At 40.1% G+C, this 72,089-nt stretch overlaps 2 protein-coding genes across 6 annotated transcripts; both read right to left on the bottom strand.

Annotated features, from left to right (window-relative positions):
• Positions 1 to 25,312: 25,312 nt before the first annotated feature.
• LOC308689877 (uncharacterized protein) lies at positions 25,313 to 27,280 on the bottom strand. Its single transcript, XM_081363956.1, has 2 exons — positions 26,657 to 27,280; positions 25,313 to 26,580 (listed from the first exon to the last, which is right to left on the bottom strand). Exons 1-2 carry the CDS (start codon positions 26,710 to 26,712, stop codon positions 25,914 to 25,916), a joined length of 723 nt encoding a protein of 240 aa, XP_081220082.1. The 5' UTR covers positions 26,713 to 27,280; the 3' UTR covers positions 25,313 to 25,913.
• Positions 27,281 to 29,285: 2,005 nt separating this feature from the next.
• On the bottom strand, positions 29,286 to 61,095 carry LOC308690187 (uncharacterized protein). 5 transcript variants are annotated; one of them, XM_081364518.1, is made up of 4 exons: positions 58,905 to 58,990; positions 47,940 to 48,146; positions 47,060 to 47,205; positions 29,286 to 31,681 (listed from the first exon to the last, which is right to left on the bottom strand). In XM_081364518.1, exons 3-4 carry the CDS (start codon positions 47,142 to 47,144, stop codon positions 30,300 to 30,302), a joined length of 1,467 nt encoding a protein of 488 aa, XP_081220644.1. In that variant the 5' UTR covers positions 47,145 to 47,205; positions 47,940 to 48,146; positions 58,905 to 58,990; the 3' UTR covers positions 29,286 to 30,299. The 5 variants fall into 5 exon arrangements, with proteins under 5 accessions (XP_081220644.1, XP_081220646.1, XP_081220645.1 ...); XM_081364520.1 differs by lacking the exons at positions 47,940 to 48,146; positions 58,905 to 58,990 and adding an exon at positions 60,774 to 61,095; XM_081364519.1 differs by lacking the exon at positions 47,940 to 48,146 and having other exon boundaries at positions 58,931 to 59,003.
• Positions 61,096 to 72,089: the final 10,994 nt, after the last annotated feature.

The following is a 72,089-nucleotide window of genomic DNA, read 5'->3' as shown; positions in this document are numbered from 1 at the left end:
GGGGAATCGAACCCCGGTCTTCCGCGTGACAGGCGGAGATACTGTCCACTATACTAACGAGGCGTTGCATAGACGGGTAGTCCTCCCCGATCAGCGCGACTGCAGCCCGCTGCAAACAGCCTTCCCATTTTCAGGAACGGCCTCATGCGTCATTATAGGCCATGGCTTCACAAGGAGCCAGTGCAGCCAAAAAAATCATCTAATACTTTTTAAATATGAAGTGTCTGTATAAAAGGTGTTACGTTGTTAAATTAGATAGCTTGTTTTTTAACAAAAAGCTTGGTGCGTCAGGTCAATAAGTTCATGCGTTTTTTTTCAGTTCCGGGTCCAACCAAAAAGAGTTCCAGTTCTGAGCGTTTCACCTGCCAGTTGCACAAGCCGTCATCCAGCCTACGTCCAAGTGCCTGCGTTGGTGGTATAGTGGTGAGCATAGCTGCCTTCCAAGCAGTTGACCCGGGTTCGATTCCCGGCCAACGCATTGCCTTTTGTATGAACTCTTTCTGTAACTCGTGGCTGTAGCAAAACTTTTGTATGGGTCTTTGGGCAGCAGTAAAGGACTAGGTCTCCCCGTCGGGGAATCGAACCCCGGTCTTCCGCGTGACAGGCGGAGATACTGTCCACTATACTAACGAGGAGTTGCATAGACAGGTAGTCCTCCCCGATCAGCGCGACTGCAGCCCGCTGCAAACAGCCTTCCCATTTTCAGGAACGGCCTCATGCGTCATTTTAGGCCATGGCTTCACAAGGAGCCAGTGCAGCCAAAAAAATCATCTAATACTTTTTAAATATGAAGTGTCTGTATAAAAGGTGTTACGTTGTTAAATTAGATAGCTTGTTTTTTAACAAAAAGCTTGGTGCGTCAGGTCAATAAGTTCATGCGTTTTTTTTTCAGTTCCGGGTCCAACCAAAGAGAGTTCCAGTTCTGAGCGTTTCACCTGCCAGTTGCACAAGCCGTCATCCAGCCTACGTCCAAGTGCCTGCGTTGGTGGTATAGTGGTGAGCATAGCTGCCTTCCAAGCAGTTGACCCGGGTTCGATTCCCGGCCAACGCATTACCTTTTGTATGAACTCCTTCTGTAACTCGTGGCTGTAGCAAAACTTTTGTATGGGTCTTTGGGCAGCAGTAAAGGACTAGGTCTCCCCGTCGGGGAATCGAACCCCGGTCTTCCGCGTGACAGGCGGAGATACTGTCCACTATACTAACGAGGAGTTGCATAGACGGGTAGTCCTCCCCGATCAGCGCGACTGCAGCCCGCTGCAAACAGCCTTCCCATTTTCAGGAACGGCCTCATGCGTCATTTTAGGCCATGGCTTCACAAGGAGCCAGTGCAGCCAAAAAAAACATCTAATACTTTTTAAATATGAAGTGTCTGTATAAAAGGTGTTACGTTGTTAAATTAGATAGCTTGTTTTTTAACAAAAAGCTTGGTGCGTCAGGTCAATAAGTTCATGCGTTTTTTTTTCAGTTCCGGGTCCAACCAAAGAGAGTTCCAGTTCTGAGCGTTTCACCTGCCAGTTGCACAAGCCGTCATCCAGCCTACGTCCAAGTGCCTGCGTTGGTGGTATAGTGTTGAGCATAGCTGCCTTCCAAGCAGTTGACCCGGGTTCGATTCCCGGCCAACGCATTACCTTTTGTATGAACTCCTTCTGTAACTCGTGGCTGTAGCAAAACTTTTGTATGGGTCTTTGGGCAGCAGTAAAGGACTAGGTCTCCCCGTCGGGGAATCGAACCCCGGTCTTCCGCGTGACAGGCGGAGATACTGTCCACTATACTAACGAGGAGTTGCATAGACGGGTAGTCCTCCCCGATCAGCGCGACTGCAGCCCGCTGCAAACAGCCTTCCCATTTTCAGGAACGGCCTCATGCGTCATTTTAGGCCATGGCTTCACAAGGAGCCAGTGCAGCCAAAAAAATCATCTAATACTTTTTAAATATGAAGTGTCTGTATAAAAGGTGTTACGTTGTTAAATTAGATAGCTTGTTTTTTAACAAAAAGCTTGGTGCGTCAGGTCAATAAGTTCATGCGTTTTTTTTTTCAGTTCCGGGTCCAACCAAAGAGAGTTCCAGTTCTGAGCGTTTCACCTGCCAGTTGCACAAGCCGTCATCCAGCCTACGTCCAAGTGCCTGCGTTGGTGGTATAGTGGTGAGCATAGCTGCCTTCCAAGCAGTTGACCCGGGTTCGATTCCCGGCCAACGCATTGCCTTTTGTATGAACTCCTTCTGTAACTCGTGGCTGTAGCAAAACTTTTGTATGGGTCTTTGGGCAGCAGTAAAGGACTAGGTCTCCCCGTCGGGGAATCGAACCCCGGTCTTCCGCGTGACAGGCGGAGATACTGTCCACTATACTAACGAGGAGTTGCGTAGACAAGTAGTCCTCCCCGATCAGCGCGACTGCAGCCCGCTGCAAACAGCCTTCCCATTTTCAGGAACGGCCTCATGCGTCATTATAGGCCATGGCTTCACAAGGAGCCAGTGCAGCCAAAAAAATCATCTAATAGTTTTTAAATATGAAGTGTCTGTATAAAAGGTGTTACGTTGTTAAATTAGATAGCTTGTTTTTTAACAAAAAGCTTGGTGCGTCAGGTCAATAAGTTCATGCGTTTTTTTTTTCAGTTCCGGGTCCAACCAAAGACAGTTCCAGTTCTGAGCGTTTCACCTGCCAGTTGCACAAGCCGTCATCCAGCCTACGTCCAAGTGCCTGCGTTGGTGGTATAGTGGTGAGCATAGCTGCCTTCCAAGCAGTTGACCCGGGATCGATTCCCGGCCAACGCATTGCCTTTTGTATGAACTCCTTCTGTAACTCGTGGCTGTAGCAAAACTTTTGTATGGGTCTTTGGGCAGCAGTAAAGGACTAGGTCTCCCCGTCGGGGAATCGAACCCCGGTCTTCCGCGTGACAGGCGGAGATACTGTCCACTATACTAACTAGGAGTTGCATAGACGGGTAGTCCTCCCCGATCAGCGCGACTGCAGCCCGCTGCAAACAGCCTTCCCATTTTCAGGAACGGCCTCATGCGTCATTATAGGCCATGGCTTCACAAGGAGCCAGTGCAGCCAAAAAAATCATCTAATAGTTTTTAAATATGAAGTGTCTGTATAAAAGGTGTTACGTTGTTAAATTAGATAGCTTGTTTTTTAACAAAAAGCTTGGTGCGTCAGGTCAATAAGTTCATGCGTTTTTTTTTTCAGTTCCGGGTCCAACCAAAGACAGTTCCAGTTCTGAGCGTTTCACCTGCCAGTTGCACAAGCCGTCATCCAGCCTACGTCCAAGTGCCTGCGTTGGTGGTATAGTGGTGAGCATAGCTGCCTTCCAAGCAGTTGACCCGGGTTCGATTCCCGGCCAACGCATTGCCTTTTGTATGAACTCCTTCTGTAACTCGTGGCTGTACAAAACTTTTGTATGGGTCTTTGGGCAGCAGTAAAGGACTAGGTCTCCCCGTCGGGGAATCGAACCCCGGTCTTCCGCGTGACAGGCGGAGATACTGTCCACTATACTAACGAGGAGTTGCATAGACAGGTAGTCCTCCCCAATCAGCGCGACTGCAGCCCGCTGCAAACAGCCTTCTCATTTTCAGGAACGGCCTCATGCGCCATGGCTTCACAAGGAGCCAGTGCAGCCAAAAAAATCATCTAATACTTTTTAAATATGAAGTGTCTGTATAAAAGGTGTTACGTTGTGTTGTAAAGTTTTCTTTCTTCAAAGCAGAAACCAGGAGACTTGAGATGGATCTTATAAGCAGAAGAGATTTATTCTTCCAAGTAGTCTGTAGTTCATCATCATCATCAAGACTAACTCAAGACAGTTGCCTTGCAAATTTATAGACATTTAGGGGGAGGGATTTACATTGAGGTTGAACAAAGCATGCAAATTAGGTATACAGGTTAAGGAACCCGCCCCAGACCCCAGCGTGCTACCAGTATAAATTTAATCAGCATACCTATTCAAATGCTGATACTGGCCAGGAACTCTGGTTCCACGGGCCATCCCAGAGACATTAAAGACAAAAGGTGCGTCTTGGAGCTACTGGCTAGAGCCATTAAAGACTCATTTAAAACACAATAGAGAAAACAGGACTGGCAGGAACTGTTGATACCATTATCCTAACCTAACCTTAAAATGCTTCAAAATACTCAACTTTTACTTTTGCAAACTAAATTAAACATTTAATAAAATATGTAATCCAACAGTTGTTAAATTAGATAGCTTGTTTTTTAACAAAAAGCTTGGTGGGTCAGGTCAATAAGTTCATGCGTTTTTTTTTTTTCAGTTCCGGGTCCAACCAACGAGAGTTTCAGTTCTGAGCATTTCACATGCCAGTTGCACAAGCCGTCATCCAGCCTACGTCCAACCGCCTGCGTTGGTGGTATAGTGGTGAGCATAGCTGCCTTCCAAGCAGTTGATCTGGGTTTGATTCCCGGCCAACGCATTGCCTTTTGTATGGCCAACTCCTTCTGTAACTCGTGGCTGTAGCAAAACTTTTGTATGGGTCTTTGGGCAGCAGTAAAGGACTAGGTCTCCCCGTCAGGGAATCGAACCCCGGTCTTCCGCGTGACAGGCAGAGATACTGTCTACTATACTAACGAGGAGTAGCATAGACAGGTAGTCCTCCCCGATCAGCAGCCCGCTGCAAACAGCCTTCCCATTTTCAGGAACGGCCTAATGCAGGGCTATTCAATTAGTTTCATTCGAGGGCCGCATTATCAAATCGAAAAGTTGAGGTGGGCCGGTGGGTTGGTTTTGGGGGTTTAGCTTATTTATTGAAACATAACAGTTTCAATAAATAAATTAAAGTAACCCTAAAGAAGTGTGGTATTTACTTGGAAATGTGGTACCCAACAGTATGCAAATATATAAAACCATAATAAATAAATAACTTGATAATTTACAGCTGTGTACAACTATTTTCCTTGGAACAAATAAATAAATTATACAAACTTATAGCTGTTGGTGAGAAATAATAATCATTTTATTTATAATTGTTATGCTTAAATGAAAATATTCTAACAGTGAGACTTGATAACCACAGGCTACTCACTCCCACTGTATAAAAAAATGCCTAAACACAAGTTAAAAACTATACGCACCTTTACAAAGAAACTGACATAATTTCATAACAAGCATTAATTATATATTCCTCTACCCACCTAATAAAACTAATGCAATATAAATCACTATATTTACTATTATACTATATAATATTATAGTGTATATTTACTATATTTATTTATTACTACATAGTATTCAATATAAATATTGCACATTTCTGCCCAACCATGGTAAATTACTACAGTAAATTCATGGTAAATGTTTGTAAGGGTGATTAGGGGATTTAAAGTCTTCTAATTTCGTTCATGCCTCAGTGTTTCTCCTGCTTTCCTCATCAGTCTTGTTGGGAATGTTGAGGCTGTTTCATCCGATTTAATACTAATTAAATCATCAAGTGATTTGTGGTTTGTAACAGAGAGGTTTCTGTCGAACTGAAACGCTTCCCACTGGTTATCGCAACGATGTTTAATTTAGTGTCCGGACCGGGAGTAAACGCAACTCAGTGCTGGGCCATGTTGAAACAACCAGTGAAACAACTGAAAACATCGCTATTTGTTGTTACTGTACTGATCGAGAAACCGCTTCAGATGATTCAGTGACGGAGCGGTCCGAATGAATCCGAATAGTTTTAGACCGTTATGAAAGCGCGTTTAGAATCGAACCAAAAGAATGATTCATTCACGAATGATTGGTAGTCTATCGCTGGTTCAGTCGACATAAATTCGGGACACTCCCGGACACATATAATAACTGCTGAAATATTCGCACATAAAACGTTTCTCAGGTCAAACGGAGCGAGTATCAAACTGAATTAGCCGCACCGCCAGTAAAAGAGGAGGAGGGAGGTTGGTGCCGTCGGGCCACATGGAGATGATTGGCGGGCCGCATATGGCCCGCGGGCCGCCAATTGAATAGCCCTGGCCTAATGCATCATTTTAGGCCATGGCTTAACAGCATGGACACCAGCTCTCCATCGGCAAGAGGAATTAGCTCAAATGGTAGAGCGCTCGCTTAGCATGCGAGAGATGCATTCTGCATGTGGTGTAACTCCCTAGGTGAGCTTTTGAGGCTCACTACTGCCGAAAAGTTTTTTTTCCGACGAGGGCCTGCGCACATTCCTGGCAAAAGCAGGTCCCACCGAGATTTGAACTCGGATCGCTGGATTCAGAGTCCAGAGTGCTAACCATTACACCATGGAACCTTGGCGGGATTCACCTTTTCCCACCGAGCAGCAGAGAGTTAAGTCATTCAGCCTAGAAGCACGATAGCAAGGAGCAAGTGAAGCCTTTGCTTTTTAAGCCCATGTTTCCCCGATTCCGACTCGGTTTGAGAGTGCCAATTTCACTGCCACATCAGCAGTTGCGCATCACCTCTGTGTTTTCACTCCCTAACCACAATAAAAGGTTCCACCGAGATTTGAACTCGGATCGCTGGATTCAAAGCCCAGAGTGCTAACCATTACACCATGGAACCAACACCCCCTGAGACACCTGGCCGTCTGAAAGGCAGAAAGCGATGAGGCTATGTGGAAGCAGGTAGAAAGGAGGTGGAGTTTGGTCACTGGACCCCCTCGACCAAAAGGCACGGACATGGTTCCTCTGCCGAAACCCAGAATTGAACCAGGGACCTTTAGATCTTCAGTCTAACGCTTTCCCAACTCCGCCAAAGCTGTGGAAGAATAGTCTGTATAAGAAGGGGAAGAAGGGGGGAGAAAAGAGGAAAAAAAATGTGAGAAATTCAGGAAGTCATAGGTTCGAATCCACGCCGTCACATAAAATTTTTGATTTTATCGATTGTTTAGTTTCTAAGTTTGATTTAGAAAGTAGTGTGTGTATTTGATTTTTATCGATTGTTTCATTTAAAAGTTTAATTTTTCTTTTTGAAGTAAACCATTTGAAGTCATAATAAAATTTCATCCATAATACTAAGATAGTCATTTTTGTCCAAATGCAATTAAGGTAATCATTTATTATGGCAGTAGGGGCAAAATAACCCCCTTATTACTGCATTCACACTATATTATAATATATTCAGAGTGAAAAGGAACAGCTAGGCTACTTGACACTGAATGCAACTGTACACTGAATTTTATTACATGCAATAAAACAAATAAATACAACACACCAGTCTTCATAGAGAAACAGATTTATTAACTATATACATATTAGAAAAATGTGGAAAAGTACTAAATTTACCATATGGAACAACAAAAGAACACAAACATAAAAATAAGTTTAAAAAATAAGAATGTATGAACTATATAAAATATAAGTATATAAAAATATTTCTATGTGCACTGTACTTATATATAATAGTTTATTGTTGTTTAATATTTATTATATATTTCAATATGTATTATAGTGTAATTATACATCCTTATACATACTCACATATACATATTTTTGTATTTTACTTGAAATGGTTTTCATAATAATAATACAAGATTAAAAAAAAAGTGCACAGTATAATACTTTAAAATTAAATATGTCTGGAAGATAAAAAAACAAAAAAATAAAAAACAAACAAGAGCTGAGCCAACCAAGAGAGCAAAATGAATAAATCACAGACACACAAGTGTTATTTTCTCATATTCTGTAACCACTGCTCCTTGGTAATTGTCTCTTTATTTGGGCAAAATATTTTGCCTTTGTACTGGCTATGGCCAGTTTCTTGTGTACGAAATTGGCCACACTTTCTGCACTTATTTGCATTTACAGTACGATTGTACGACCGTTTGGTTGGGGTGGCTGTGACATTTGCAGGTGGGTCAGAGGAAATTGCTCCAGGGTTAATGGTGGAAAATGGGCCTGGGCAGGGCAACAGTACCATCTGAGACACAACAGGGGCAGTGGGTGTGTCAGGAACCAATGGGTGCGAAGCTGTCGGCCTGGGATAAATTGTCCTTAGCTGGCTGAATGTGGCTGAACGCTGAGGGTATAAGGCTGATGGCTCAAATGAAAATGCTGTGGCAGATGTACAGGTAGCTGAGGGCTGGATCTTTCTAAACTTGGTCTTTGCCTGTCCAGCTGTGTCTGGTGGCATCTGGTAGCTATGCAGCTGGTGGCTGTATTGTGGAGGCACAACAGGCTGCACTTGTGCTGGAGGCAGAGCATCCAATGCCACTGGACGTGCTTCAGAAAGCTCCAGCCCTTGCAACAGCACTGAGACCTCCTGACCCTTTAAACGTTCATTGTGCCACGTTGTAAGGGTCCTCTGATTTACCTCAACTAGCTGAAGGGTTGTTTCGCTCATCACCGTTCCATTGCTCAGAATTAGCTGCCGAATTCTTCTGTAATCGCGAAGAATTAGATCCCATCTTGACAGAGATTGTGTCCTCTGTTTTTTGGGGCTTCGGTGGATGTCACACAACCTTATGAAAATCAATTCAACAAGGCGACAACAATTAGGCCACTGTGCTGGAGAGCCACTAGAACCCAAAACACATCTCTTTGTGCTGTCGACACCAGGAGTGAAGACAGCTTTCTTTTTAGGGGACCTAAAACGTCCTGTAAGTAGCCTGTCTTGATGACGAGCAGCATACATCACCCTGTCTTTGTCAAATTGGTCCAGGTTCTGCCACAAACCCACAATGGTTGCAACTTGTTGGTTGGTAAGTGTGAGGCTTGCCTGTGTGCGCAGCTCCACCAGACACTCCGCCAACTCATCCACCCGATCCATTCCAGGAATGCAGTGCTTGTCAACAGCCTGGAAAAACATAACTGTTGGTTAGATAATTACATGCTAATTACATGTTGAGTTTGTGGATTTGCTGCTTAAGGGCGAATAAATTAGAAACAATTGGTCTAGAAAAGAACATTTTACCATTGCTGAGGGCAGTGGTGCAGCTGATGGAGTCTGGAAACAGGGCAGTGGTGCAGCTGATGGAGTCTGGAGACGGGGCACTGGTGGAGCCTGGAAACAGGGCAGTGGTGCAGCTGATGGAGTCTGGAGACGAGGCACTGGTGGAGCCTGGAAACAGGGCAGTGGTGCAGCTGATGGAGTCTGGAGACGGGGCACTGGTGGAGCCTGGAAACAGGGCAGTGGTGCAGCTGATGGAGCCTGGAAACAGGCCAGTGGTGCAGCGGATGGAGTCTGGAAACCGGGCACTGGTGGAGCCTGGAAACAGGGCAATGGTGCAGCTGATGGAGTCTGGAGACGAGGCACTGGTGGAGCCTGGAAACAGGGCAGTGGTGCAGCTGATGGAGTCTGGAGACGGGGCACTGGTGGAGCCTGGAAACAGGGCAGTGGTGCAGCTGATGGAGTCTGGAAACAGGGCAGTGGTGCAGCTGATGGAGTCTGGAGACGGGGCACTGGTGGAGCCTGGAAACAGGGCAGTGGTGCAGCTGATGGAGTCTGGAAACAGGGCAGTGGTGCAGCTGATGGAGTCTGGAGACGGGGCACTGGTGGAGCCTGGAAACAGGGCAGTGGTGCAGCTGATGGAGTCTGGAGACCGGGCACTGGTGGAGCCTGGAAACAGGGCAGTGGTGCAGCTGATGGAGTCTGGAGACGGGGCACTGGTGGAGCGGAAGGAGTCTGGAGACGGGGCACTGGTGGAGCCTGGAAACAGGGCAGTGGTGCAGCTGATGGAGTCTGGAGACGGGGCACTGGTGGAGCGGAAGGAGTCTGGAGACGGGGCACTGGTGGAGCCTGGAAACAGGGCAGTGGTGCAGCGGGTGGGACTGGTGGATCTATAAGGAATGAGTCATCTAATGCCACAAGATTTGTCACTGTGGCTTCCTCTCCCAACAAATCAATGAAACCCTCATCCTCTTCCCCTTGCTCCTCCACATCTATCTCCTCCAGCAACTGAGAGGTCCTATCGGAGGTAGGGCACATGTCTTCCAGGGGCTGACTATTCTGCCTCAACAAATATTGCACTCCAATGAGCTCCCCTGAGGAAATATTTGGAACAGGAAACATTTTTAAAGAAAATTAATCAGAAAGGTTTATTAAAATGCAGTAAATCTTTTTGTTGTCAGCTTGTGCATGAACAAAAAATTTGTAATTCAGAGGGCATCATAAAAAGACAGGGTTACTCTATATTCTAGTAATAATTTTATTTTCTATCCTGACACCTAGGACACAGAATCCAGTGTACAAAAATTCTGGTAGTATTATTTTTCTCTGATCTGTCAAAAATTACATAATTTTTGTCCAGAAACACTTGAACTTGTGAACATTGTGAACTGCATTTATCAAAATATATTTACCTGTGTATACTGCAGGTGGAGTGAAGCAAGGGACCAATTTCCTGCCATACAACTTGTTGTAGTTCTCATTGACAGAGTAAACCAGCTCCCCTGTGTAAGTACGCAGGGTTGAACTTCCACCTGCAACAGCAGCAGCAGCCCGGTCCTGATTCCAGCGTAACAAACCTTCCAGGAGGTAAATCTGGAAGTTCAGGCTGTTTGCGCTGTTCCCTAGAAAAATAAATAGAAAGCCAAACATTGTTTTAAGAAACTGCAAAAGAGAAAATATTATCTGTTAACTGATATAAACAAATATCTAAATAAACAGGAATTTGTGGCAAGATGTGGTATAATCTGTCATGACAAACCTGGAATAAATCTGTTTAGGTGGCAGTGAAATGATTCCAGGGATGTGGAGCCTCTGGCACACCTATACGTTTTTAGAACCATCCCACCCTTGTTTATGGTTCCAGTTTCCGTGTAGAGTGGCACATCTGGAGGGTCCTGGATACAGGTGACGTGCCGTCTCTGGACATGCCAGATGTGCTGCATCCTCACACTGTCAAGGAGAGGAACACCAAGGGCGTCATTCCCCTTGCCACCCATGAGCTCTCTGATGAGCATATCAAGGAGGCGGATAGTGGTTTCCTCTCCTCGTGTTCTCCTCCTGCAGTGTTGGGCCAGCTCATCTTTGCTTATATGACGGTCAAGCTCTGCCGCTGTCATTGCAGGCCAGCCCTGTTGGGTGAGTTGCTCCCTCTTGGCCCTTCTCAGCAGAGTGAGATCCCCTGCATCCCACTCAAAAATACAGGACGACAACCTAGACATAAAAGTAGGGTACAACTGGTGGGCATCAGTGGTGCACCCTACTGCCAAACGTCGCATAAAATGCCAAATGTCTAGGCGAACGATGACATCGGGCCAGCTGCTGAACCGTCTCTTCAGTTTAGTCTCTCCCACTTCCTTGCAACAGTCACAGTCCACATACAGGATAGTGGGAGGATCAACACCAGCTCTCTGGTACCTCTCCATCAGCCCTGCAGCCATGAGGTCTAACCCAGCCCCTTCATTCGCAGTCAGGACACTCATCAGCACCTGACCTACCTCATTGCCTACTGAGGTAAGCCACTGTGCTGTGCCTTTCGCAGGCCCACTCAACTTCTTGGTGATCTAAAAGAAACAATAAACATAGCAAATAATATACATCCAAATCAGTAACATTGAAAAATAAAGCTATTTTGGTCTAACAATTCATTATAGAAAGGAGTACAGTCATTAAAGCAGCTCCTCTAACCTTCTTAGTTGAATCCATTTTTAAAATTGATCCATACGTGGATGTGATGCTGGCCTTGATGTGATCGAGCCTGTTGAGGATGTCCTGACTGTATACAGTGAGGAGCCATTTGTAGCTGGGTACTGGAGCAAGTGGTGGTGGTTCCTGGAAGTGCAGTGGCTGCAGACCAGGCTTATCTAAAAAGGCCACACACTCTGATGTGTACCGAGCCACACGTTTTAACCACTCCTCACTGTGGTTCTCCCTCAGCTGGCCGATGATCCTCACTGGGCCATTCCCCATGCCCCGCTCACGCAACAAGCGAATAACTCGAATGTCACAGGCATACCTTGGAAAAAAAAAGTATTTATTCAAGTATCTTATTATCAGGTATCTAATTATTGTAAGAAGTATTTATCAAAAAAGGTAGCATATGAGCAACATGACTGCAAAATATTTACTTGCGTGTGAGGATGATCCTGAATTCAGATCGATGGGCCAGGTCCAACTGCTGCAACACAGCATGACTCCAGGACAGGTAGCTGGTTCTACATCTGGTACAGATCAGGGTCTCTGTCACCAGGTTGTAGTATCTGTCAATATCTAACACCTGTCGTACTCCCCTGTGCAGACCACCACCACACAGCTGATGCCTGGCACAGGCAGGATTAGTACACTGGAGCCGCACCTTCCATAGCCTATATGGCATCCAGAGCAAGAGCCGCTGTGAAAAAAATCGATCAGGTGCTGGAGCTTGGTGGTACAACAGGGCTGGTGGTGGGGGGTGATACAACAACTGCAGGTTTTCACGCAGCTCCAGTTTACCCTTTGCACCAACCCTAAAAAGTGCTTCCGACACCCACTTCTGGTCCTGCTGTGGCATTGTCTGTGGCCACAGTAGTGGGAGATCTGCAGGGTCTTCTGGCTGAGATGAGACCTGCTGATATTATCAAAAACATTGGTTTAAATAAAAGTTAAGAGAGCATTAAATGACAAAGGCATGTTTATATTTCGAATGACATCTTACTGGGCTCCTCACAACAGCAAACTCAGAATGAATCGATGGTGTTGCTGTTTCTTTGGTGTGTTGTGATCTCTGAGCTGGAGGAAGGAAGAAGGAAGAGGAGGACTTGATGACAGGCCGATGAGGTTTGGGGGATAGAGGAGGACGAGGATCAGAGGGTGGGCATGAAGCTGCGGCTGAACTGGAGTGCTCTAATGTCTGTGGAGTCAAACGTTATGATTAATCTGTTAAGGGGATTGCATTTTTTATTAAATAAAATGATGTAGTGTCATGGTAAAAGAAGTCATGATGTCTTTCATATTAACCTGAGATGTTTTCCTCTGGATGCTTAAATTGGGTTTCGCTCCTGCCACATGTGAGCCTCCAAACCTTGACTTTTCAAACTAAAAGGAAAATGTTAGGAAAAATATAGGAAAATGTTGAGATGTTTCAATGTCTGCAGTGATACCTACAATCTTAAGGTCTGCTCACCATTGACAATGTCAGCTTGGGTTTCTTTGCAGGCTGTGACACATCACTGATGGAGGGTGAGCTATGGGCAGGGGTGCCCTGTGATGCATCCACTGTGACTGGTGGATGAACCTGTGATACATGCATTAAGATATACCCCACACATAATATTATACAGTCCTCCTAATGCCTAACTTTAGATATGAAGACACATTGATATTGCAAACACATGAACATATGCAACTTGAACTAGGCTAATTGAAGTTACCTTGTGAAATCCACAAATACACTTCTGAGCTTCCTTCAGAAGGGTGGTCTGCCCCCTCATTTGCAGAGGGCATTTTTCTATCTGTGAACATAAAGTGTAGCTATGACACTGTAGTCCATGTTTTCTCAAAACTGTCATCTTAATTATATCAATATTACATTGTATTTACATTGTAAATAATTACATATCCATACACATAAATAAAAATAGCACAATTTATTATTATACAAGTTTATTAGTTCACCCATGAATCTAGCTACATATTTTACCTTCTGATACAAATCATGCCATCTTTTTTGTCGGGGAGAAGGTCTATTCCCCTCCCTCGATGGCCAAACTCCTGTTCGGGCAAAACTCTCCAGACGCGCAAGCCAGTCAGCATCGCTCATGCCTTTGTGTGACTTAGTTGAAGCCATGTCGTTGCCTGAAACAATACAGGACATGTTACACTAACTGCCATTGTAGCCCGGCAATACGGCATTAACCCTCCTGTTGTGTTCACTTCATGTTAGCTAGTTTTGTGTTCCTGGTCCAAAATGACCACCATATTATAGCAGTTTATAAATCCAAAATAATACATACTGTATATCATCACCTAATGTTGTGATAGATCTTTTCAACTTAAGTTTGTGTAAACATTAGCCTACAAGTTTTGAACTTCTATTTGCTATTTATGGCCTGTATGCCTCATTGACCTGGGCTCATATAACTTGTAAAAAGCATAATGTATGGATTATTTTGACTATAACAAATACTCAGATTAAACATTGTGTTATTTCAACTGTGTCCATCTGATAAATGGGCATGTGGCTGAATTTATTTTTATACATTTATTATATTCTCATCCATTCACTTCTAATGACTGGTCATTTTTGACCACAGGTTAAACAAAACACCCAAAAGTTAAACATTATCCAAATTTATTTTGTGTGTTCAGATAATCAATTTAGTACAATGAGCTTTATTGTACATTTATTTATCCATGTCCCATGAAGTAACATACACTATCAAATATGCTATCTTACTATATTATCTTGTATAATTGCAAGTAATGCTGTCAGAAAAAAAAAATTTAACGTTACTGACAAAAATAAGTTAAGGTATAAGTTAGGTGACGTTAAAAAAACAATAAGGTTTGCTTGCTGACTGAAGTTACACAAAGTCAGACAACACCGGATAAAACTATTTACATAACAAATAGAGCTGCGGCAATTAGCCTAGCAACTGATAACTTAGCAGCTAACTTTACCTTATTATTTACACAATGACAGTTAATTTACCTTATCAGTTGAGGTAATCGTAAGGTAATTTTACGGGGCCAATCTTGCTATTCCTAAAATACAGAAAACGTAAGCCATTTCATTAACGATAAATACAATAACTGTAAATAACAATAAATACAATAACTATAAATAACATACCTGAGCAGCTTGCGGAATATAAATAGCCTAACACCGGAGATTGTGCTACGTGCGGTGATTGGTCTATGAAAAATGGACCTTGCCATTTCATTGGACGGGCAAAAATGGAGCTCGTAACGTAATTGGTTTTTAAAAGAAGGAACTTGTCATTGTATTGGATAGATTTTACAGACTTTTGGATGTCAGGTAGAGCTATTTCGGCCAGGTATGAAGGTGGCCGAAATAGCGAGACGAGACGAGACGAGCAGAGCTGAAGGACCTCTCACACCCTAAGCGAGAATCATACCCCTAGACCAACGAGCCTACACGGAGGCCCTTCCTTCTGCTGCCTGGCCGCAGACATTTGCGCCTGCATGGCTTAAAGTGCAATATTTCAATTAAATCGAGAACCAAATGGTAGCCAGTGCAAAGTTGCCAGCACAGGGGAAATACGGTCTCTTTTCTTTGTGGCCATTGGAAATCGCGCTGCAGCACCTGCACACATGCTCAACTTTGTCTTTGAGAGCGATGGACACCAGCTCTCCATCGGCAAGGGGAATTAGCTCAAATGGTAGAGCGCTCGCTTAGCATAGCACCACGCTCTAACCAACTGAGCTAACCGGCCTTGCTCTGACTGCTTTTGTCCCCAATTTCTCAGAAACATCCTGGTTTCCCTAATCAGGCTGAGGAGATTAAAAGCAAAGCCTAAGAACGGGCTCGTCCGGGATTTGAACCCAGGCCCTCTCGCACCCTAAGCGAGAATCATACCCCTAGACCAACGAGCCTATACGGAGGCCCTTCCTTCTGCTGCCTGGCCGCAGACATTTGCGCCTGCATGGCTTAAAGCGCAATATTTCAATTAAATCGACAACCAAATGGTAGCCAGTGCAAAGTTGCCAGCACAGGGGAAATACGGTCTCTTTTCTTTGTGGCCATTGGAAATCGCGCTGCAGCACCTGAAAAAGACGCAGAAAACGGGAATGTGCCCACAAATTTCCCCTGCAACATTATTAGGGCTTTATTCCTGTGGGTTATGAAGGAGTTTATGTTACATGTGAAACAAGTCACCCTCCACGGGCTGGATTCAAACCTCTGTTCTGCGTGCGATCAACTGCGCCTGCGTCTTCATTATCTATGACATCATTATATTGGTTGATATTTTTTTGTGTATTAGCCTATAATAGTTTAAATAGTTATAGTTTTTTTTTTTTTTTTTTGCATATTACGTTTATGGTTTAATCAAATGAATAAAAACATTTTTTTAAATGTGTTTTTGTGAGGGATATGATTTGATTGACCTGATTTATCAATTTGTTTTAAGACACTTCAAATGTTTTATTAAATGTTTTTTGTGTATATTATTTTTTTTAAATATTGCATATTACATGTTGTTTATGGTTTAATAAAATGAATAAAATTGTTTATTCAAATAGCCTGTGTTTTTTGTGAGGGATATGATTTGATTGATATGATTTAACAGATTTATTTTAAGGCACTTCAAATGTTTTATTAAAATGAATACACACAAATATTTAAATGACACTTCAAATGTAAAATGTTTTATTAAAATGAATACACACAAATATTGAAATGAGTACACAAACACACACGTATATACATATATATGTACATACACACTGGGCGGACACATGTACAGTAATATATACAAAATATATAGGCTACAGGAAAGAAACAAATTGTTTATTGAGGAGGTGGAGTTTGGCATGTATTTTGCTGGCGCTGTTCTGCCAACCAGTCATCTAAAGACTTTCCATTTGAGGCTGCCAAGCAAAATGTGGCATTACCATATCGGCTATGGCCAAACTCTTTGGTTTTGGGCTGCCCACATTTGCTGCACATATTAAAGGTAACCCCTCGCACATACTTCCTCTTACGGACTCCGCTTTCCGTCTCCTGGGCCCGCCGGCGCCGGTTCCTCTGGGTGTAACGGGACACAGGTGCAGCAGACACAGGAGCAGGCGGAGCTGGGCCTGCACCGGATGTTGACGCACCAGAAGGGGGAATCACCATTGACACGGTCATGTATGGGTTAAGGACCAGTGACAATGACCCAGGTGCTGAAATGGGCTGCACAAGTCCTGATGCTGTGGGGGCAGGTGCAATGGGGCACACCATGGTGGTGGCAGCAGCGGGCCGTCGACCTGGTCGCAGAAGAGGAGCCTGTCCTTCTCGATTTGGCGGAAAGATAAAGGTATGTTTTGGGCCTGAGGTCGATGCCGCTTCATCCAATTTTTCCCTCGGTGGAGGAAGCTGTGTATCAGCCACAGCAATTGGGTCAGGTGGAGTCAGTCCCTGAGCGAGGACACTCATTTCCTGATTCTTCTGCTGCCGTTGAAACCTGAAAATAAATTACATGTATTATATATATGTTTATAGAAGTATTCAGTTAATTTGAAGCAAATAATGTGCCTTGCTTACCACTGAATGAGTGTCTTCTGGTTTATCTCAAACAGCTGGATCATTGTTTCATTCATTAGCCTGCTATTGTTAAGCACCAGCTCTCGGATGTGGTGGTAATCCGAAAGGATTTTAGACCACCTGGGGGTGCAAACTCCAGCCTTCTTGGTCGGCGACTTGTGTAAAGCACACAGCTTTGTGCAAATGGCCTCAACCAAGCGGCTGGTGCTGGGCCACTGTGCTGGACCCCCGGGATGTCCAATCAGACACCGTTTCACACTCTCCACACCCGGTGTGACTCCGGACCGCTTCGGTGCCTTAAAGCGTCCATGTGTCAGCTGAGGCTGATGTCGAGGCTGATAGTTGACCCGCTGTTTGTCTGTGTCATGGAGAGCTGTCCACAGCTGGATGGCCTCTGTCACCTGCAGGTCAGTGAGGTAAGGATCCTCACGAAGACCAACCAGGTAACCAGCCAGATCCTGGACCTTGTCCCACCCAGCGATGCCATCGGGCCCAATGACTGCTCCCTAGTAAATTCAAATGTATGTTAATATATGTAGAATAAAATGAGATTGAAATTAAATAAAGCCCTTAAAGTGTCTTACCTGAGTTTCGTCGGAGAGACTGCTTCCAGTGTCAGATGGCTGTGACAACACTGAAGGCGCAGGGGCAAGATGCTGTCCTTCTCTAGAGGATGTGGATAGCTCAGCCAGTGATACGTCAACCATTGATACGTCAGCCAGTGATGCTGGGGACTGAGGCTGAGGCACAGATGAGGGGCTGTTTGCGAGATCACCGCAAGGGTCATTCTCGTACAGCACTGGAACTGTGATGTCCTCCGTGATGTCTTCCTCAAATCCCTCATCTTGCAGGTCTTGGTCATCAATTTCCTCCACCAGCCTGTCTTCATCCTCTGGGTTCTGGAGCACTGGAGTCAGTGTTTTGCCAGTCTGGCTGTAAAGGTACTCTATTCCGAGCAATTCACCTACAAGAATAAAATGGAAAAAAATAAAGTTTTCTAAATATTTTGTCTAGTAAATTTAAGGCTAAATAGATAACTTAGTATAGCGCTCAATAGCGCTCATCCCAGGGCTTCCCAAAGACTGTCTGGCTAAGCTGGTTCACAGCCTCTCTCATGGCACTGCCATATGACTGGATGGAGGATGCTCCTTTTATGGCATCTTCCATCCGGTCATCATTCCAACGCATCAAGCCCTCAAGGAGATAGGCCTGAAAATGCGCATCACTGGCACTGGTTCCTAAAAGTTACATAAATAAAAAAGGTTTTATACGTCACATATGTACAAGATATTTACTACACATGAGATGCTATGAAGTAACTGGTAACATGTAATAGAGTTATGTAATTACATTAAAAAATTATTGTCGTTATAACCAGAGTTACTAGTGACTTGTCAGGCAAGACAGCTTTGTCAATGCTTTTATGACATCAGAAAAGAATATTACTGTAAATTGTGGCATTTATTAATGTGACATTACTTTAATGTAATGGAAGCAGTTACAGTGCTTACATGTTTTACAGAAAAATTAGTAATCCATATGTATGTAATACCTGGAATAAAACGGTTCAGGTGGAGGTGGAATGACTCCAAGGAGGTAGAGCCTCGAGCACACCTGTAGAAGCACAGCTCCACACCGCCTTTCTTCAGTGTCCCCTTCTTTATGTATAGCGGAAAGTGCTCTGGGTCTTGGATACACTGTACGTGCTTCTGCTGTTCTTTCCATATCTGCTGGATCCGTTCGTGGGTTCAGAAGTGGAACTCCGAGAGTGTCCTTCCCGTCCGCACTGTCAAACTGATCAATCAGTTTCCCAATCAATATGGTGGTCTCCTCCTCCCCCCTGGTCCTCCTCCGGCAGTGCAGTGCCAACTCCCTCCGGTTAATGCGAGCACTGACCGCCTTTTCTGAGATGTAGCCAGTCTTCTTTGCTGCCAGCTCACCCTCCTTTGCACGGCGAAGAGCAGCCACATCCTCTGGATCCCACTGGAATATGGACATGGACAGACGTGCCATGAAGATCCCGTAGAGCGGATGAGCCTCTGTCGTGACACCTGCAGCAAATCGCCGCATGAAATGCCAGATGTCAAGGCGCACTTCAAGCTCATCCCACTCCGAAAACATGGCCTTAACCTGAGACTGGCCATGCTGACTGCAGCAATCTCTGTCCACGTACATCACTTTTGGGGATGCTTCTCCTGCCTCTCGGTAGAGTTTCATTAGGCCAGCTGCCATGGGGTCCAGTGCATGTCCCTCGGCAGCTGTTAGGACAGAGACAAGGACTTGGCCGTGTTCATTACCCACATTTGTGCACTAGGCAGCTGTTCCTGAAGCAGCACCGGCAAGTTTTTTTGTGACCTATTGGCGAAAATAGAAGGGTAAAAAAAAAAAGTATCACAAAATAAAACTCATAACTGTTCATTATGTACACGCACATATCCATATCTGGACAATTTCTGGATATAAACAGGGCTGTGATACCTTTTTTGTGGAGTCCATCTTGAGAACACAGCCAAAGACGGATGTAATTTTGGCCTTGACCTCATCCAGTCGCCCCAGAACATCCCTGGCGTACACAGCTAACAGCCACTTAGGTTTAGGTAGGGCAGGTAAAAGGGGAGGCTCAGCAAACACAGGAGGCTGCACAAGGGAGGACCTTGTGAATGGTTCACAGGCAGTTAGGTACTGCAGGACACGCTGTGTCCATGCCTCACTGTGCTGTTCCATCAGCTTCTTGTAGAGCTGAGTCACACTGTTGCCCAGTGTCCTCTCCCTCATCATCCTCACCACCCGGTTGTCACATGAGTATCTAAGGAAACAACAGTATAATCATGCAAATGCTTTGGTTGGAAAAAATAACACAAATAAAAGCGCCTAATGGTTGTGATTATGAATTACCTGTATGTCAGCAAAGCTGGAAACTGACTGCGGTGGCCCATATCCAGCTGTCCCAAGCTGTCCTCGTTCCAGGCTGGATACTTTTTTTTGCAGCGTTTGCACTCCAGATACTCAGTGGCAAGGTCATACCACCCATCGATGTCCAAGACCTTGCGCACGGTACGATAAAGTCCTGCCGCAGTAAGTCTGTGCTTACCACAGTCTGGGCGGACGCAGACAAGAGGAAACAACCACATCTTTAGCGGCATCCATAAGAAAATGGGCCGACAAAAGAAGAGGTCAGGTGAGGCGGGTGGCTGGGTGTTTATCAAAGGGGGCTGAGGAGGATACCACCAAAGCTTCGGCTGGGACACTATTTCTGGCTTTCCGGTTCGCAGGTTGGCCTTAAACAGTGTGTTCCGGATCCACTCATGCTGGAAAGGTGGAAGATGATCTTTCCAGTGACCTGGAAGCTCAGCTGGTGGCTGATGATGAGGAAGATGTGGTGTCTGTGCTGTTTCCGCTGATGGAGACGGACCAGCACAGGCCTCTGAGTGAACAGTAACAAAAACAGTATAAGGATGACTGTTTAATTTGATAGTAATACGCCATAAATGCAGCCCACAAACAGCCGGCGAAGGAGTAATTTTGGACAATTATTAATAATAATTATGATTACATTGAGGAATAACAGTGAAGAAAATGGTATTAGTGTTAAGAAGCAAAGAACACAGTGTACACTTTATTGATATAAGGAATATGGGATCAATACAGCTCTTTGAGAATGAGGATTAGATGGAATGGAGACAGGAAAATGAGTCGTGAGGAATTCAGTAAAAAAAGTAATGATGCCCACAGCCCACGGAGCTAAAGAGTGAGTGAGAAGAGCAAGCTTTGTGAAAAAGTTATCCAGTGATTGCTTAGCAACGGGAAAATTAGGAAACACAAATAAATACACTGACACCTTTGGACATCCTTAAGGTTTGGAAGAATTGCACTCAAAGAATGCATCCCGCTTGATGATGTCACATAATTCTGTGTTGTAAAAAAATATATATTTAAAAATGTTTATTTATTTATTTTCAAAAATAATGATTCTCAGTGGGTTTCCACAAAACATTCTTATAATATTTGCATTTGTGTCATATGCCACACCTGTATTTAGCTGTGCTTCACATTGTGATGCAGCAAATACCAGCTCCTCATCATCATCATCTTCAGCAGTGGGAATGGAAGTGCCTGGAGCACAAATGTTAAAACTATTACTGTGATCAATACACAGAGACAAATTATGTAAGATGTTGCTTACTTACCAGTTGCGAATAGCTGCTTTCGGGCCAAATGCTTGGCTGGGGGTTCTGCTGCCGGAGGAGGTAAAGTGGACTGCAGTAATGGATCTGGAAACAAGTGGACAAGTTTGCCATAACGATAAATTAATACATGTAGAACTGCTGTAGGGAAAATTCTATATTCACACTCCTACTCACAGGGTTTAACTGGTGACATTAGTTTTTTTGCCAGCTGTGAAGGTGACAAATGTTTGCCACGCGCCAACAGCGCTTTCACAGTGGCGGTCTGCTGTACACCAGTTCGGATGGCTGTAGGTGGAGGTGCAGAGGTACTGGAGGCTGCAGGTGGACGTGCAGGCTGATGTACCCTGGTCCCCATTTCAGAAGCCCGTCTTTTCAGGACATACGCCTTGAAAATGGCCATGTTGGTGTTGGGCCTGGCATCTGCCTTAACCAGGTACCTGATGAGGGCTTCGGCCTCCTTGCTCTGGTCCTCAAAAACATCCTTCATGGACCGGCCCTGAAAGTCACCAAACTCCACCATCAAGCAGCCCTGGTCTCCAGTTGTCCGGGCTTCTGCTTGCATTTCCTGCTTCCTCTTATATTTCTCCACTTCTTCTGCCATCTCTCTAATATAAGAAGTGTACTGTAGGAACAGTTGTTTGTTTTCTGACAGGGGGGTTGTCTGCGCTTTCTCACTGGAAATGCTGAGCACCAAATATACTGCGTACCCCAGAGAGTTTTCCAGGAGCCATCTAAAATTCTGACCCTGGTACTTCCCAAACTGAAGTTTGCAGTGAGCCAGTACTAAAAACTGGTCACTGGGATCTCCACCGTTTGTGCAGACAAAATGACTTGCCTCTGCCAGCACCTCCTCCTTTGATTTGGCCCTTCCAGACACCACATTTTCAAGACCCTTCGCCTCCACCGATGGCGCCATGAGGAGGCGGTTTGATGTTGCCGACTGGCGGCGAAAAATGGGGTATGCGTACATTTTCTGAAATGCAAATCAGAGAGAGACTATTACCTCTTGCAATCTTAAAGATACATATATGTTAACTGTGTAATGATAATTTAACAAGCTACACACCAAGACTTAAGTCATGTTTATCAGGCATTTTAGGAGACACAAGTCAGTAGGGAAATAAATTATATTTCAATATTCCTATGAAATCATAGATATTATTATGAAAATCTTGACAATTACTACTAACACCCATTATTACACTTCTTTTTTCATTACATGTTGCCCCAAGAATAAATTAATATGCAAATTAGATACATAGATACATTGTATAAAATGGGAAAACCCGCTTATGGCCATTTTACACACTATAACATAGTTAATACCATGAATACCAAAAAATACCATTGTTTTTGCCTATTCATGTCTTTTTAAATGAAATAATATTTAATAAATTAGTCCTAGTGTGTATAACATATATTTATGAATAAAACATTATTTAAAAAAAAAAAAACATTTTTGTAAAAAATGTTCTTATGCTCTGAACAATGTAATAAAAAAAACTAAATTAACAAAACTTTTTTTGGTCTCAAGAGGGATATAGCTTAATTAGCGGCCGGCTAATTAACTTAACAGTAGCATGTTTCTTTTCTGTATTTTATCATGGGAAAAGTTACAGGTTCACAGGTGCTGAAGTAAACCTGTGCTATACACGCTAGCTAGCTATACTGGCATGTTTAATTTTCCAAAAATACATACTGTATATGAATAAATAATGAACGATTATACAGTAATGAAGAATAGCCTTACCTGTTGCAAAGATGACAATAGTAGCGGTCGCCGATTGGTCAAAAGTACGTCACAGAAGAGAAACACGATTGGTGAAAAGTAAGCCACAGGAGAGAAACGCGATTGGTCAAAAGTAAACCACAGGAGAGAAACGCGATTGGTCAAAAGTAAGCCACAGGAGAGAAACGTGATTGGTCAAAAGTAAGCCACAGCAGAGAAACGCGATTGGCTCATGTGGGCTTACTTTGGGCTTACTTTGGCTCAATCGGTAGGAAGCAGCAGGCGCAAGCGAGAGGTAGCGGGATCGATGCCCGCATTCTCCATGTGGTGTAACTCCCTAGGTGAGCTTTTGAGGCTCACTGCTGCCGAAAAGTTTTTTTTCCGACGAGGGCCTGCGCACATTCCTGACAAAAGCAGGTCCCACCGAGATTTGAACTCGGATCGCTGGATTCAGAGTCCAGAGTGCTAACCATTACACCATGGAACCTTGGCGGGACTCACCTTTTCCCACCGAGCAGCAGAGAGTTAAGTCATTCAGCCTAGAAGCACGATAGCAAGGAGCAAGTGAAGAATTTGCTTTTTAAACCCATGTTTCCCCGATTCCGACTCGGTTTGAGAGTGCCAATTTCACTGCCACATCAGCAGTTGCGCATCACCTCTGTTTTCACTCCCTAACCGCAATAAAAGGTTCCACCGAGATTTGAACTCGGATCGCTGGATTCAAAGCCCAGAGTGCTAACCATTACACCATGGAACCAACACACCCTGAGGCACCTCGCCGTCTGAAAGGCAGAAAGCGATGAGGCTATGTGGAAGCAAGTAGAAAGGAGGTGGAGTTTGGTCACTGGACCCCCTCGACCAAAAGGCACGGACATGGCTCCTCTGCCGAAACCCGGGATTTAAGCAGGGACCTTTAGATCTTCAGTCTAACGCTCTCCCAACTGAGCTATTTCGGCCAGGTACGAAGGTGGCCGAAATAGCGCGACGAGACGAGCAGAGCTGAAGGTCCGATAGAAAAACAGTGGCCATACGGGTATTGAACCCACGACCTTGGCGTTATTAGCACCACACTCTAACCAACTGAGCTAACCGGCCTTGCTCTGACTGCTTTTGTCCCCAATTTCTCAGAAACATCCTGGTTTCCCTAATCAGGCTGAGGAGATTAAAAGCAAAGCCTAAGAACGGGCTTGTCCGGGATTTGAACCCGGGACCTCTCGCACCCTAAGCGAGAATCATACCCCTAGACTAACGAGCCTACACGGAGGCCCTTCCTTCTGCTGCCTGGCTGCAGACATTTGCGCCTGCTTGGCTTAAAGTGCAATATTTCAATTAAATCGACAACCAAATGGTAGCCAGTGCAAAGTTGCCAGCACTGGGGAAATACGGTCTCTTTTCTTTGTGGCCATTGGAAATCGCGCTGCAGCACCTGCACACATGCTCGGCTTTGTCTTTGAGAGCGATGGACACCAGCTCTCCATCGGCAAGGGGAATTAGCTCTAATGGTAGAGCGCTCGCTTAGCATGCGAGAGGTAGTGGGATTGATGCCCGCATTCTCCATGTGGTGTAACTCCCTAGGTGAATTTTTGAGGCTCACTGCTGCCGAAAAGTTTTTTTTCCGACGAGGGCCTGCGCACATTCCTGACAAAAGCAGGTCCCACCGAGATTTGAACTCGGATCGCTGGATTCAGAGTCCAGAGTGCTAACCATTACACCATGGAACCTTGGCGGGACTCACCTTTTCCCACCGAGCAGCAGAGAGTTAAGTCATTAAGCCTAGAAGCACGATAGCAAGGAGCAAGTGAAGCCTTTGCTTTTTAAGCCCATGTTTCCCCGATTCCGACTCGGTTTGAGAGTGCCAATTTCACTGCCACATCAGCAGTTGCGCATCACCTCTGTGTTTTCACTCCCTAACCGCAATAAAAGGTTCCACCGAGATTTGAACTCGGATCGCTGCGAGCGAAAAAGACGCAGAAAACGGGAACACGCGCACAAATTTGTATTGTTGTATACACAACAATATTCGGGGTATATTCCTGTGCGTTATGGAGGAGTTTTAGTTACATGTGAAACAAGTCACCCTGGGCTCGAACCGGTGTTCTGCGCGACTATAGTGTGTGATCAACTGTGCCTGCGCCTTCATTTGGTTATCTATGTGACATATCATTATATTGATTGATATTAATTGTGTTTATTATTTTGAAAAAGCATATAACATGTTTATGGTTTAATAAAACAAGTAAAAATGTCTCTTTAAATATGTGTTTTTTTGTGTGTGGGATTGATTGATATGATTTATCAGATTTATTTTAGGACACTTCAAATGTTTTATTAAAAGGAATACACACAAATATTGAAATTACACTTCAAATGTAAAATGTTTTATCAAAATGAATACACACAAATATTGAAATAAGTACACACACACACACACACACACACATATAAATATATGTACATACACAATATATATATGGACACTATGAAAGAGTGGGTGGGCCCATGTACAATCTGTACAGATTGCACATTCCAGTCCAGTTAACAGTATAACTGTGAACAGTATTTATTTACTAAAACTAAGTACAAGACATTAATAAACAACAATAAACAACTAACAATGTAGAAATAGAATAGAACATTCTGTAATATAAATGAAACAAGACATAATAGAAAGATGGAAAAAAAGAACATTAATTGTATTTACACATAGATATGTATTTACAGGTATTTACAAACGATCTTTACTGGCATAGATGATGAAGAGTAAACAAGTAAGAGTATTTAGATTTTTAGGTAAGAGTAAAGGTAAGAGTATTTACATTTTGACATCAATTAGTTGCAGCTGAGGTAAGTATCAAGATTTATTTACATGTTTACATATTTACAGTCTAGTATTTACAAGATTATTATTATTATGGAGGTGGCTGTCCAGGTTTTTTCTGCTGGCGCTGTTCTACCAGCCACTCCTCTAAAGATTTGCCACCAGAGACACTGGGGCAAAACGTGGCACTGCCGAAGCGGCTGTGGCCGAACTCCTTAGTTTTAGGCTTGCCACACTTAGAGCATTTGTTATACACCACTTCACGGACATATTTCCTTTTGTGGGCTCCACTGGCCTCCTCTTCTGCCCTGCGTCGCCTGTTCCTCTGAGTGAAGCGGGACACAGACACCGGGGCAGTGGGAGCACGAGCCTCTGGCACGTCAGGAAACACTGGAGTTGGAGCCAGGAGAGGAGCAGCTGAAGGGCCACCTGCACCTGCTGCCATCAGCGTGGGCACAGGGTTCAATAAAATTAACTGGGGCAATGGCACAGGAACTGGGGGAGGAGTAGGAGCTGCTGGGGTAATGGGCCGCACAATTGTAGCACTGGCAGGTCGTTTGCCCGGCCGTAGCTTAGGAGCCTGTCCCGCTCTGTTAGGAGGAAGGACAAACTCGTGCCGGGCCCCTGATGTGGAGGGAGCCTCATCCAGCCTTTCCCGCGGAGCAGGAAGCTGTGAGCTGGCCACAGCGATGCGGTCTTCTGCAGCAAGGCCCTGGGTAAGGACAGTCACTTCCTGGGTGTTCTCCCTTCGATTAAACCTGCAATCAAAAAATGTATTCATTATAAATAACTGCTATCCCTTTCTTTCAAATGTCAATGTAAAACCATGCTTACCACTGAGTGAGAGTCCTCTGATTCAGCACAAACAGCTGAAGTGACGTGGCCTCCATCAGAGTGTTGGAAGTTCAACACCAGGTCTCGGATGTGGTGGTAATCATTGAGCACTTTAGTCCAACGAGGAAGACGGACTCCATCTTTCTTAGTTGGGGACTTGTGCAGTGCACACAGTTTGATGCACATGGCCTCGACTAAGCGACTGGTGCTAGGCCACTGAGCCGGCCCCCCAGGATGACCGATCAGGCACCTCTTCACACTTTCCACACCCGGTGTCACTCCTGTGTTTTTCAGAGCCTTGAAGCGTCCGTGGGTCAGTTTGGGCTGGTGTCTGGGCTGATAGTGGATCCTCCTCTTGTCCCCATCAGGAAGAGCAGTCCACAGACGGATGACCTCTGTGACCTGCTGCTCGTCCAGGTAGAGTGCCTGACAGAGGGACACCAGGTACTCAGCCAGATCCTGCACCTTATCCCAGCCTGCAATGCCATCGGGTCCAAGAACAGGAGCCTGCAGGGAAGCATTACAATAACAATACACAGCATGTTAAATGTCAGAGTGTAAAAGCAAATAGAAACTAATAATGAGCAGCTTACTTACAGGAGCCTGGTCTGCAACACTGGACCCAGTAGATGTTGCAGGAGCAGAGGCAGCACTTGGCAGGACAGAAGGCTGTGGAGGAGACTGCAGAGGAGGGTGAACAGGGTGCTGCAGAGGAGGGTGTAGAAGAGGCAGAGCACGGCGCTGCTGAGGAGACTGCAGAGGAAGCTGGGCAGAGTGCAGAGGAAGCTGAGCAGGGCGCAGAGACGGAGATTGCAGAGGAGGCTGGGCAGGGCGCTGCAGTCTTTGGCTGGATGTGGGTGGCTGTAGTGAGGATGGTCCTGGTGCAGAGGGACAGGGGTTGAAGGCCTGGGGGCCGCTGCTGTGGACTAGGACAGTCTCAATGGGGTCATAGAGGACTGGCACTGTGAGGACTCAGGTTGGACTATTGTACCAATAGATATTCATGTTTATACCAGTGTTGTGCCTGTTATGTGCTATTCACTTTCACACTGTTGCTAAAAATATTCTACATTGCACACTATTCTAAGTCCTGCAAAGAGGACAGACTTTGCTTACATTTGCTGTCCTGCGGCAATACATGAAAGTAGTTGCGTTTTATACCAAACATATGGTGACTGTGTGCGACCTGGACCGCATCAGTGAATGGTGAGATATTTTACAAAATAAAATGATCCTGTCAGAAGAATTGTGCGATAACTTCATTATTTATATTTCCCTCTGAATCATATCAGTGATCTTTTGTGGGGTTTTACGCATACGCATTAAGGTGAATTTAGCATTTTCAGGTATTTTTCAAGTTTCTCATCCACACTGAAACGTCCGAAAACGCTTGTGTGGACGGAGAGCCTTTATAAACGAAAACGTCGTTTTCAAATGTATCCGGATTAATATAGACGTAGCCTTGGACAAATTATTAAACCATCATAAAACGAGGTAAATTAATGCAAGCAACATACACTTGACGAATTCTAATCTGGGCAACATTTGAGCCATACCAATTATTTTTTTTTTTTGCACTTTTTAGGAATATTATGAGCCGATCTTTGGCTGTGATCTCAATATGAATATTCATGTATAGTATTCATGCAGCAGGTTGTAGTTATCCCTCAGTGTTTCTTGAAAAAAAACTCTCATATGTGGCTTGGAAATGCTGTTAGAATTTATGCTAACATAAGGGATTTGCATGATTTTAGACATTTAGATGTAGATGACTGCACGTAAATGTGGTTAATGACAAAACCCATAAAATTTGTTCTCAGAAGCCCCTCAACCAAACCTTTCTCTGTGTCTGCTCACTCTGCTTGTAGGCATGGACTACATCAGACTGCATCTGGAGCCTTTGGACCACAATAAGGGATTGGCCAACAGTTCATCTGATGATGAAGATTTTTTCGCTTCTTTGAAACCAACAACACATGAGGCCAGCAGAGTTGGATGGATATCTGGCCTGTGTTTCAGACACCAGGGAGTCTCTGCTCACGTTCCCTGCTATTTGCAGCCTCTCTATCAAGACTAATACACCTCTTCCTGCATCAGCTGCCTGTGAGAGGCTTTTCAGCACTGCAGGATTGCTTTTCAGCCCCAACAGAGCTAGGCTTGACACTCACAATTTTGAAAATCAGCTTCTGCTCAAGTTAAATCCGAGGTTTTACAACTTTGAGCAGCATGTTGCATACTGGCATTAAATAGTAGTCTTATTTTCATAGTTTGATAAATTAAATACAATTAAATACAAACAGTTCTAAAGCAGGATAAAACCTTGTATGTGGTTCATTCACTTCATGTTTTTAGAGATTAAAAGCTTAAACAAGAATCTCTAGTTTTCATTCTTGCTGTTACTTTTACTTCTTTAATACTCAAGTACAATTTTAATGTCGGAATTTTTTACTTTTACTCGAGTACGATTCTGGCCACTTTTACTTTTGAGTAAAATTTTCCCTCAGTACTTGTACTTTCACTTCAGTAACATTTTTGAGTACTTCTTAAACCTCTGGAAATATTTATATTCAGTTATTTGTGGTGAGTATGCAATAAATCTGGTAGACCAAACAGTGTCTTTCTTGAGTTTTATTCTTGCAAGAAGGCCATTCACACAGTTTTCTACCGTGAAAAGACAACCTCGCCTAGTGCGGGGTGTTTTTATATACGCACACACATTACCATATTTAGAAATGGTAAAGTACTCAAAGTGTTCAAAATCTCAATTCTGTTCCTAGCAGTCAAGTCTAGCTCCTGCAAAAGATAGTTTCAAGGATGTGCAGCTGTGTCCACAGACACAAAAACAAGTTGTTGTAACTTCTTATCAGAGCCTGCCAGTAAATTTCCACATAAGACTCCATACAGAGACACAAATCGTAGGCTATATAGTACAAAACAAAAATAAATGCTAAGAAATACGTTTTCCACTACATCTGCCTATACAGTAGAAAGGCAAAAATGTTTAAATAATTGCTACCTGACTAGAGAAAACATACCAAATAGGTATGAAAACTTCAATACCTATAATGCAATGAGCATGTTGTCACCCAAGGCAACTCCCACCAGTCTGCTATGGATGCGCTTAACAGAGTCAAATAGCAAATGCTTAGTCATGATTGTGTTAACTTTTTTGTTCCCGGGTGCAAGAATTCAAAGAGTAAATGTATAGTGTAAGTGAGTGACTTTAGGTTCCCAGTGAAGCATCCAGCGCGTTGTAGACATAGAACAGTTATTTAAGGGTAGGTTTATCACTGAAAATTGTATTGTGCTGTCAATCACCTTCTGTTGATTCGACTGTCCATGGGTGGGGGATAAAAGAATGTGGAAGTATAATCTATAGTTTTCACAAAAGCCCAGACTTTTGTTGACAAATAAATGTGAATTTCTCAGTTCAGGTAATACGGCGAATGGGTAAAACATTTTTATTTACAAGTACTACCAATATTGTAACAATACAAAGCGGGCTGAAAACTGGCAAAGTTACACTTAACGGCTTTTCATCAGTGACTGTTCATTTGATACACAAGTTTTAGTTCTGCAGTGAAACTTTCCACACAGTCAACTCACCTTTATTTATATAGCACTTTATACAATACACATGGTTTCAAAGGAGCTTTACGTTGATAACAGGAGAATTATGCAGGTATAACACTTCTCTACAGTGTGAATTCTCATGTGTTTTAAGGTTTCCTTTTTGATTGAAACTCTTTCCACACTTTTGGCAAGTGAAAGAGCTCTCTCCTGTGTGAATACCCAAGTGCCTGTTAAGGGTTCCTTTTTGAGTGAAACTCTTTCCACACTGATGGCAGGTGTAAGAGCTCTCTCCAGTGTGAATTCCCATGTGGATCTTAAGGTTACATTTTTGAGAGAAGCTCTTTCCACACAGTTGGCAGGTGAAAGGCTTCTCTCCAGTGTGATTTCTCATGTGGGAATCAAGGGATTTTTTATATGTGAAACTCTTTCCACACTGAGGGCATGTGTAAAGCTTCTCTCCAGTGTGAAGTCTCATGTGGAGTTTGAGGTTTCCTTTTTGAGTGAAGCTCTTTCCACACTGTTGGCAGGTAAAAGAGCTTTCTCCGGTGTGTATTCCCATGTGGATTTTAAGGTTTCCTTTTTGAGTGAAACTCTTTCCACACTGTTGGCAGGTGTAAGAGCTCGCTCCAGTGTGAAGTCTCATGTGGATATTAAGGTTTCCTTTTTGAGTGAAGCTCTTTCCACATTGTTGGCAAGTGAAAGAGCTCTCTCCAGTGTGAACTCTCATGTGCCTATTAAGGGTTCCTTTTTGAGTGAAGCTCTTTCCACACTGTTGGCAGGTGTAAGAGCTCTCGCCAGTGTGTATTTCCATGTGGATTTTAAGGTTTCCTTTTTGAGTGAAGCTCTTTCCACACAGTTGGCAGGTGAAAGGGTTCTCTCCAGTGTGACTTCTCATGTGGGCATCAAGGGATTTTTTATATGTGAAACTCTTTCCGCACTGAGTACATGTGTAAGGCTGCTCTCCAGTGTGAAGTCTCATGTGGATTTTAAGGTTTCCTTTTTCAGGGAAACTCTTTGCACACTGATGACATACAAAACAGTTCTCTCTCGAGTGAATCTTCATGTGGTTTTTAAAGTGTACTTTACGCGTGAATCTCTTTCCACACTGATCACATCTGAATGGCTTTTCTCCACTATGACTGTTCATGTGATACTTAAGGTTTAGTGCTGCCGTGAAACTCTTTCCACACAGTCTGCAGGTATAAGGCTTCTCTCCACTGTGAATTCTCATATGTTTCTTAAGGTTTCCTTTTTGTGCAAAACTCTTTCCACACTGAAAGCATGTGAAATAACTTCCAGTTACTGTCTTCAGAGCTGTTTTTTGCGAGGAAGTCTTGTCAGTCTGTGAGCAACTAAATGATTGTTCTCGAGGTAAAGCATGATGTTTCTGGTACGGATCCTTCTCTTCTATTTCATTCAGGTCTTCACACTCCTCTTTCAGTGGCATCAGGTCTAAGCGAAAAAGAGAAATAAAAGTTAACCTCCGTTTAATGGCACAAAGCAACAAACATTTAGACACGTAAGGCATCAAAACCAACAAAAAAGCATCAAAACCAAAAACATGCATATTAGATCCCATAACTGCTAAGAAACTGAAAGAATCCTTTCTCTGCTCCTCGTCAATATTGTCAAATATTTGCTTTGTTTAGGACTTGTCCAAAAACGTTAAAACTGGCAGTTATCAAACCCTTTAAAAAACGGTTACATTTTGATGGCCTCTTTTTACACATTCTGTTGACTATAGGTAAAGATACACCTACAGGTTTACTAACCCTGACTATTAATATGGTTACAATAACTTGACATGTACTTACAAAATTACTTATAGTCAGTCAAATGTTTGAGGGACCATCAAAATAAAGGGTTAGCAGATATTAAGCAGACAATCTACTTATACATAGGTGCAACGTTACTTATATACTCTATCCAAACACTACAACTTAGCTTCTGTAAATGAAGAGATAGCTCATTAAAACACAAGTATTGGTGTCCCACATGACTATGTATTAGGTCCTCTGCTTTTCTCCTTGCATGTTTCCTCTGAGCGACATCATTAGAGTTATATACCGTTATATACAACCTGACAAATGAAATTCTGGCAAAACAGAATCAGTTATTGGATCAAAAACCTCAGCACAAAATATTCTAGATTTTGATTTACTGTTATGTGGTTTTCTACAGTTAAGAACCCAAATGTTGTGTTCACAGAAATTTGTCCTCTGATTTCTAACGTTTGTAGAACAGCCTTCTTCCACCTTAAAAAAGTTGCAGGGTCAAGAAATAAGCTCAAGTTGGAGCACTGGAGGGCTTAAAGGCAGGGTAGGTGATTTGCTTAAATAAAAACAATGTGTTATGCTGGTTGAAAGTCTCTTCATATCCTGATAGCAATCACTTAGTTAAGTGCTCTAAATGTATTTATATTGTCTATGGAAGACGTAGGACTTTGATACTAGGGCTACGATAGGATGTCTTACCTGTCTGTCAACTAGGGATGTACAATATTAGGAACTGCGCATGCGTTGCACGCGTGGTCTCGCCTATTGATCGTCTTATTTACACCCGTATCACTGAAAGCTATAATTCGCCATTATAGCACATCTGCTATAATGGCGAATATATCGGATGTGTGTCTAACGTGTCCTTTGAGTGCAGGTAAGGACACGTTCGAGCTGCATTCTGTGCAGTTGGAGTTGGAGTCGGTGGACAAGCAGATCCGCGACCTACTAGAGAGACAAGCCAAGCTGCGAGATCGGCGATCAGCGCTTGAAACATCACGCGCCGATGCTCACAAGTCAGTGGTTAGTAACCTTTTGACTCCGACCTCGTCTACTCCGTGTGTTTCTCTGCACAGGACCCGAGCACCCAGGACGCAATCATCCCTGGTTTCATTCACTCCGGCACCGACACAACACCATGGACCCTGGGTGATTCCACAGCGAAAGACGCGCGACAGGACCAGAGCAATGACCTCTCCGCCCCTCCCGGCCTAGAGATCTCCACCCGGAACCGCTTCTCCCCTCTACGCGAGACGGAACGCGACACTGTGATCATCAGCAGTTCCATCGTCCGGCATGTCCACGCTACCTCAGGTAAAGGTAAGGTGCGCACTCACTGCTTTCCTGGTGCTCGTGTTCTCGATGTCGCTGCGCAGGTTCCCGGGATCCTAAACAGTGACGAGCGTGTCGGAGCTGTCGTGCTGCACACAGGAACGAACGACATCAGGTTGCGGCAGACGGAGGTTCTGAAGAAGGACTACAGGAGCCTGATCGAGATGGTACGCAGCACATCGCCTGAAACAACAATCATCGTGTCTGGACCGCTTCCCACGTACCGAATAGGACATGAAAGGTTCAGTAGATTATTTGCTCTAAATGAATGGCTAATTTCATGGTGTAATGAACAGAAACTGCTCTTTGCAAATAATTGGAATCTGTTCTGAGAGCGACCTAGGCTCTTCCGTGCTGATGGCCTTCACCCCAGCAGAATCGGAGTGGCTCTTCTGTCGGACAACATCTCCAAGACGTTACACACCATATGACTAGTAAGTCAAAGTCCAAATCACAGTCTTTGCTGTCCCAACTTAATTGATATAAGTACCAATTTAGAACATTATATAGAAACTGTGTCTATTCCTCGTTTAGTGAGGTCAAACATTAAATCTACTGTAGGATCTAGGAAAAATCTAATTGTGATTAAACCAGAAAATCGCTCACACCTAAGGCGGTTATTGTAAATGAAATGGTCACAGATAATAGTTTAGATGTACTTTGCCTTACTGAAACCTGGCTTAAACCAAATGATTATTTCGGTCTTAATGAGTCTACTCCACCAGGATACTGTTATAAGCATAAGCCCCGTCTGATTGGTCGTGGCGGTGGTCTTGCAACAATCTATAGAGATATTCTTAATGTTACTCAGAAAACAGGTCACAGGTTTAATTCGTTTGAAGTACTTGTGCTAAATATTACGCTCTTAGATGTAAGAAATAAATCCCTATTATCTCTAGCCTTGGCTACTGTATATAGACCGCCTGGGCCTTATGCTGATTTCCTAAAAGAGTTTGCAGACTTTCTCTCAGATAGTTTTGTTGGAGATTTTAACATACACGTAGATAACACAAATGATGCGTTAGGGGCTGCGTTTACAGATTTATCAAATCTCATCGTCTTAATCATACACTAGATTTACTTATATCACATGGAACCAATCCAACCGATATAGATATTATACCGCAAAGTGATGATGTCACTGACCATTACATGGTAAGGTTACATACTAGGTACTGCTGAAATTTGTCATGTTGCGCCACGCTATCGACCAGGCAGAACAATCCTTCCAACCACTATAGATAGATTCTCAAATAGCTTACCTGATCTATCTCAGCTGCTCAGTGAACCCAAACAAACAGATGAACTAGAGGAAATGACTAGCACTATGAGCACCATTTTCTCTAGTGCATTAGACATTGTTGCACCAATTAGATTAAAAAAGGTTAGAGAAAAAAGTAAAGCACCGTGGTACAACAGTGCTATGCATGTTATCAAGAGAGAAACCCGTAATTTAGAGCGTAAATGGAAACAAACTAATTTAGAGGTCTTTAGAATCGCGTGAAAAGACAGTATGTCACATTATAAAAAGGCCCTAAAAGCAGGCAGGGCTGAGCATCTCCGCAAACAAATAGAAAATAACCAAAATAATCCAAGGTTTTTATTTAACACTGTGGCTAGACTAACAAATAAACAGACATCACCTGAGCAAAATATTCCGTTACAGTTTAGTAGTAATGATTTTATGAATTTCTTCACAGAGAAAATAGAAAGCATCAGAAACACAATTGTAAATGTACAATCTTTAATGGTGTCTTATGATTCAGCCTCAATTAACGCCCCTCAAGAACAATTACAGCGCTTTACAACTATAGGACAGGAAGAGCTAAATAAACTTATCATTGCATCTAAACCAACAACATGTTTATTAGATCCAATACCCACTAAACTATTGAAAGAAGTGTTACCTGTAGTGGAAGAGCCTCTTCTCAATATTATTAACTCGGCTTTAACTTTAGGTCATGTTTCAAGAATATTCAAGTTGGCAGTTATAAAACCTCTCATTAAGAAACCACAATTAGATCATAATAACCTAGCAAATTACAGACCCATTTCAAATCTTCCATTTATGTCTAAAATACTAGAAAAAGTTGTGTCCGTTCAATTGTGCTCTTTCTTGCAAGAAAATTATATCTATGAAAAATTTCAGTCAGGATTCAGGCTGCATCATAGCACAGAAACTGCGCTTGTTAAAATTACAAATTATTTACTTCCAGCCTCTGACCAAGGCTGTATCTCAATACTAGTTTTACTCGATCTTAGCGCTGCGTTTCGACACTATAGATCACAAAATACTCTAAGATCGACTACAAAATTACACTGGTGTTCAGGGACAGGCATTAAACTGGTTTAGATCGTACCTATCAGACCGCTACCATTTTGTCTGTTTAAATGGGGAAAAATCAAAGATAACGTCAGTAAACTATGGAGTGCCGCAAGGATCTGTGTTAGGCCCCCTGCTATTTTCAATATATATGCTGCCATTTGGTAATATTATAAGGAAACATGGAATTAGTTTCCACTGTTATGCTGATGACACTCAATTATATATTTCATCACGACCAGATGAAAACACTAAATTATCTAAATTGACAGTGTCAAAGATAAAAAATACTGGATGACGTGTAATTTTCTGCTATTAAATTCAGATAAAACGGAGGTATTACTTATTGGTCCAAAAAACTGCCCACAAAAACTCTTGCAATACAACTTTAATTTAGAAGCATGTCCTGTTACTTTATCCACAAAAGTAAAAGACCTGGGTGTTATACTAGACCGCAACTCGAAAATCATATTTCATGTTACAAGAACAGCCTTTTTCCACCTTAGAAACATTGCTAAGCTACGTAACATGCTATCTGTTCCTGATGCAGAAAAGTTAGTTCATGCATTCATGACCTCGAGACTAGATTACTGTAATGCTTTATTAGCTGGTTGTCCTGCATCCTCAATAAACAAGCTACAGTTAGTCCAAAATGCAGCTGCTAGAGTTCTTACTAGGTCAAGAAAATATAATCATATAACACCAATTATATCATCTCTACATTGGTTACCTATTAAGTTCCGTATCAATTACAAAGTATTGCTACTGACCTATAAAGCCCTAAATGGTTTAGCTCCAGTGTATTCAACGGATCTTCTATCGCCCTACAATCCATCGCGCTCTTTAAGATCACTAAATTCGAGGCTTCTGGTCATTCCTAGGATATCTAAGTCCACTAAAGGAGGGAGGGCGTTTTCACATTTAGCTCCTAAACTCTGGAATAGTCTTCCTGATATTGTTCGAGGCTCAGACTCATTGTCCCAGTTTAAAACTAGATTAAAGCCCATGGTGCAGGTTTTTTTATTTTTATTTTTTTATTAATATAACCTTATATGAAAATACCATATGAAAAGTAAATGCAGGATTAAAAATTGTTTTGCAAGACATAAGGGCGCAAATTCAATAGAAAACGTGACCGTTTTCTTGACCGTGCTGAAAAAGCGCTTTTTTTCACCATCGCGTCATATGACGTCACATGAGGTAGTCGTTTGGCTCTGCGTTCGCGCTCAGTGCAGAGATAGGTTGGTGTTCAGTTGGAGCGGTCATGATTCACTGTGTTTTCGGTGCTTATTGTATTTCAATTAATCATCGTCGTGGTAAATGATTGTGAATTATGGCCTGTCAGGACATCGAGTCCACAGCTTTCCGAATAAGAAAAAAGACGGTGCGATCTTCCGTGCCAGTGTGCGTTTTGTGCCGGGTAAGAGACGGGACTTCACTTCTGCTTCTGCTTTGAAAAACGCGGTAGTGTGTAGCGTTCACTATAGACCGAATGATTATAATCCCGGCGATATGTGCACACTGTCCCGGCTCATTCATCGGGTCGCCCGGTGACGGCCCGTCGTCAGCATGTGGTTCCGGCAGGAAACATGACGGTCACGGATCCGTCAGATCACTTATTGTACATCTGTTTTACAAAATGTGCCTTGTCTTAGTTTAATTCATTAACATATCCTACATAAACTTGTAATATAATGCATTTATGTGTTTGCTATTAGTCTGCAGCCGACACTTTTTATTATTATAAATATTATTTAATTTTTATAAATATTATGTTCTATAATTCATTTTCAATCTGTACAAACCGACTTTAATGTTTGTGTTGGCTGTTTCTAGATATAAAGTTTTTATACAGTAAGACAGTTGTGATTGTGATCATTTTTTTATTCATCGTCACCAAATAGGTTAATTCAAAGCCTTTATTAAGTCCCTCTTCCTCTGGAAACTGTCTCCTAATGGCTGACACACACAACACATGCAGGTAAGGGTCTAAATACTAGCTTTGCTATTGCCTGATACATGATAATAATCTGTACAATTTAGGGCTGGGTATCGTTCAAAATCTTTCGATCCGGTTCCAATTTCGATACCTCAGTTTCGATACCGGTTCCTAACGATACTTTTTTCGATACCAATTTTATTAAATCCTTTTTAACAAGATTACATAACACATTACCTCAGAAAAACTTTGGTTTTATTTTTTCAGTTTGACTCATGCTCCTTAGCCAGTGCACAAAGGAACAAAAAAAGCACAAAGGAACAAAAAATGTTTTATAAAGAACTCATGCTCACCAAAGCTGATTTTTTTTTAAATACAGTAAAACTTGTAATATTGTGAAATACAGTAGTATTACAATTTAAAATCTTATTTGAATATATTTCAAAATGTAATTTATTCCTGTGATGTCAAAGCTGAATTTTCAAAATCATTACTTCAGTGTCACATGATCCTTCAGAAATATGAAAACAGTTTGCTGCTTAATATTTTGGAAACTATGATCAATTTTTTCATGATTCTTTGATGAATAGAAATGTCAAAAGAACAGCATTTATTTAAAAACGAAATATTTAGTAACATTAGGCTACACGTTTTAATGTCACCTTTGATCACTTTAATGCATCCTTACTGGAAAAAAAAATTCTGACTAACCAACACATTTTTGAACGGCAGTGTAGGCTACATTCAGTAGGTTATTATTTATTGCAATATTAACACTGTCAGAGTGATCAACAAGGTATCTCTTCATTTACCAGTCAAAGACGGAGCAACTTTCTGCTCTTATGTTTACTCCGTGCACTGTCAAGGTCTTCATCATATCTGTAGCGGTACCGGTCATGACTCATGCAGCAATTATTTTACCCCAAATACTGCATCGCGCGCTGTTGGCAGAGCCTGGAGAAATGTACCCACACTTTTGATCGACTTTTCCCCATCTTTAAGGTATTATGTGTGTGTGCTCGCGTCTCATATTAATATGTGCGCGGAGAGTTTGTGTGTGTGCTCGCGTCTCATTGAGTATGTGCGCGAGTTTGTGTGTGTGTGCTCGCGCGCCTCTCATATGAGTATGTGCGCAAAGAGTTCCGCGCGTCTCGTGTGTGTAGAGTTTGCGTGTATGTGCGTGAGCAGCTTTATGTGTGTCGTTGTGCATTTCATATGTATTTGTTTGAGCACTGACGTTGACGAGTTAACTCCTTAGGTATCGAAATCTGGAACCGAACAACATGTCATTTTTTCGATACTCGATAGTATCGAGGCAATTCGGTCGGTACCTAAAAGTATCGAACTCGGTACCCAGCCCTAGTACAATTGTGATCTGATCATAGTGTTATAGGCTACATATCGTCGGCTAAAGCTAACACTGTTCTCTCGCCCTGTTCTCCTCACACCACAACTCACCGTTGTTCTGTCTAAACCTGGCCTGTCCTGCTCACTTGGCTTCATATCAGGCTCATAATTATAGGATATCATCATATATATCAATTAAATATGAATTATATATATCATACGAGTAAATATTTAGGCTACAATTCCCCCAGCTTTCCGAGCTGTCATTGCGATCCATTGTTTACTTTGACCGCTCTACCTCATGTGACGTCACTTCTGGTTCGGCGGTTTTCAAATGCGGAAGTAAAATTTTCCTCACAAAAACGACTCCAGATGCCTAAATAGCGTTTTATAAGTATATGTTTATATTTAAATCTAGTTCCTACATTATTTTTCTATACATTGGCTCACTGGGTACTGTAACCTGCAACATGCCCTTTAAAGACGCATCTCTTTAGCCAAGCATTCACATAATACTTACCTTTTATACTACAGTTAAATCTGATCAAATGCATTAATATTATGAACAGCAGCTATGCTAATTATTTCCCATCTGCTTTTCTGTTGTTATCTCGGGACCCGAGGTAAATAGAGTTCGTCAGCTCCAGTTTGTATCCAGCCTCTCATGGAGACTTCAGATGCCCCAACACCCGTGGAGACGACTCGACGCCTGTGAAGAGATGACTATGCCCTAAATTAATACATGATTAACTAACTTTATTTTTCTATGTACATTTCTGAAATGCACTTTCTGTAAAGCTGCTTTGAAACAATATGTATTGTGAAAAGTGCTATACAAATAAATGTAATTGAATTGAAAAATATCGGCACAACATCAGAATCAGCCGATAATGGCGTATAAAGAAATTATTAGCCCGATAAGGAAAAATTATGCCGATATGCCTTGCAGATACAAAGAGTCTTGATTATGCGTAGGCGTCAACTCGCATGTTTTTGTAAAGAGTGTCAGAGTTCTGGAGTTCCAAGTTCCATGTTTTGCACATATGCTGCATCTGGCAGTGCATGAAGGTGGATCCGCCAGAGAAGAAGACCCGAAAAGGATTACTGCTGGACATGTATGAAGAAATTTTGGAGGAAAATGTCTTGTTGAACGAGCAAATCATCACCAAGACCTCATCACAGGATCGTTATTATTCTTTGTTTTCAGCAAATAAGATAAAAAATAAAATACAAATAAGAACGGAACGGAAAAAGAAAGTTTTGAATGTCAGCAGATACCTAGCTGAAGCCACATTTTAGCCTAATAATAACATTACAAATAATTTTCTCAAAGTTTACCACTTCATTTTTACTGCGCTGAGTTTTTCCAACTATAACACACTATGATTACAGTGAAACCTTAAAATGGTGTTATAAAGGAAACCTGGAGTAAGCATTTTCTTACCTATCATTTGTTTCAAATATCTGTGTGTGTATGCGTGTAAGCACAATTAATGGAGTTAACAGAAAATATTCCTTGATTTAGTGGAGATTACTGGTGGAAAACAAAACCTGTGAGCCAAGGAAAGTGAGCCAACGAGCTGCTCTGCTGCCATCTAATGGTTATAATGGTAATTTTGTCACTCTACTCAGTAATAATAATAAAGTTACTCACTGCTCTTGACTGAATAACTTCTGTAACTTTAATTGCAAGGATTAATCTGTATTTAATTTTTACAATCCCTGATTATTAAAGTCGTCACATTACTGCAGCTGCTGTTACAAGCTCCGGTTGCTATAGAAGCAGTCAGTGATAGGTAGGGTTGTTCCGATTCCGATACTAGTATCGGAAATGCTGCCGATACCAATAAAAATTCTGGCATCGGTATCGGCGAGTACATCTACCCATGTACCGATCCGATACCATTTTATTAAACAATACCTAATTATGCATGCTAGCTTTGCTTAACGCAGCAAATCAGAGACCAATTCTTCTTCGCTGCTCTAAACAGTGGTTGCTTGTGGCAACAGCACAACTTCCTATGTTGCCACAAGCAACCACTGTTTAGAGCAGCGAAGAAGAAATGAAAACGCATATTTTCAAATGTAGTCGCGCGGCAAGCGCATTATGTAACGTTAAGAGACGCTGGCGCCCAACATCAAATGGCAAACGTAATGAAAACGGAACAAAACTGTGCTACTCGTTATTTTGTGCTTCACGGACCATTAGACAGTTTGGAACATTGCAGCGCGAGGCAATCTAGATCAAGCTACACTGTTGCTACACAGCGCTAAGAGATCCAGTAAAGAAAGCCACAGAAGTAAAGAAATTTGAATTCGCCACAGAAGTAATAACATCGCTGCGAGATCTAGTGAAAAGCATTCACATTCTCCGTTAATAACGGATCAAACAGCACTGACGTGGAAACCAGGAACATTGTGCTTTCAAGTAACGTTACTTTGGTTTTATTTTGACATTATGAATAAAATTGCTGCCCTCAAATGTTAATCTGAAATAAAATAAACCTTTGCTTATAACTACTACAATATTACATTTCATTTTTTTACAAGGAGCTGTTTATGTTTTATAAGTTCAAGTATAGCTCCATCATTGCTCAAAGTAAAAAATGATCATACTTTATGATGTTAGTTTTAATAAAAAATGTAAATCAAGGAAATTTCTCTGGCATTTCTTTTTGCTGTATTGAAAACGTACTGAACCATGACACCAGTGTATCTTATCGAACCAAACCGTGAATTTTGTGGACCGTTATTATTCAAATATAATTTTTTAGATTCCTAGATATATTTGTTGCACTTTTTTATACAGTTATATTGTAAAACTAAAATACCTTTTATAAAATAATTATATCAATTCATACAGGGCTAGTATGAATTGCAGCTGTATAGATACACACCCAGGTATTCAAATTTAAGAATATGTTTAAGATCTGCTGATCTTACTTCCTTACATAACATCACATGAAAAACTAAGGTGAATTACACTGTATTGGGCATTCAAGGTGAACATGATGGCATCAATTTACTGATCAGAAGTCAGCTTTAAGTCAGCTGAGATCTCAACAAAGGTGACTGAGTCCCAGACTGCATCTTGAAACTTCAAGCTCAAAGATCTCAACCAAGCGGACTGAGTTCCAGGCTGAATCTTCTGAATCCAGATTGAAAACTTCAAGCTCCAAAAAGATCTCAAAGACTGAATTTTTCCAGACGGAATCTTTCTCTACAAATGAAAGACTCTGTGAGTTTCACTCCATTAAAAGAACCAATGCAGACCAGTACAAATGTTTTCCTCTGCGCCGTTCAGAGAAGTAGTTAAACAGCTGTAGAGTTTGGTTAACTAAAGATAAGCCTCTAAAAAGTTTTCTTTTAGAGATGAAATTGATCCTCTGTTGTTGACAGGGAAGATTAACAGTTACATGTTAATATTGTGTGTATGCTCTTGCTAGAGAAGACCTATCTGTAAGCTAGAGAATTAGCTTTAGAATTAGATTTAGCCTCTTGTGCTAATAAGATTGTACCCTCTGTTTGCAAGACAGTAGAGAAGTTTTTTTAGTGTTTGTTTGTGGTAACAAAAATTCACAAAATGTTTAGGAAAAGTACTAGACAGATTACACCTTTTTGGACAGATAGTGAATTCAAGTCTTTGTTATCAGAGCACATGGACTCCATCGTGACTAAGCCAGTCAGATTGAATTTAACCAAGAAATTTGGCATTGATCCAGAGAAAGTGTGGTCAATTGAAGATTGCAAGAAAGTGTTGAGTGCATGTATCAGGAAGAAAAATCTGAAAGGCATCATCTGTTGTCACCGAGAATTTAGCTTATCCATTGCACAAGAACAAGCTCGTTGTATTGCTACGTTAAACGATCAGAACAAACAATTGCAGACTCACATGTCCTGTCTCAAGACAAAGGTGGGCCATAACAAAGCCTCAACCAAATGTGATTTAGAAGACCAACAGTCAGATGAAAGCTATCCTGATTTACAGTCTTTTGATAGTATAGAAGACAATGTCAATGCAGATGTAAATGCAGTTGAAGTGTGCGTAGCTAGACAAAAGCCTCAGGGAAAAGGTGTTGATACAGTTCCATTTGCAACCCCCATATTGCAGCCACAAGCAGTCAAAACATCTTTACGTCCGAAAGATATTGAGAGAATTGCTGAAAGTTTGCCATCAGTGCAAATAAATTTTTCTGAGTTTAGGATAGCATTGTTCAGTAAAATTCATCTTTACGACATGTCGTTGCCGGAAGTTACACAGCTGATGTCACAAATTCTAACTGAATCTGAATTCAACAATTTTGAGTCTGCTGTTACTTCCGAACTGCAACCTGTCAGTAAAGGCGATTTGAGAGAAGGTGTTTTGAAAATCCTAAAGAATATCTTAGGACCGAAAATCGATTGGTCAAGAGTTACTAGCTGTGTACAAGAGAAAGAAGAAACTGTGAGTGAATATACAGAGAGGTTCTGTCAGGTAGCTGCAGTGTACAGTGGAATAGTGGATGATTACGAAAGTGTGTTAGCTGACAAAGGAGCTCTAATCCGAATTTGGGCAGATGGTCTTGTAGCTGAGTACAGAACAGCCTTGTCATTCCTAGATATTACGTGGGCTAAAAGAACTCTCAGAAGTAACCTAGAAAGTTTAGCTATTTGGGAAAGAGACTCTGATGTCAAAGAGAGAGTAAGAATTGCAGCAGTTTCTGTTAAGGTCAACTCAGAGAAGCCAGTTGTTCTTACTGTGGCAAGCATGGACATTTTGGAAAAGAATGTAGAAAAAACAAAAATAACTTAAGACAAGTTAACAATGTTATGCAGATTTTACTACATTTGTTTGCTACTTTGAAGCAACCCCTCCCCTCGTCACTGGACTCGTGGGTAAGCTTTTTGAGGTGTTAACAATTTGGGATGTGATTGCTTAATCTCCCCAGTAACTTACAACAAAGATGAAAGACTTATTGACTGTCACAGCCTTTGTTTGGGGGACATTCAGTATACTCACAGCCTTAAAATGTTACACCACAGAATATTGCAGTTAGACAACCATCCTCTGTTAATGATGTTTATTAGGACTGATGTTTCACTGGAGAATGGAAATGTGCCAATTTTTCTCACACACTGTACAGTGTGTACACAACACAGGGACAGAATAGGACACGGACAAGTGAGGTGCCCTGGGAAGAACTGGCGCAACAGGTGTTCGGGGGTGAACCCAGGGTGAAGACACTACCTCATAGGCCTTTCCCCATTTAGTCCATCCTTACCTCACTGGTCCATAGGTGTCAAATAAATTAAGAAATGGGGAAAGAATGAAACGACAACAGTAGACTCTGAAAACGATAGAACCATAGTTTTTAAACTGCTACAACCGTAGTGTTTTGAAGAAATACTGCTCTCTTTTGTTTTCTTTCTTCCTCTGTGCAGATAAACACTTGATGGCTGTTCCAAAAATCCATATGCAATGACGTCTCACCTGCATATGAAGCCACAACCTCAAGAAGACAACTACACCCACTGCTGAACGAGCCAATCACAAAAGAAAAAGAAAAAATACACAATGCAGAGATATAAAGAACCTTCAGTCATCCATCGATATGATCAAGACTACAAGCCTGCACCATTATCTGAGTGCTGCACCTGGTTAATATAACTGAAGATAACTTTTCATGGTTCGGAAACCTGTTAGTATCAAGTGTGTCAACCAACAAATGACTCACGTCCAGCACACCCGTAAGATTTCACGGACCCTAAGTCAGGGGTTAAAGTGAAAAAAAATCCTGAGCCTGAAATTTTTTTTTTGGGGTGGGGGTGGGGGGCTTCAATGGCACCATTTATTTTCAAGCATGTTAATGGCATATTTTTATGAATGAAGACCAGTATCACTGATATAGCTACTTATGTCTCGATGAAAATGTATTTTTCCAAACTTTGAAACATTTATTAGGCTTAAAAAAATATAACAACTTTTAATTTAAGTGAACTTACACAATCCTCACTTAAACCCATAATAAATGTCATATTTACCTGTCCTGTACCTTACCTATCTAACCGATGTGAATTATATAGAAATTGAATACGTTTATGAAACAGTCTGCACTGCATAAATTATAAATAAAAAATAGATTAATCCTTAAGCGTTGAGCAGTTAGTAATTTTCTCTGTTCCCATTGTTCTTTGGTTAACTTTACTAACAGAGAGAATTGCTGTCACTTTAATACCCGCCGCTGCTGACAGGATCTCATTATCTACTCTTTACTTCCATTTAAGATTGTATTTAACTCATTTGACTGTTCTTGTGAAGATACTCGACAAAACTGACATTTTGGCATAATGTGTGTTATGGTTCGTTCAAGCGCGAAAGAGAACTCAATGTTGCACTGTCGACTGCGATACTGGCGCGTCTTTCTGTGTGTGTGTGTGTGTGTGTGTTTCAGGAGGACATTCACTGACAGCACAGCGCGTTCTCTTTTATCTTCTCGCGCATTGATAGTTTAAAACATTTGCGTGAAGGAGAGCATGATCATACAACCCAAAGGTTGACAGAAAGAACGGACGCTGCGATAAATATTTTAACACATTAAAGCTGGACAAAAATTAATCGCATGCGTTTACGTTGTCATACATTGCTGACAGAAAATACTGCGGTTTAAAGTGGACTCGTTTTCATGGTAGGCCTACACAAAATGTTTTTTTGTTCGTTTTTTTTTTGTAAGCTACACAGAATATTTAATTAAATATTAAAATTAAATATTTAGCCAAGTCTGAAGTTACCAAGCAGCTGTGTATGTTAACGTTAGCTCAGTTATCAACAGGTGTAGACAGAAAATATGATTATCCTGACCTGAGCTAATTTACTGAATCAACCAACTCACATCTCCTTTCTTTCTTTTCATCCATGATGACATTAAAGTCACCTGTTGTTGTTTCTGGCGTTTCATCGCTGTCTGTGCTGAAACCGCTACTTGCTCATTAGAACATTCAGTGAGCTATTTTACACAGGCTCGGTCCTGCTCCTCCGTGGCAATGACGGCGTGCGGTTAAACATCATAACAAACGAATTTGAGTGGGGGTGGGGGGGACAACGGGATTTTGGAAAGTGTCCCCATAGGAAATTACGCCCGTGGGGACATCATCCCCAAGCTTCATGAACTAGCGCTCGTCCTTTCACCGACAACGTATAAATCTCAATCACACAGTGTTGCCAGGCCCCGCCCTGCTCTGCTTCTGATAGGCTTGTAACGTTAGTAGAGCTGCGTTCCTTTCATATGATTAGTAGGTGAAATCAATTGACTCGAAAATATTAAACCGCATGCAAGTTCCAATTTTTTTTTTCTTCCTCACGGCCGCACGCACGGTGCCGGAATACTTTAAGCCCTGCTAAGTGCATGTTTGTTTCTGTGTCAACATGCAATTACAGATGAACAACACAGAGCAAGTTATATGTGCCTGTAACTTACACAAGTTACAAGAATGAACATATGCGATGTGCCTGTAACTTACACCAGTTACAAGAATTAACTTTATGTGTTTAAATTTGTATTTTGTGAGAGTTTTTAAGAACTCTCAAACGGGGGACTGAAGAATCCAAATTTAAGAATATGTTTAAGATCTGCTGATCTTACTTCCTTACATAACATCACATGAAAAACTAAGGTGAATTACACTGTATTGGGCATTCAAGGTGAACATGATGGCATCAATTTACTGATCAGAAGTCAGCTGTCTAAACATTGTAATAGTCTTTGATCTTCCAACTAAGAGTTGGACTGTGTGTGAATGTTACCTAGTCTAAGGTCTCGTGACCATTTGTTGTGTATACCATTTGGGGGGGGGGGGGGATACCATTATCTCAGTTGGGGGCAATTGCCTCTATTGTCTTTAGATGATTAGATTTAGTGGTTACCTCTAAGGCTGTGTGTATGTTTAGCACCTTTAAGGACAGCCCACTGAAAGACCTATAAAGAAACCATGTAAAGTTTGTCAGCCAGAATGATTTGGGAAGAACTGCAGCCGCGTCAACGCGAAGTCCTCAATAAAGAATAACTTTGTTTGAACGTGATCCCCAACGTCTCCTGGTCTCTTGCTTCGACAAAGAAAAAGTTTTCAACAAAACCAACCTGTTTGTTTCTCAGTATCTTCTTGTTTCACTCTGAATGTTTCTTCAATCTTCACATCTTCGCTCTCTTCTTTAATAAATGCCATCTTTATAATAGTGTAGCGTGGATCTCAGCTGCTTCACCAGGGGTTTTTCTGTGTGTTTGTCCTGTTTAAGATGAGAATAATTAACAGAAAGAAAAAGTAATCCAAACTAAATCTCTGGGTATGTCTCTTTCAGCTCCTTAGTTCAGTAGTCAGTGTACTGGTAAGAGAGACAGTCAGAGGGAATGGCTTTAAATGGCCTGATAAACTAGCATTAGAAATTAATAAATAAAAAGCTATACAGACACTTTACATTTTGTTGTATTTAATGATTTATAGATTTCATAACATTTGCAACTGGTTAATAAAAGTTGCCATTGTTTGTGTTCTCGTTTCATAATCAACTACATTTACCAAAATGGAGTCCCAAATTTGACGACTAGCAATTCGACTTAGACTTTCACAACTAAGACTTAGCACTTGACTTGGACTTGAGCCCTGTGATCTGGAAAGACTTTGGCTCTGTTTACACCTCGTATTAAGATGCATTTTTGTCGATCGGATCACAAGTAGACAACACTAAAAACAGGTGTAAACGGGGTCTAAAACTTTTTGAGCTTGTCCACTTCCAGTGGTAGACAAAAACACATTAAATTAAAAAATTAAAAAAACATTAAAAAAACACATTGCTTTCGTAGTGTAAACGCTCATGTGGTTGAATGCGTTCGAACAGCCACAAAAGACCGCCTACTCTCCATCTATTGACCTAACGTGTAAACATTATGGGAAGCGCTAGCCAGACAGATTTAAGCTTTGTCAGCTGAAGACCCAAGTTTGGTTTGAAGATGAAAAACGTACCAAGCACAATGTTCTTTCACCATTTCTGATTTCAAACAGAGCAGACACGAAAGCTGATGCTCTCTGTGTGTTTTACCATCGTCTCTGGTCGCGTTCATACAGTGTGTGGATCGGATTTCATCCATTGGATAGAAAGATCTGAAAAAGCCCATTCATTTACCCAGCTATGGTCTGACCCTCCTTTCGAAGAAATCAGGACAGAAGTGACTGAAAGGGGACAAAAGAGACGAATTAAAACACCACAGGCCTATACCATGAAGGTATGATTTAAAGATATGGATTTTTGGGGGCTGATACAGATATTAGGGAGTAAAAAAAAAGCCTGATATCGATATTTCGGACGATATTATTTAGTGGTTGACCGATATATCGCCAAGGCCGATATATCGGCCGATAATTGGCATTTTTTAAATATCGGCATCGGCCGATTAGTTTTTCTGATTGGCCGATGTGTTGGAAGCGGGACTTTTATTTTGACGACGCTCCGGACTTTTATTTTGACGGGCGGTGCTGAGAACACCAGCGCCAGAAGAGAACGGCAATGGCAGCTCCTCAGATCAAACAGCGCTCACTCACAGGCTGTTTCTCAATTCCAAGAACGCAGAGAACGGACTTGTGTTCTCGTGGAGACCGGTCTTGCCAAGCTTCCTTGGAAGAACGAACTCGGAACCGGCCGCAATGACTTCTGGGACACCAGGCGAGTACTAGCTCAAGTCTGCATTCGATGCATCCTCGGTATCAAGAACACATCCGGGTTCTTTCATGCGTCCTCTGTACTTGCGTTCTTGAGAATTGGGTCTGAACTTCGACGGTTATGATGACGTAAAACGAGAACACAAGGACGCAAGATCGCTGAAGAACGCATATTGAGAAACACCCACATTTTCCGTCTTCATTAATTTACGATCTCATATCTAGTCATAGTCATATCTAATACTTTGTTAGACAGAAATGGTAAACAAAGAAAGTAAATGGTATGCGAAGTAAGTAAAGTAAAGCGTTTGCTTTTATATTATTTGTAACAGAAAAGACAAACAATCAGCAGGGTTCCAGACTGCGACCATTTTTTGAGAATGTGCGAGTTAAAATTTGATGTGGTCGCATTTGTGCGAGTGCATGGTCATGTACTACTCAGTTAAATTCACGCATGAATTTTCCTGCATTGAACTTGTTTTAGCGCCCGCCAAAGTCTTATTTGATCGGTGAGTAATGTAGATGAACTGCTGCGCATGTTTAACTGAAAGAACGAGCAGAGAGGGAGAGCCCCGGTCGCGCGCGCGCGCTCTCTCTCTCTCTGGAGTCAAGCCTGGTTTATACTCGATGCGTCCGCACGAGCGCGAAGGTGCGCGCGGCAAAAATGACGTCATTGCGGTGTGGGCGGTCGTGCGCGTTGGGTTCGCAAGACCCAATTTCGCCTGGCGGTGTGCGCGACATTTTTTGTAACAACGCGCGCGGCGCCGCATCCGAAGATGAACGACTTCGAGCCGAATCTGGCCGAGCTCGAACTTCTCACCACACCAGCACCCAGTTTGCACGTCTAAATGAGTTGCTTACATATAAAAAATTAGCATACAATAGCATAAAAAGTATTTTTAATGAACATAAAGGTCCATGTTTAATAAAAATGTTCACAAAACTTAATGAAATGTTTAGTGAAATTAAAAAATATGTAAGAGATCGTTAATATAAGTTAGTTATGTTTAATACACATTCTCATATCCAAATATTTTGTTTTATTGTCACTAGTATCTCAGGGTTTACTGGGTTTTACACGATTCTTTTTGTGGTGTGGTATTGGTGGTGGTGTACTAAAATAAACATTGTCACGTGTGTATAGCTTTCTTCTTCTCACTGCTGATTCCTGATGGTTTAGAGGACAATTACTCGAGTCGCCCCCTGTCGTTTCACAGAATAGTACAACGGCGAGCGCGTCAAGTATAAACGCCTCGTCCGTTTGCGGAGGTGCGCGCGCAGTCTGCGGAGACTCGCGCTGCGGAGCCAGGCGAAAGTATAACCAAGGCTTCAGGCGAGAGTGTAAACAAGACTTCACCGTCTACAAACTAGACGCTGTCTTGCTCTCTCTCCCGCGCGCATATTAATCAATATAAATGGACACGGTGGTAAAAGGTCGGAAGAGTTTCCGTGGAGCATTCGGAGATTTTTTTTTCCTGAATTACCGCTGGGTGTGAATTGTGCTAAATAAGTTGCCTTATCTTCTCTGAAAAGCGTTCCGGACATTCAGCTGACAAAAAAAAAACAAAAAAAAAAAAAACACACTTTAATTAAACGAAAAAAACTATCCAGTGATGAAATGTTTTCTGTGTTGACACAAATCTTGGATGTCCATGTCCTAACTGCTGGGATAATCACACAACGCGCATGACACGTCCAATTCTCGAACTAATGACTCCTTTGAACCGATTCATTTTAATGAATGGTTTAAACAACTGATCTTTCCAACAGTGAACTCCGGAGACATCTGAATCGGTGTACTAATCAGTAACACTTTACAATAAGGTTCTATTTATTACATAAATTACATAAAAAGTACAGTTTGCTTACTCAAGCTTAAGCTTTAAAATAAATAAAACCACTTGTTTTTTTGAAAAGCATGACTACATTTTTCCACACAGTGCTATCAAGAATCGATAAGAGAATCGTTAAAGAATCGGATCAATAATCAGAATCGTCAGTGGCATTATTATTGATAAAATCTTATCAATTCCCATCCCTATGTGAATACAGTAAAATTATAATCAAACATTAAAGAACATAAATGTTTTTTTATTTAATTTTTCTAGAGTTAAAAGATTAATTTTTTGCTAACATGAGGTCTTGTGTCACTGTCAGTCTTATTACATCAGTGCAAAACTATGGTATGCAGATTAAGACCACTATTCATCAGCATGCATTGATTAATCCCATGGCATGTAGCAAAAAAAAAAAAAAAAAGGTGCGACCAAATCATATGCTGGTGCGACCAACTGAGAAAGTTGGTAGCACCAGTGCAACCAGTGGAAAAGTTAGTCTGGAGCCCTGAATCAGGCTAAAATACTTTCTCATTTGCCGTCAACATTCAGCAAATGCGCATCTACGTCATTTAAACAAATCTCTGAATATCTAATTAACATTTAATTTCACAAACTTTGCAGATTTAATCGAATCCAGCTGTGATATCTTGTGAAGTGTGCATTACTGTCTGCGAGTGACAGTCGTTCCGTGCGAAGTGAGTGAATGCAAACAGAAGATCAGCTTCAGGAGACGTGATTGAAAAACTTTAAATCCTTAATTTTAATATATGCTATATATAACGATATATAACCAGTTGCCAACTGTGTCATATTCATATTGTTTTCACTGTGCTGTATTTGTAAAGCGTTACCTTTTCTTTATTGAAAAAATATGATTACCAGCACGAAATTACCAGATTACTGAGTGCCCTGTTACAGTGTTTACTTTCTTTTTATTCACATATTCATATTTATAAACAATTACTTTGTGAAAAATACTGTAATAGGATTGCAGATTCAAGAAGTTGCCATCTAAAGTATAAAAGCATGTTTATTTTAAAGATTTGTTTTCTAATTTATTTATCATTTATTAAATATTGATTAAAATTAATATATATAAAAATATCGGCTTTATATCGGCTATCGGCCACCCTGCTCTCTAAGATATCGGCATCGGCCATCAAAAAACCAATATCGGTCGACCACTTATATTATTTATGTTTATTACATGGCTTGGTTGAATGAATTCTAATGTAGAATGCGGTCTGTTATTTCTTGACGCTGCTAAGTATAACACACTGCTGCCATGAAAAACAGAGCATTGCTATGGACGCAGGATTCTAACCGTAGAGACTGAATGGACTATTTTCTTTAGCGGAAGCAATACAATCGTTTTTAAATCAATAAACTCATTTTTAAATCAATATTTTGTGTCAAATTATTGATTTATTTGGTAGGTAGCCATGTAATAAGTGGGATTACCTCCGCTTCGGGGTCCTTAAGCCTGTCGGGGTAGTATTCGCTATAACAACCGCCTCGCTCTACATTATCCCTTACGTATATTATAGTACAGAACCAGTCAAAAGTTTTGACACACTATCCCATTTGTGTGTACAAACGTTTGACTGGTACTGTATATAGAATACAGTATACACAAACAGAAAATAATTTTTTTTTGCAATGATCACTCAAATGTGGTGATCAAACACTTGTGTGACAAAGACATGTAATGGAGACAGGGTGAATGATAGAATAAGAATGATACATTTGAGCAGTAACCAAACTAGTTTGCATTGCATGTTCTATTCTATATCACTTTATATAGGGCCATTTTGCATAATGAGTAGTTTCACGTTTAGTACATTTGGCTGACTTATTTAAAATGGTATTTAAGTAAAAGTACTGTACATGTGTAATTAAACATGTTTTCATTATGGTATTACTTTTACTTTAGTAAAAGAACCAAGTAGCCTACTTCCTCCACTGGAAGAGACTAGAGGAATTAAGACTAATAATAGAAGATAACAAGGTCAGTTACAAGATAACTTGCCAGTTACACTTTTGATATATTTGATATGTTATTTTTAATATAACATGACTAAATAAAAAGACAAAGTCATTAATGAAGATTATAAATGATTGAAATATTGCTTGATGTTGTAATGTAGCGTTATAGGCAGAATGGGCTTTAACACTGTTTCTACACTGGACACGGCCGTTGTTGCAACATCACAGATTATAATGGGTTCCACCGTCTTTTGACGCATCACGCCGCTCGCGTCAGCTGTCTTGTTCAGGCAGCAGCAGACAAGCAGTGTCTTAACAGTAAGTTGCTAGCGGTGGAGTGGAAGCTAATGTGTGCGCATCTTACACCGTGTCTGAAGAGACCTCCTTTTACTGAAGTGAAAGGAGTGGCTGGTGTCACTACAGTAACCTGGGTCGTCATTAGCAAACAACGGAGCTTAGTTACACAATTTACAAGCATTTTATCCATGTTATATGTTCTGTAAAAAAAAAAAGTTCATATCGGCGGCACATCTGCATCATATACGGCAATACAAATATATCTGCAACAGGCTCATATCGGCAGATAAAATGATTCAGTTAAGTTTACATCAACCCTGGGTTTTAGGGTCCATTAATGTGGCTCGGCTTTTAGCAGTGTTCATCGCCACAGTAACTTGCACTCCACAGCTTACCTGTACTGGGGCAGGTTATGTCCAGAGTAAGTGATCTCAAGTTGGACCAATCAGTTGAAAGCAAAGTGAAACATCTCTGACGCAGTAAAGTCACTTCCTCTGTTAGTCTTGCTCCAAATTAAAGGTCACTACAACGTTTTTTTTTTTTTTTTAATACTAAAAATTGTCTTGCTTTTAGCAAGAATTCTTTTTTCATTATTTTATATGACTTAGGCTATATAATTATTATACCCAATCCATTACTCGTGAGCAATTTTAGGTTAACAATTATTATTAAACATTTAGTTTAGATGAACATAATTACAGATAATATGTCATAATATTTTAAATCTGTAGATAAAGTTTTAAAAATTACTATGTATATAGGTATACAGAGACTAGGATATGTAACAGTGGCAAGAAAAAGTATGTGAACCCCTAGGAACGAACTGGTTTTCTGCTGTAATTTGCCATAACATGTGATCTTATCCTCATCTAAGTCTCAACAATAGACAAACACAATGTGCTTTAGCTGATAACACAAACAATTCTAATTTCTTGTGTCCTTATTGAACACACCCATTAAACATTCACAGTGCTGGAGGAAAAAGTAAGTGAATCCATAAACAAATTACTTCAATTAAAGCTAATTGGAGTCAGTAGCTTGCACACCTGGAGTCCAGTTAATGAAATGAGTTTGAAGGTGTGGTTTAAAGCTACTTTGATTGATAGAAGACACTCAAACATTTTAAGTTTGCTGTTTGTAAGAAGCATCAACTTATAAACTCGTTTAACCCTCTGGGGTCTAAGGTATTTTTGGGGTCCTTGAGATGTTTTGACATGCCCTGACATTTGTGCTTTTTTCAGTTGCTTATAAACATATTAATCACAAAGGTGTCATTGCACTCTATGCAGCACAAACAGGGCTACCATAATATGTGAACAACATGTACATGTTTGTATTTTTGAGAGAATAATGTTTATGCATGGTTATAAAAAAAAACAAAAAATTAAAGTTTCTGAAATAAGGCCACAAAACACATACAGCCTACTAAATATGTGCCCACAAGACTTTTAACTAATGTATTTAAACAGTCTTTTTGCTGTTTACAGACACTAAATCGCGATTAGAACAAAGCCCTTGAGAATAAAGAACTTACTATTCACAATCCTCAGCTGGATCCGTTGCTACTCAAAGTGAAACTGAAACCAGGATTATAAAATTTTTCTACTTTACTACTACATTATTATTATTCCTCACAGCATCGCAAGATGACGTAAGTTACATGAATCTGACTAAACTTGAGTTTTATCGAGCTGATGTTGGCGTTGACAGGTTTGCATAGATCGCCTCAGATCATTTGCGTTTGAATAGCGCGCGCTCTCCGTTGGCGTGTTCACATTAGCAGATAATGATTTGCCATGAGAACGACTGACATCTCTCTCTTTTCATACAGATTACATAAACAGAGAATATTTGTTTTCATTTGAATTAGATAATTTAAAAGCAGACAATTAAATGTTTATAAAAATATACTGCTTATGCCTGTGAGACTAGTATTCGCTGAGTTTTGTTTAAGTTTAGAGATGTGCTCCAGAAAAAAAGTTCACAGAGACAGAGAGCCAGAAAGCACACCCTTTTTTAATTTTTTTTTTATAAAAGCAATATTTTGTTTCGATTGTATGTGGACACTTAAAAAAAGTAGACATTTTACAGTTTATTTTTTCATATTTCTAAAATCTGTATGACCATAAATGACAAGAGTATTTTAAGTCTATTTTTCTGCTGTGTGAAAAAAATCCAGCAAAACACGCCAGCGTGTTTGTCGACCCCAGAGCAGGCCCGGAGTGGGTAATCGGGAGAATCGGGAGAATTCCCGGTGGGCCGCTTCACTTTTGGGCCGGTCGAGGAAATTATTTTTTTTTTTTCACATTTCAATGTTATGTTAGTTGTATAGGCTACACACGTTTCGCATTCTGACACCGCAGCGCGCAGCCTCTGCATGGGTTGTACCATGTGAGGGAGTTCTCCCCTCCCCTCCTATAGAGTTGGTTGGGTCCATAGTCCGTCTTTTCCAAAACGTTTTCTCAGGTAGGCTACCGCGGCACCGCCGGCGCCTACCGATAGCTGGGCCGGCCCTACCGTAACGCGTCAGGGAGGATGGATGGGAGGAAGAGGCCAGGAGGTATGGAAGCTTTTTTTAAGCCACAGAATAAAACATTTTAAAAGATAATTGCGACTTTTTATCTCACACTTGCGAGTTTACATCTCGCAATTCTGACTTTATTTCTCAGAATTGCGAGATATAAAGTCAATATTGCGTGAAATAAAGTCGCAATTGCGTGTTATAAAGTCAGAATTGCAAGATATAAAGTAGGGATGTCCCGATACCACTTTTTCACTTCCGATACCGATGCCGCAGCTTTGGCTATTTGCCGATACCGATATCAATCCGATATTTTTATTTTATTCTTGAACTAATACTACTAATAATAAAATATAATGGAAGCACTTTCCTCAATTAGCCACTTAAAAACATCTCACTCAAATGGAGAACAAATACTTCTCCAGTATATAGTCCACAACAACAGTTGATAATGAAAGACTGCCAGCCTTTATTCAAAAGACCTTGAGATATGTTTGGTAACCTGAATGAATTTAAAATTAATTTGCTATATTTCAGATCAATATATTTGTTTCCTTTACATTTTAATTAACTTTAACTTTATTCTCATCTGAATTATAAATAATTTATTTCTGTATAAAATAATACTACTTTTAAAAACATGATTTTCTTTTTTATTCAATGTAGAATGTGTAACTTAAAAATAAACAGATTAGTGCTCTGTTTTAGGACAAGAAATGAAAACCAATGCAATGATGAATGTCCAAAAAGATGAGATCATTTTTGCTTTTAAACAGCGTGTGCGTGTGTGTGTGTGTGTGTGTGTGTGTGTGTGATTTTGGTTGGGTGACAGTTACAGTTTGACAAGAGTTTACAGTTTGACAAAAGCACAATGTTGGGTTTTACACAAATATAAGTAGGCTAAACACTTTTTCCAGTTTTAATGATGTCCTGTATGAAAATGACGGAGTATGTTTTTTTGTTTCCACTGTTCGATCGCGCCCGTGCCTCTCTCTCTGACACACACACACACACACACACACCAGCATTGCAATCTTGACATCGCAGCCTGTTCATTTTGCTGCGTTCACACCAAAACGCGAATAGAGCGTCAAATTTGCGTCTATCGCGTCTAGTTCGATGCTTGAACAGTTTGAATCCATTCGCGCGTCCAAAGCGAATAGGACGCGCCGCGCGCGTATAATGATAAAGTGAGCGTTTGAAGCGATATAGACGCGCGTTCAGAGCTAAGGCGGGCTACAGATTAGGTGTCCCCAAAGAACCCGCATATGCGCGTATCTAACAGTAACGTTAGTTTCGTATTACATTAATTAATGTGCACGCGAGATTTATTTATTTTTATACCGTGTATTCTCTGTGTAAATCCATGCACCGAACGTACGTTCAGTACGAATACGTACCGTTCCACCCCTAATGGGTATCGGATCATAGGTATCGGATAATTTTTTTTCTCCCCTCCGATATCCGATCTAGCGTTTTGGGCCAGTATCGGCACGATACCGATGCCGTGGATCGGATCGGGACATCCCTAATATAAAGTCAGAATTGCGTGATATAAAGTCACAATTGCGTGATATAAAGTCACAATTGTGTGTTATAAAGTCAGAATTGTGAGATATAAATTCAGAATTGTGTGAAATAAAGTCGCAATTGCTTCTTATAAAGTCAGAAATGCAAGATATAAAGTCAGAACTGCGTGAAATTAAGTCGCAATTGCTTATTAAGTCAGAACTGCAAGATATATAGTCAGAATTGTGTGATATAAAATAGCAATTGTGTGTTATAAATTCAGAATTGTGTGAAATAAAGTCGCAATTGCTTATAAAGTCAGAACTGCAAGATATATAGTCAGAATTGTGTGAAATAAAGTCGCAATTGTGTGTTATAAATTCAGAATTGTGTGGAATAAAGTCACAATTGTGTGTTATAAATTCAGAATTGTGTGAAATAAAGTCGCAATTGCATATAAAGTCAGAACTGCAAGATATAGTCAGAATTGTGTGAAATAAAGTCGCAATTGCGTGTTATAAAGTCAGAATTGCGAGATATAAAGTCAGAATTGTGTGATAAAGTCGCAATTGTGTGTTATAAAGTCAGAATTGCGAGATATAAAGTCAGAATTGTGTGAAATAAAGTCGCAATTGCTTCTTATAAAGTAAGAATTGCAAGATATAAATTCAGGACTGCGTGAAATAAAGTTGCAGTTGCTTATAAAGTCAGAACTGCAAGATATAGAGTCAGAATTGTGATATAAAGTCGCATTATAAAGTCAGAATTGCGAAATATAAAGTCAGAATTGTGTGAAATAAAGTCGTAATTGCTTCTTATAAAGTCTAAGTGAATTATTATTTAACTTTTACATTATTTGTTAACCCATGGTATTAATACAAACTACACAAATAGTAAGAGCTGAACTGTTGCTTCATTTATCCAATTTAGAAAAAGTGCTAATTTGGAATTCCACCATGGAAAAAGTGGGCCGGTCTTGGGCCTGAAACTCCCGGGCTGAAAAGTGGCCCCACTCCGGCCCTGCCCCAGAGGGTTAAAAAACAAAATATATTTACTATATATATTGAGAATCTTAATATATTTTGGCACCTGAAAAGCCACAGACAGAGGACAGCTGAAATTGACATGGTTCAGTATTGAATGTAGGCCTACATTAGCTAGCTAGCAACTTAGTTACTGTGGACAATGGATATCAACTACAGTTTTGGCTTGAATTATTTTGCCTGCCTCATTGCTTAAACCAGCTAAATTATATTATATTGTGTGTGTATTGATCTCAATGACAGCATTCAAATTAAGTTTGGATTATTTATCATCAATGTTGAAATAACATTATAACATAGGGCCTATATAATATCGGTCTACACGAAAAACACTTATTCATCCTATCCCAATCTTATAAATCCATTTACTGATGGTTTCTTATTTTTATACAGCATTTGTATTATAATTATTGTTATACATTTACTTAATTTCATCTAGCCTCTCTTTTCCCAATTTAACGCATTGCATTATCAATTTTATACTTAAAGTATAGGCTATATACATATAGGCCTATAATGTTTTTCAAATAGCCTATATATATATATATATATATATACACATCATTATACTAAGATACATTTTATTAATATCGTTAATTTCAAATTGTAAAGAAATCAAAAATGTTAATTCTCAAAAGATTTCCAGGTGCAGTTCACTCAGCCGATCAAATTCATGTAGTATTTTCATCGGTCAGTCGTGGAAATCTATTCTGATTGGTTGATAACTTTTGACAAAGTTTAATTCGGAAGCTTTCAAGTGCAAGAGCACGTAGAGATTCGTGAGTGCACAAGACACAGTTTGAGCGCGAACGCACAATATCTGAGCGAGAGGAGAGGCAGTTCATAAGAGAGCACTGCATCTGTTCAGTTTTGTGAGTCCGCGCTCGAGCATTACATTATTGTGCTCTCGACATTACGGGGATTCATAGGGAGCAAAATATGAAGCACCTTTTCTGCTACTCATGCGAATTACTCACAAAAATAACGTTAATTAACGTAAGATAAAGCAATACAATATTACATTAATTAATAATTCACTAATTTTACATCGTTAGAAAGAGCTGTAAATGTGACTTACCGATTTAAATTCTTAAAAACACCAACCTTTCTTCAGCCGAATCACAACAGACGCAGGGTCTCGGCGAGTCGGCGCAGCCTTGTGACGTCACATCACCAGACCACAAAATAAAAGTCCTTCATATTTAAACTTTTATGGAAGTTGGCAAACCAGCTTATTGTGTATATTCCGCTACCTACTTAGATGGAGTGTGGAGCATTGCCGTTTAATAAAAAAAAATAAAAAAAAATAAAATATATATATATTTATATATATCTATATATATATATATAGATATAGATATATATATAGATATAGATATATATTCTTTGGACTATTGTAATTATTGTGGACTACTGATCCAAAATACAGCAAAAACAGTATATTGTGAAATATTTTTACAAGTTAAAATAATTGTTTTCTATTTGGATATATTTTTAAAATGCAATTTATTCCTGTGATATAAATCATTACATTAATTCATTAATCATTAAAGGTGCCATAGAATGTGTTGAAATAATATTTTAATCTTGTCTCTGTTATCTACAGAGGGTATGTGACTTATTTAATTCCATTTAAAATGTTCAGATGTTTTACAGGTCCATTTTCAACCCTAGAAATTGGCCCTAGAATGAAATGGTTTGTTTTTACCTTATTTGGAAGGGTCATGAATAATAGTAATGAGGAGTTCTGCTCTGATTAGCTGTTTCACTGCGGGCTCATTACAGTAGCCCAGAGTGACAGCAAACAGGTCCCTGATGTCCAGCATCCATGACAATGGAGAGATTAGGCGTTCAACCGTACATGTTTGAGCCTGTTTCAGATGAAGATGCCGATTTTGAGGAACAACCAGTTGTTTTAAGATTGGAAATGGACGCTTCTGAGTTGTAAGTTTATTTTTTATTTTCAGTTATAACTTAACTGTCATGGCAATTCTAGAACTTCAACCTAAACGTTAACTAACCATATATCATTAACTTTACACGTTAACTCATAACGTTAGCAGTCACAATTTTATTTTTAGCATGTTAAAAACATGTAAATTATTGTAATGTCACTGTATTATTTTACAATGATAGGTTTTTCACGTTGAATCAAGAACAAAAAACAGCGAACTGTGTAGCGCGTGAATGTGTTGTTTGGAAAGTATTTACAGTAAGTTAGCCTATTAAAGTCGATTTATTTAGCCAACAAAAGTACAGTATAGAAGCCACTCAATATAGCCAATGTCATGTTTACTACTCCGCTGCTTTATTGTGATTAGGATTTTGCCAAATAATAACAAAAACTTACATCAAGTTCTATCTTTTTTTACAGGTGTACTTGTGGAAATTGTGCACGCATGGCCCTTGAGAGAGAAAATATATGTTGCAGGGAAATACCACAGGTATTTCAAAAGTACACTGGATAGAAATGTATTAAACCTATGGGTGTGCTTTCTGCTACTTCCAAAGTATGAAAGATTTCTGTAAATAACAGTGCCATTATGATTTTTTTCTTTTGCAGGTCACAAGAAGACAAGTGCCTAATACAATATCATGCATGACAGAACATCCTGGCCTTGAACCTGTGTGCCTCAATATATATTCTTTGCAAAATGCAATGAATGTATATAGAGCTGGTAAGTCCCGCCCATCCGTAAAACCCCAAGTGGACCTCTAGGTTGAAAAATCATCAATGCAAGTGAATGGGAGAAAATAATTATTTTTTGGTCCCGTTTGAATTGTGCCATGAATGTGAACATATGTTGTCTGTGAATTTTTTATATAACTTTTCATGTTACGAGTTTGACAGTATATGGTATGATTCTTCGGCTAGCAGTTGTGGAAAAGACATAACGGGAAAGACTACATGTCGCCCATGTGACGTCACCCCATAAAGTTGACTTACCCGTGGTTTTCGCCAACCTCAACGATTTTGTCCTCTCCCTGAAAGAAGGCGGTGAAGTGCACCAAAGACACAGCCATGTTTAGCGGGATCCGTGAGCTAGTGTCCGTGTTTGAGTGGCGGTGACGTTTCAAACGCGTCGAAAGCAGCAAAGAGTTGTAGTCCACAAAGTGCTCTCACACAAAGTCTAACCGTATCAAACTTCTACCCGCTAAATTGTAGCATTCTTTACACGAAAAGTTATATAAAAACTTCACAGACAACATATGTTCACATTCATGGCAAAATTCAAACGGGACCAGAAAATTATTATTTTCTCCCATTCAACCTAGAGGTCCAGGGAAGCGGAAGGGGCGGGACTTACCAGCTCGATAGAGCTGACCATGGGCATATTAGAGTCAGAGGGATGGAAAGTTAAGGGCAGTTTCACACACTTATTACATTTAGTGTAAATATAATTGGGCTCAGTTACATCCATATTATATCATGAGTTTAATGCATTGCACAGCCATACCGTATAATGTATGTTATAAAAGAAGAAACATGCAATAATGACAGATACTTATTGATGTGACACTTTTATTGTGTCTCAGCAGCATACATACATGACCCATAATGACCTGTGAACAAAATACTAAAACACAAAAAAAAAATTCTCTCTCTTCAGGCAGTGCAGACACTTGTCCTACAGGTGGTTTGTCAGCTGGTGCTGGGGTTTCCTTGGTCGAAGTGTACTGTTGTCATCCCTTCATGTGTGGTGCTGCGCATAAGAAGGGAGTTTCCTGATGCTGCTGGGCAATATGTTGGATTCAGACCCCCCAGGTGAAAAAAAAAGTATACTAAAATACATTTTAAGTGCACTTAGTACACCTAATTAGTACACTTCCATAATGTACTTAAAGTGCTCTATTTTCGCGCACTTATTTTGTACTTAATATACTAAAAGCTTATCTTTAGTACTTCTTAAGATAAACTTAAGATCATCTTAGTGTACTCAACTGTGCTATTTTGAGACACACTGAAGATGAACTAAAGTGTATTTTTAATATACTATTTCAGATTTAAAAAAAAATGTATTTTGTTACCACTTTTAGTAAAACTGAAACCATCTTTAATGCGTTTTAAATACAATAATAAATTTAAAATATAATAATAATATATAATAAATATATACAAATTATACTTATAATGCATTCCTAGGTTTAAACAAGTGCACTAAAATACACTTAATTAGTACACTTCCATAATGTACTTAAAGTGCTCTATTTTCGCACACTTATTTTGTACTTAATATACTAAAAGTTTTTCTTTAGTACTTCTTAAGATAAAATTAAGATCATCTTAGTGTACTCAACTGTGCTATTTTGAGACACACTGAAGATGAACTAAAATATGCTTTTAACATACTATTTCAGCTTTAATTTTTTTTATTTTGTTACCCCTTTTAGTACAATTGAACCCATCTTTAATGCATTTTTAAATACACTTATACACTTTCAAAAATTATTTAAAATTTAAGAATATATAATATATACAAATCATATGTATGTATTGCTCACATATTTTTAGCGCAATTTTCCACCGGACAAAATTGCGATTGTTAACTCATGATTTCTGTTCTGTCTGTGCGCACCAATCTTGCACTTCTATCTACTCCTCAACCAGACCACCTAGAGACTTCGGGTTTTCGGCATTATGTTAAGGAAGGTCTAATCTCGGGAACGCACAAAAAAAATCCAGGAAAAGATTTACTATCTCTTAGTGTTGTGATCCCATGACGTGAGAAAATTGCGCTAAAACACTCACTGAGTTTTTATTACTTGTTTTATATAGTAAGTAAATCATTTTAAATATGTTTTAACTATGTTAACAGTACCTTTATAAAACATAATTAAATATGTTAATGGTGTATTAAAACACAATAAAAAAATATTTGTATAAAACACACACACTTTGAAAGCTAGTAAACTTTAATGTATTACCCAGTGTACATCAGTACAGCAGCATATGTAAACTGTACAAAAAAATACATTAACATAAAATACAGTGATCTGCAGAGGTATTATAAACAACAACAAAAAAACTAACTTCAATAAACCTAACTAGTCAATAAAGTGCAGTCATTAATAGCTGCAAACAGTTACAGTACTGTTACTGATTGGTCTTTGAGTTTGCCTCATTGTTACATTTCCTTCGAATCAGTGCTCGCACCTCAGACGTGTTGGAAATTGTTTGAACACAGTGTCTATGAAAGGGGAAAAAGATGAGTTTATTTTTATATTAAAGGTGCCGTAGAATGGATTATTTTATTATTTTATAATGTTTCCTGGGGTGCCCTTATAATGTTAGTATGTTTTTTAGATCAAAATTTGTTATAATTTAGAAATAAAAGGCATATTTCCTAGCCTGATTTCATTCCCTGGATTGAACACTCTGTTTGAAGGGGCGTGTCTGCTGTGAGACTTCAGTGTAAACGCCCACTGCTGTGATTGGCTGACATGCTTGCATATGAAATATCTGGCATTACATGTAGAGCTATCTGGAAAACTTTTACTATTACAGCTTTTATACGTTTTTACTATTACAGCTATCGGGATTAACGATTAATGAGAAGTTTTTTAAGTATTTAGATCTATTCCAGCATTGAGCAGATGACAGCCTGTTGATCGCGTGAATGAAGATCTTATCACTGCAACGCGATCTACTGATGCATAAACAGTGTTGAACGACTTTGAGAGACAGATTATCTGTCTGAACTTGAACAATTACACATCAGAAATTCACATAACCCACTGGTTCTCCAGAGGCTCGGATGAAGGAACTAAAAAAATACTTTTGTGTTCATTTGTACATCCAAACACTGAGCAACTGCCATGCTTCGTTCGCTCGTCTGCAAGCCACGATGTCTCTCGAGGAAAAAACAATATCGCGCTGGATCTAGACAACACAGTGTAAATTATTGTTAATAAAATCACTACTTACCGCTTGCGGGAATATAACGTTAGTTGAAATTCCCCCTTCGTCTGTTTGAGACGCCAAGAGATGCCTGGCTGCTTGATATATGTTCCAGGTTAGAAAAACAGTCCGTGGTGAAACGGGCAGAGCAACTAACAACTTTGAATTAAACTGTAGCGGTATCAGATTATAGATAGATTATAGATAGATCTGCCATTTTCCCTATGATCCTCGCTTGTTTCTTCACCTGCAGAACTTCTGATGATTCGGCTGCGCAGTTCCGCCTGGCACTGAACATGGGCTGGCATATGCAATTTTTTAGAGGCGTACATGATCCCAACTGTTGCGTCACAGTTGGTGTTATGTGGAGATTCGCCTGTTTTTCAGGGGTGTTTTTCAAAAACGAGATTTAAATAAGAAAGGGAAAACTATGGTGTTTGAGACTCACTGTATGTCATGTCCATGTACTGAACTCTTGTTATTTAACTATGCCAAGATAAATTCAATTTCACATTCTAGGGCACCTTTAAAGCAAAATGAACCTCTGTTAAAAAAGTAACTGTTCCCTATCAAAAGGGAACTTGCACTGCTTCGATGATGCTATTGGGGAACGATGTTCTCTAGGCACCTCTTTAATACTTCTGAGTCGCACTAGTAGTAGAACGAAATATTTAGTAACATTACACGTTTTAATGTCACCTTTGATCACTTTAATGCATCCTTACTGGAAAAAAAATTCTGACTAACCAACACATTTTTGAACAGCAGTGTAGGCTACATTCAGTAGGTTATTATTTATTGCAATATTAACACTGTCAGAGTGATCAACAAGGTATCTCTTCATTTACCAGTCGAAGGCGGAGCAACTTTCTGCTCTTATATGTTTACTCCGTGCACTGTCAAGGGCTTCATCATATCTGTCGCGGTACCGGTCTTTGCGGCAATTATTTTACCGCAAATACTGCATCGCGCGCTGTTGGCATCGAGCCTGGAGAAATGTACCCACACTTTTGATCGACTTTTCCCCATCTTTAAGGTATTATGTGTATGTGTTCGCGTCTCATATGAATATGTGCGTGGAGAGTTTGTGTGTGTGCTCGCGTCTCATTGAGTATGTGCGCGAGTTTGTGTGTGTGCTCGCGCGCCTCTCATATGAGTATGTGCGCAAAGAGTTCCGCGCGTCTCGTGTGTGTAGAGTTTGCGTGTATGTGCGTGAGCAGCTTTATGTGTGTCGTTGTGCATTTCATATGTATTTGTTTGAGCACTGACGTTGACGAGTTAACTCCTTAGGTATCGAAATCTGGAACCGAACAACATGTCATTTTTTCGATACTCGATAGTAGGCCTATCGAGGCAATTCGGTCGGTACCTAAAAGTATCGAACTCGGTACCCAGCCCTAGTACAATTGTGATCTGAGCATAGTGTTATAGGCTACATATCGTCGGCTAAAGCTAACACTGTTCTCTCGCTCTGTTCTCCTCACACCACAACTCATGCACCGTTGTTCTGTCTAAACCTGGCCTGTCCTGCTCACTTGGCTTCATATCAGGCTCATAATTATATGATATCATCATATATATCAATTAAATATGAATTATATATATCATACGAGTAAATATTTAGGCTACAATTCCCCCAGCTTTCCGAGCTGTCATTGCGATCCATTGTTTACTTTGACCGCTCTACCTCATGTGACGTCACTTCTGGTTCGGCGGTTTTCAAATGCGGAAGTAAAATTTTCCTCACAAAAACGACTCCAGATGCCTAAATAGCGTTTTATAAGTATATGTTTCTATTTAAATCTAGTTCCTACATTATTTTTCTATACATTGGCTCACTGGGTACTCTAACCTGCAACATGCCCTTTAAGGAAATTAGAAGTAGTGCAAAATATTGTAAGCCAGGACAAGTGACTTGCAGCTGTCCCAAAAAAACAATTACATAAACAGATTTTTACATGAATGAACACAAATTAGGCTAGACTAGGAAACTAGGAAAAAATGTTGGAAAAAACTAGGACAAAAACTAAACAGTGAGCTATTTATTTATGCAAACAGCAACTAAAACTTACCAGTAACTTCTAATAGCAGTATCTTCATCTCTTCGAGATTCGACTTGAAAAACTTGGCTCTGATTGGTCAAATTGAATGTAGCTGAACTGAAAAAGTCATGCTGTTACACAGTCAAAAATACGACTGGCAAAGTAAACGTAAATGTAATACAAATCTTACCTAGAATCACAACATAATGAGGTTCCAAATGTCACACGTCATGCAAACTTGAAGATGGGGAAAAAAATAAAAACAACACTAACAGTTACGTTTTCTATTAACGTTAGAAAAAAAAATCTAAATACTGTCATGATCACTCATTAAAGGTAGGGTAGGTAGGATTTTTATAAAAAACTTTTTTTCAAATTTGTTTAAACTGTCTTTATATACCAATACATAATTAAAATGTAAGTGCTCTGAAAAAGAGAGAATAAAAATCGAGTGACTGTAGACCTTTTAATCTGCAATAAACACAGCTCATTATTTCCATTCGGGACGAAACAATTGATTGGTTTGGGCGACTGTCACTCACTCTCGCAACCAATGGCTACCACCCATGTCGCTAGATCTGCCCATATGCGCGCGCACCCGTTTGATTTGAGAGGCGCGGAACCTACGAAGAGTAGAATTATGGCAGAGAAAGAGCATTCAAAATTCAAAGCACCTGCATATGCAGTCAGTGAAGGCAAACGAGCCAAAAACTACTTCCTCGGACCCTGCCCGCACTCTTGAACGACCTCCTCTGCTTCGCCCGCGACCCCGGACCTGTCCGCGAACCGACTATGCGGTAGCAGCTACTTGTCTCCGGAGTGTACATTAGTCTTCATTAGAGTCAACAATGTTTTAATTATGGAAACTCTTACATGCAAAACACCGTATATGTTATGAATCTTACACGAAATTCACCTTCATCACAGTGTAACTGATGGTAATGGAAAAACGTGTATTAATGCAACCTGTTTTTAGCTTTGCCTTATAAATATAGCTCGTTACCTATAAATATAGCTCGTTACCGAATCAAACTTTACCAGTATCGATATGCTAGCTTGATAGTGAGTACTAAAAGAAATCTTATTTGTTTATATTCATAGTGATAAAGTTAGGTATTTTATTACATGTGATTCTGACATGATGTCACTGCATGCACTGCGCTCCTTCCTCTCCACTCGTCTCAGGTAAATAAATGCGCCGTCTTCCAGCTGAGCCTGAGCGTTTGCCGTTGCGCGTTCATGTGTTTTGGGGGCGTGGCTTTGGAAGGAGCTCAGAAGGGAGGGGGTGGGAGTGAATGGAAATAATGAGCTGTGTTTATTTCAGATTAAAAGGTCTACAGTAACTCGATTTTTATACTCTCTTTTTCAGAGTACTTACATTTTAATTATGTATTGGTATATAAACACAGTTTAAACAAATTTGGAATGTTTTTTTTTAGAAAAATCCTACCTACCCTACCTTTAAAGCTCCAGTATGTGACTTTGGTATTTGACCACAAGAGGGCGCAGTTTCCAACAATAACAAAGGCGAAGCTTGATGACGCTATGAAGGAGGTGACGATGGGAGATGTGGTTTATAATGCGTTTTCACCATCTAGCGATGTATCTAAATGGAATTAATGAATCATGATCACGGATGAGGTAATTTATTCGTTTTTGTATTACCTGTATGTCTTATCGTATTATTTTATGTCATCATAATTAATGAACTGCAAGGGACGTGAAATGTTATGCTATATTAGGCTATCCCGTTACAACATACAGCTATTTGTCAAATGATTTGTTTGGTTAATGTTGTGCAGTTTTACGTTTTTTATGGTTAATGCCGTGTTGTTTAACGTGTTCAAACCAATATCTAAAAGTAAATTTGAACGAACATTTGCAAGTAATGACTAAATATTTTTTTTAACATCATCTCCGATTGTAATTGTACTGCCATAATCTCGGTCACCACACGTGATAAAAAGCCTTACCAAAGTACAAAGAGCAATATAACTTTGTTTATAAGTGCTATTATTGACAGTTGCATGTCTTACCTGTCTCAATACACTCGCGAGAGAGTCTCTGACAAGTCCAGACGCGCAGCTCTCTCCATCTCGAAAACGCCTGCCGATATTTATCCGGGTTTTATTCCTCCGTTTGTCACACAGTCCGTGACTCCGCGTGTATGCGAATATGGACGCTTTCGTTTTGTTGGCACTTCAATACTCGCCAAAGAGTTCGTGATCCATAACAGCTATAACCATACAGTCTATGGCTATAACGCTTTAACCACCACTTCCGCATTTTACCATGCGATATTCCGGTGATGTGGGTCATATTTTTTATTTTATTCCTTTTTTTATTCTTTGTCAGATGTCTTTATTGTTTATTGTGATAAGAAAAAAACCTCAATAAAGTTGTAAAAAAAAAAAAAAAAAAATCCGGTGTGGTGGAATATCCTATCACATGGTCCACACCGGAAAGAAGGATAGAGAGAGCGGACATTGCGTCACTGAGGCGCGACATTTCTTTTCCGGGACGGCCAGTTATTTAAAATCGGAATTTCTCTGAAATAAAAAATCTTTGGAGACTTTTGAGATATTGTAAGTACATAACTGGAGGAAATATATCACACTGTGCAAGTTATTTTTGGAAATTTTATTACAAAATCCCTACATATTGGAGCTTTAAGAAGTTGCAAAACATTTAAGAATTCCGTTAATCTTAGAAAGAAAAACTGAGATATCGTAGGCTAATGAAACCTGAGAGATTTAACTTATCCCTCTGATGAACGATTCACCAAAACTGTTCACGTTTGAAAAAGTTAATCGCAAAAAACATCACCTAATCCATGTGTATCGCGTGGAAGTCCTCTAAAGAAACACGATCGCTCCAGTTTAAATTTAGACTTCTAATCTCTGAATTATTAGAAATATAATCACATTCAATGAACGCACAGCAAGCTCTGAGTGAGGTGTGAGCTCATAATTATCACAAGAACCAAATCACAGACGTTCAACAGCTCTGGAACCAATCAGGATTAGTCACGTGTGTTATTCGTGTTTTTCAAATTTAAACAAGTACAACATATTTTTGGACAACATTTAAACATCTTTGGAAATTGTATCTATGATGCATTTAAAATAATATGATGTTGATATCCTTGCGGGAATTTCAGTAGTAAAAACATATCATGTAATGTACAACAGCCCTTTACAAGTACAAACAAGTAAAAGTGAACAACATTCATTTTAAGTTCTTATTGCAATGCTTAATAATAGTTGACAAATGTTTATAATACATTAGAAGTTGGTACATTATACAAAAAAATCTAAAATATTAAAATGGTAAAATGATAAATATTACAAATATATTGCAGTAGGCCTAAGTGTTTAAAGTACTTTAAACACACTAAAATTTTAATCATTTAGCTATATGTTCTTACACAAGTTACACAAATGTACTTTAATTAAGAGCAACATAAGTATGTTTTCTTTAAATACACTAAAACTTCACACAAATGGTATGATTGTGTTAGCATAAGCATATTTATTACCAATCTACTTGTGCACTTTTTAGAAATATATTAAAAGTATGCTTGTGTTTAGCATATTTCTTAAAAGTATAATTAAGCATATATTTATTACCAATGTACCTTTAGTGCATTTGTTAGAAATATATTAAAAGTATGCTTGTGTTTAGCATATTTATTGAAAGTATAATTAATCATATATTTATTACCAATGTACTTGTAGTGCATTTGTTATATTAAAATTATGCTTGTGTTTAGCATATTTATTTAAAGTATAATTAAGCATATATTTATTACCAATGTATTTCTAGTATACTTTTTAGAAATATATTAAAATATAATTCAATGTATTTTTATGCACTTCAAATAAGCATGTTGGTAATACAAATGTATTATAGCCTACTATTTGTATTTCAAGTATATTTTTAATACATTTTAATACTACGTCTTTTTCACCTGGGAGTACCTTATCTGAATACACTTAAAATCAATTTAAGAATTAGTAATATTTAGTTTATTTTTATAAAGTGTACTTAAATAGCACTTTTCGGAAAATGTAATTTTTGACTATTACATTTTGAATATATTTTAAGTAAAATCAATTTAATTTAAACTTATGATAGCTATCTAAAAGTGCACTACCAATGAACTATTTTTAATGTGTTAAAAATGTACTTGTAAGAAATACACTAATAAAACACTTCTGTGTATTTTTTCAATAGTATATATTTTTTCTATGCACTAAAAATACATTTAAAATATCAATGTTATTTAGTATACTTTCGCAATTACACTTAAGTACTACTTAAGTAAAAATATACTTTTAATTAGTGTATTTATAGTGTATAATTTTTACACTTTTCTTTAGCACAAAAAATAAGAATGTAGGCTACTACAAATATACTTTCTTGTATTTAAGTGTTTTTTTTAGTGCACTCAAGTACACTTTATTTTCACCTGGGCCCCCCTTGACTGAAACGTGACACATGCTGAGCAACGGCTTCTATGGCAGGTCTGTCATGCTGAGAAGACAGGTCCGTACATATTAATGATCCCGACTGTTGCGTCACAGTCGGTGTTATGTGGAGATTCACCTGTTTTTCAGGGGTGTTTTTCAAAAACGAGATTTAAATAAGAAGGAGAAAACAATGGTGTTTGAGACTCACTGAATGTCATGTCCATGTACTGAACTCGTTATTTAACTATGCCAAGATAAATTCATTTTCAAATTCTATGGCACCTTTAAATCATAATCATCACATGCTCCTTCATAAATCATTCTTATATTCTGATTTGATGCTCAAGAAACATTTCTTATTATTATGAATGTTGGAAACAGTTATATATATTTTTTTTTAGGATTCTTTGATGAATAGAAAGTTCAAAAGAACAGCATTTATCTGAAAGCTAAACATATTGTAATCAGAAATGTTTCTTGAGTAGCAAATCATATTAGAATGATTTCTGAAGGATCATGTAACACTAGCCACGTTTCCATTACAGATTTGAGCAAAACTTTTTCGATGTTTCCTGAATGTTGATAAAAAACTTTTGCGAAATGACGGTGTTTCCATTAACCGATGTTAAGTGACCAAACCGTCATTCCAAAAATCATGGCAACAGATGTTGATAGGTTTATGTATATCCCAGCCACTGCACTAATCATTATTCTTAATCGAAGGAGACGTGGGCGTGTTATTCAAGCATTAATGGCAAGGGAAACCCAAGCTGGAACCGAGATGGGTCTTGTGCATGTTGCCCACTTGGGTCCCAGTACCAAGTGCAATCCTGCATGAAATCCATGTGGGCAATTAACATGAGGCCGTTATGGAACCCGCGGACAATCCTATATAGAGAATGAGGAGTTACATCACAATCTTTTCACGCAGCGTTGCATTCCGGGAAGGCGCCGCCATATTAGGTGGTTATGCTATCCGTTGCCATGGTTACATCGACAATAGGCTCGTTTCCATTACAGATTTGCTCAAAACGTTTGCGATTTCTTTTCTAAATGTCGACAAAAACCTTTTGCGAAATGACAGCGTTTCCATTAACCGAAGTTAAGCGACTAAAACTTAACTTTTTCCTCTCGCGATAAGTCATTCAAAAAATCATAGCAACGGATGTTGGTAGGTTTATGTAGAGACCGGGGACAGTTGCAACACTTTTTGCATTTCTCTCAGTTACTCAGAGACTATTTGGAGTAGACCAACCAAATTTGTATATATTAAACTTGCATCTGTCTGCTAATTACCCATACCATTTAAAGATGATTATATATGACATATCGTTCACAGTATTTATTTGAATGGAAGAAGTCAGATGTTGCAACTGACCCCGACCCAGGGGACGGTTGCAACACAACCCAGGGACGGTTGCAACACGTTAAAAATACCTTAAATTTCTCTAATTAATTTTAGCTTTTTGTCTCAATGAGCATATCATTCTGAAAATATTAACTGTTTTAGGCCTATTATGTATTTCAATAATATTATTGTAGCCTATAATTTATTTATTTAGTCATATTTATCAAATAACAGTTATTGAGTTTTGTTTGTGTATGTGTAAAACATAGGCCTACATAGATTCAGTGTGCAGGAATTACAGATGATATTCAATCTCTCCATATTTCAGTGTCAGACATGAAGAATTGAACAATTTGCAATGCAACAAACCTTTATTAAACATGCAATTTATAACTTGTTGCAACCGTCCCCGACCCTATCAGCCATGACAGAACATCATACGCCTGCTAGACACACTGACTTTGACACATGCTAACCATGTCACTTAGAAGTCAACAAAACA

Source organism: Scardinius erythrophthalmus, assembly GCF_964197995.2.
Source record: "Scardinius erythrophthalmus genome assembly, chromosome: 4".
Taxonomy (NCBI): domain Eukaryota; kingdom Metazoa; phylum Chordata; class Actinopteri; order Cypriniformes; family Leuciscidae; genus Scardinius; species Scardinius erythrophthalmus.
Note: the sequence above shows the minus strand (reverse complement) of the source record. Positions and strands in the feature narration are given on the sequence as shown.

Bases quoted from the DNA above. Each gene is read 5' to 3' on its own strand.
- LOC308690187 (XM_081364520.1), bottom strand. From the start codon at position 47,144: ATGGCATTTATTAAAGAAGAGAGCGAAGATGTGAAGATTGAAGAAACA. The intron at 31,682-47,059 runs GTTGGTTTTGTT...TTTTTCGCTTAG, and splicing joins AGATACTGAGAAACAAACAG to ACCTGATGCCACTGAAAGAG.
- LOC308689877 (XM_081363956.1), bottom strand. From the start codon at position 26,712: ATGGAGGCCACGTCACTTCAGCTGTTTGTGCTGAATCAGAGGACTCTC. The intron at 26,581-26,656 runs GTAAGCATGGTT...TTTTGATTGCAG, and splicing joins CAGAGGACTCTCACTCAGTG to GTTTAATCGAAGGGAGAACA.